Source organism: Saccopteryx bilineata, chromosome 2, assembly GCF_036850765.1.
Source record: "Saccopteryx bilineata isolate mSacBil1 chromosome 2, mSacBil1_pri_phased_curated, whole genome shotgun sequence".
NCBI lineage: Eukaryota > Metazoa > Chordata > Mammalia > Chiroptera > Emballonuridae > Saccopteryx > Saccopteryx bilineata.
Genome location: NC_089491.1, coordinates 324,332,235 through 324,404,323, shown reverse-complemented (window position 1 = coordinate 324,404,323; position 72,089 = coordinate 324,332,235). Strand labels below are relative to the sequence as shown.

General features: G+C 38.5%; 1 protein-coding gene across 1 annotated transcript; it reads right to left on the bottom strand.

The window, feature by feature from the left end:
* Positions 1 to 18,049: 18,049 nt before the first annotated feature.
* On the bottom strand, positions 18,050 to 27,281 carry LSM8 (LSM8 homolog, U6 small nuclear RNA associated). Its single transcript, XM_066255245.1, has 4 exons — positions 27,087 to 27,281; positions 25,918 to 25,958; positions 22,276 to 22,403; positions 18,050 to 18,321 (listed from the first exon to the last, which is right to left on the bottom strand). The coding sequence occupies exons 1-4, from the start codon at positions 27,115 to 27,117 to the stop codon at positions 18,231 to 18,233; spliced, it is 291 nt and encodes a 96-aa protein (XP_066111342.1). The 5' UTR covers positions 27,118 to 27,281; the 3' UTR covers positions 18,050 to 18,230.
* Between the last annotated feature and the right edge of the window lie 44,808 nt (positions 27,282 to 72,089).

The following is a 72,089-nucleotide window of genomic DNA, read 5'->3' as shown; positions in this document are numbered from 1 at the left end:
TATATAGTTTAAGAATTTATTTTTACAGACAGAAAATCTAATTTAAGTCATTATTTACTATCTGTTACATGATCAGATGATAAATTATAGTGCTGGTCACTCTAAGGAACATAGAAATATAAAGCACCACCACTCAAAAAAGCTGTCCTACAGAGATAGATATGTTCACAGAAATGATTGAATAGCGACATTATCTGACTATGACATGATAATATATTGCTGTGAGATCATGTCTTCGTTTAGGTCTGTAAGCTATGCGTTCACACCCTTAATTCGTATTGATAGCCCCTCTCCCCCAACACCTTCCCAGAGTGCCAAAGCCTATCCCGCACCCCTCATCTCTCCTGATGTCTGTCCCCACTTCTAAGTGAAAACATGCCGTCTTCACGACAGCTCCTCTTTTCCAAACTCCCGCTCAAAGATCTTAGAGCAATATTTTGATTAAGCTGGGTAAGAATTTGACAATACAGAACATTTAAACCCTGAGCACCAAAATGGAATGAAAAATGTTTAGTTTCACCTTTTTGTTCATTTTCATTTTTTCCTAATTTGCTATATAGCTGACAACTGCTAGATAGAGATTGTTAGAAATTTTTATTTAATACTCTCCTAACAAGAGCTTGAATTTAAAATATTAAATTTACTTTTATATTTTTATTTTATAATGAACATCAAAAAAAATTAAAATGAATAAGGCCCTGGATGGCTAGCTCAGTCAGTTAAAGCATTTTCTCCATACGCCAAGGTTGCAGGTTCGATCCCCGTCAGGGCACAGACAAGGATCAACCAATAATTAAGTGGAACAACAAATTGATCTCTCTCTCTCCCTTCTTCTGTTTCTAAAATCAATTTTTAAAAAATGAATAAATTTTCTATTGTAGGATAGTTTACACATATATTATTTACCTTCAATTAATTCTCACATCTCACACTATCAGGGGTCCCCAAACTTTTTACACAGGGGGCCAGTTCACTGTCCCTCAGACCGTTGGAGGGCCGGACTATAAAAAAAAAACTATGAACAAATCCCTATGCACACTGCACATATCTTATTTTAAAATAAAAAAACAAAATGGCAACAAATACAATATTTAAAATAAAGAACAAGTAAATTTAAATCTACAAACTGACCAGTATTTCAATGGGAACTATGCTCCTCTCACTGACCACCAATGAAAGAGGTGCCCCTTCCAGAAGTGCGGCGGGGCCGGATAAATGGCTTCAGGGGGCCGCATGCGGCCCGCGGGCCGTAGTTTGGGGACCCCTGCCTAGATCATGTTATAGTTAGTTGGTTTGGAATTTTAATCATGATTTCAAAGCTCAAAAATGGCAGAGCATGAATTCAGTCCAGTCTCTCTGTGGAAAACCTGGAATTGTTTCTATGACTCACAGAGCGGGGCTGAGGTATTGAATCCTATAGGCTGGGAGATAGAGAGTGAAGGCGGGCTCCAGACAGCATGGCAAAGCTGGAAAGTGGCTTTCCTCTGGACCTTCCCCGCAGGACCATGTGCTGACAGGCACCATGAAAGAATGACAACATAAAATATAAGTAAATTCAGAACAATATAGCCTGTGGTTTTCAGGGGGAAAAATGAACAACTCTGAATATACATGTAAGTTTACAACTAGAGAAATAATTCAGAGGCTCTCGGCATTTTTTTAAAAAAAAAAACTAGAATAGAAGTAGCCAACAAATGCTAAATACCTGAAAGAGATAGGAAGTGGTTAGTCTCACCTAGGGTGGTCCTCAGGCTTAAAACAACCCAGAATAAGTTTCAAATCCGAAAGGGGGATGAGAAGAAAACATTTGTTGCCTAAGATCAGATTGGAAAGAATGGTCAAAGTTCACAGACTTGGAAGGCTAGTTTTTCCAAATAATATAAATTTTATTAGAAAATTAAAATTATTATTAGTCATATATTGAATATTTACATTAGATTTTTCTACATTTCTAAATAATATTAACTAACATAAGAAAAGTTAACATTTGATATGCATTAGAATTTGCTAGAGTTTAGGTAAAAGTTCCAGTATGATTTGGGAGAAAAGTATCCTCATACAATTATAAATTATAATGTATTCAAAGGGACATACAATTGCATTATGAAATCTACAGGTTATTTTGATATTTTTCATAAAAAGTAGCAAAATTCCCAATGTTTATTTTGAACAAAAATTATTTTGAAAAAAAAATGTGTACTCTTTTAGTCAGTTAATCAATTCTTAGAAACATAAACTATGAAAGTACTATGTATATAAATTGATTTAAACTTTTTTATTTATTCAATCTTTTTTTCAGTGAGAAGAGAGAGATAGGAAAAGAGGGAAAGAGAGAGAAGGGGGAGGAGCAGGAAGCATCAACTCCCATATGTGCCTTGACCAGGCAAGCCCAGGGTTTCAAACTGGCAACCTCAGAGTTTCAGGTCAACACTTTATCCCACTGTGCCACCACAGGTCAGGCTTTAAACTAATTTTTAAAATACAGTATTATTTCCTGATACAAGAGCAAGAATCATCAATTTTATTTGTGAAACTCAGATGCCATCTATTGTTTAGAAGAATATGTCAAAAAATCTATTTTTACTATCAATTTGCATGTCTCTGGAGAACTATGAATATTGGACATATAGAACAGAGCCTGGCTCTGCAACTGTGTATAGTAATAGGATGTTTAAAGGGTGTAAATCATTTGATGAAGCTCTCTAAAATTTATCTTAAATGGGAAAAGTAAACTATCTTTAAGTACCCAGACCTTCAGAAGACTGCATTTTGATCTAATAATTATTTTTATATGTTTATAATTTTAACTGAACTTTTTATTTTTAGATTATTGTCATTTTGCATATTATTGTAAGAAGTAAAAGAAATATTATTTAACCCTTGGTTTCATCTATGTAAAACTATATTCAATAACCAAGATATTGACATTGGTAAGGTTAAACTATAGAACATTTTCACCATCACAAAGATATTTTGTGTGGCCTTTTTATAACCACACTCACTTCCTTCCCACCTCCCACCACCTCCTTAAGTCCTTGCAACCATTAATCTGTCAATTGATTCTGTGGTTTTGCATCTAAAGAATATGATTTAAATGGAATCATGTTTTAGGTAAAATTGGGGGACTGGTTTTTTCCCATAGCATAATTCTCTGGAAATTCACCTAGATTGTGGTGTATCAACAGTTTATTCCCTTTTACTCTTGAGCAGTATTTCATAGCATGGACATAAAACAATTGGTTTAGCCATTCACTCTTTGTAGAACATCTAGGTTGTTTCCATTTGGGGGCTATTACAAATAAAGCTGCAATGTACATGAATGTACAGAATTTTGTGTGACCATAAGTTTTTTTGTTTGTTTTGTTTTTGGTTGTTTTTTTTTTTTTTTTTTAATAAATTTTTATTAATGGTAATGGGATGACATTAATAAATCAGGGTACATATATTCAAAGAAAACATGTCTAGGTTATTTTGTCATCAAATTATGTTGCAAACCCCTCGCCCGAAGTCAGATTGTCCTCCGTCACCCTCTATCTAGTTCTCTGTGCCCCTCCCCCTCCCCCTAACTCTCTCCCTCCCTCCCTCCCATGTCCTCCCTCCCCCCCCACCCTTGGTAACCACCACACTCTTGTCCATGTCTCTTAGTCTCATTTTTATGTTCCACCAATGTATGGAATCATGTAGTTCTTGTTTTTTTCTGATTTACTTATTTCACTCCTTATAATGTTATCAAGATCCCACCATTTTGCTGTAAATGATCTGATGTCATCATTTCTTATGGCTGAGTAGTATTCCATAGTGTATATGTGCCACATCTTCTTTATCCAGTCTTCTATTGAAGGGCTTTTTGGTTGTTTCCATGTCTTGGCCACTGTGAACAGTGCTGCAATGAACATGGGGCTACATGTGTGACCATAAGTTTTAATTTCTCTGGAATAAATGCCCAAGAGTGCAATTTCTGATTTGTGTAGTAGTTACATGTTTAGTATTTAAAGAAACTGCCAAATCATTTTCTGAGTGACTGTACCATTTTGTATTCCCATCAGCAATGTGTGAATGATCTGGTTTCTCTGAGTTCTCATCAACATTTGATATTAACTCATTTAATTGTACCATTTTGACAGATATACAGTGGTATTGCATTGTAGTTTTAATTTCCATTTACTTAATGATGTTGAAACTCTTTTCATGTGCTATTGCCATCTGTATACACTCTTTAGCATCCAAATTGGAACTGTCCTTATTTGCAGATGATGTGATACTGAACCCTAAATATTGACCAAAACAATTCTAGAACTGATAAATGAATTTATTAATGTAGCAGGATACAAAGAAATATCCAGAAATCAGTTGTGTTTCTATATTCCAATAATGATCTATCAGAAAGGGAAATCAAAAAAGCAATACCACTCAAAATTGCTTAAAAAAAATAAAATGCCTAGGCCCTGGCCGGTTGGCTCAGTGGTAGAGCGTCGGCCTGGTATGCAGGAGTCCCGGGTTCGATTCCCAGCCAGAGCACACAGGAGAAGCACCCATCTGCTTCTCCACCCCTCCCCCTCTCCTTCTTCTCTGTCTCTCTCTTCCCCTCCTGTAGCCAAGGCTCCATTGGAGCAAAGGTGTCCCGGGCGCTGGGAATGGCTCCATGGCCTCTGCCTCAGGCGCTAGAGTGGCTCTGGTCACAGCAGAGCGACACCCTGGATGGGCAGAGCATCGCCCCCTGGTGGGCGTGCCGGGTGGATCCCGGTCGGGCACATGCGGGAGTCTGACTGTCTCCCCATTTCCAGCTTCAGAAAAATACAAAAAAAAATAATAATAAAATAAAATAAAATGCCTAAAAATAAATTTAACCAAGAATGTGAAAGACCTATACTCATAAAATCATAAGACACTTAAGAAAGAAATTAAAGAAGATACAAACAAGTGGAAGCATATACCGTGTTCATGGATAGAAAACATTAAATCATTAAAATGTCCGTATTATTCAAAGCAATCTACAGATTCAATGTAATTCTTATCAAGATATCAAATAATGTATATATTTTAGAGAACTAGAACAGCGATTTCAAAATTTTATATTGATCCACAAAAGAACCAAATAGCAATCTTGAGAAAGGAGAACAAAGATGAAAGAATCATGCTACCTGATTTCAAGCTATACTACAAGGTCATAGTATCCAAAACAGCATGGTACTGGTATGAAAAACAGACATGTAGCTCAATGGAACAGAATAAAGAACCCAGAAATCAACCCAGGTCTTTATGGTCAATTAATATTTGACAAAGGAAGGAAGAAAACACAATGAGGTAAAAACAATCTATTAATAAATGGTATTGGGGAAATTGACAAGTATTTGCAAAAAAAAAGAACAACTAAATCATCTTCTTACATCATACACAAGAATAAACTCAAAATAGACTAGACTTAAATATTAGCCATGAAATTATAAAAATCCTAGAAGAAAACATAGGCAGTAAAATCTCAGACATTTCTCACAGCAATAATTTTTCTTATCTATCTCCTCTGGCAAGGGAAAGAAAAGAAAAAATAAACAAATGGGACTACATCAAAATAAAACGATTTTTCACAGCAAAAGAAGCCATCAATAAAATGAAAAGACAACCCAGTGATTGGGAAAACTTATTAGCCAATAATACATCTGATAAGGGATTAATATCCAAAATTTACAAAGAACATAAAAAACTCAACACCAAAAGAACAAACAATCCAATTAAAAGATGGGCAAAGGACCGAATAGATATTTCTCCAAAGAGGACAACACAGATGGGCAGTAGACATACGAAGAGGTGCTCAGCATCATTAATCATCACAGAAATGCAAATCAAACCACAATAAGATATCACCTCACACCTGTCACAATGGCTATCATCAATAAGTCAACAAACAAGTGTCGGTGAGGCTATTGGAAAAGGGAACCATTGTGCACAGTAGTGGGAATGCAGATTGGTGCAGCCACTATGGAAAGCAGTGTGGAGTTATCTCAAAAAATTAAAAATAAAACTTCTTTTGATCCAGAAATCCCACTTCTGGGAATTTATCCAAAGAATTCCAAGATACTAATTCAAAAGAATATACGTACCCTTATGTTTATTGCAGCATTATATACAATAAATAGCTAAGATCTGGAAGCAGCCCAAGTGCCCATCAGTGATTGAGTGAATAAAAAATTTGTAGTACATTTATACAACGGAATACTACACAGATATAAAAGAAGGAAATTTTACTTATTGTGGCAGCATAAATGGAATTGGAAGCCATTACTCTAAGTGAAATAAGCCAGTCAGAAAAAGACAAGTTCATATTATTTCACTTGAATGTAGACTCTAATGAAGAAAATGAGCACAGGCAAAATAGAGACGCTCATATAGAGTGCAAGCGACAGCTGTCAGGGATGGGGGGAAGGTCGGGTGGCTGGGTGAGGGAGGTGGAGGAATAGATCAAATAGGACCCCCCAAAAAGAAAAAACTCATGGACAGGGACAACAGTGTGGTGATAAGAAAGGGGGGCGGCAGGAGAAGGAGGATATAGGGGGAATAAATGGGAATGGATGAAGACTTGACTTGGGTTGGGTAAACATACAATAAGGTATAAAAAGGTGTGTTGTAGAATTGTACATCTGAGACTTGTATTATTTTGTTAACCAGTGCCATCCCAGTAAATCAAAATTTTAAAATAATAATTAAAATCAATCAACCATTCAATAGTTTCACTGATTTTTTATGTTATTTTATTGATTTCTGCTCTTCATTTCTTTCTTTGGGATTTCTTGGCACTTTTTCCCTTTAATTTTTAAGGTGGAACCTTATATTATTCATTTGAAATAATTATTTTAATATTAACAAGAATAATGTAACTTTCACTCTAAGTACTTTTCCAGCTGTCCTGCTAAAGCTGCTTTAGAAGAAGGATCTCAAAATTTTTATAAATTCTCCTTTTATTTTCTTTTAGTTCAATATATTTTCTAATTTACCTTGTAATTTTTTGACATACAGGTTAATTAGAAGTATGTTGTTTAATTTCCATGTATTGAGGGATTTTTAGACATATTATTATTGATTTCAAGTTTTATTATCAAAGAATATACTTTCAATATTTTAATCTTTGTAAATATGTTGAGATTTGCATTATGGCCCAGAACATGGTTGATACAGATGAAGGTTCTCAATGCACTTGGGGAGAAAAAAAGAAAAAGACTTTTGCTGCTGCAGGTGGAGTGTTCTATAAATGTCAATTATGTCAAAGTGGGTGATAGTGTTTCTATATCCTTACTAATGTTTTTGTCTAATTGTTTTATAATTTATTGAGTGAAGTGTTGAAGTTTGTTTGTTTGTTTGTTTGTTTTTATAATTTTATTTTTTTAATGAGGTGACATCAATAAATCAGGGTACATATATTCAAAGATAACAAGTCCAGGTTATCTTGTCGTTCAATTATGTTGCATACCCACCACCCAAAGTCAGATTGTCCTCTGTCACCTTCTGTCTTGTTTTCTTTGTGCCCCTCCCCACCCCCTTTCCCTCTCCCATTCTTCCCTCCCCCCCATAACCACCACACTCTTATCAATGTCTCTTAGTTTCACTATTACGTCCCACCTACGTATGGAATAATACAGTTCCTGTTTTTTTCTGATTTACTTATTTCACTTCGTATCATGTTATCAAGATCCCACCATTTTGCTGTAAATGTTCCAATGTCATCATTTCTTATGGCTGAGTAGTATTCCATAGTGTATATGTGCCACATTTTCTTTATCCAGTCATCTATTGATGTTGAAGTTTGAAACTGTAATTGTAGATTTGCCTCTCCTTTTAATAGTATCAGTTTCACAGTAAGCTGTTACTATAAATATATTCATTTAGGGTTGGATGTCTTCTACATTAAATGAACCCTATATTATTGTGCAATGTTCTTCTTTTCCTTGGTAATATTTAGTGTTCTGAATCTGCCTTATCTAATATTAATATAACTAATCCATTTTATTAGTGTTTATATGGCATAACAGTTCTTGTTTCATTTTATTTTATTTTTTATGACAGAGACAGAGAGATATAAAGAGAGGGACAGACAGGGAGGGGCAGATCGGAAGGGAAAGAGATGAGAAGCATCATTAAGTCTTCATTGCAGCACTTGAGTTGTTCATTGACGACTTTCTGATATATGCCTTGACCAGGGAGCTACAGCAGACTTCGTGACCCCTTGCTCAGGCCAGCAACCTTGAGTTCAAGCTGTTGAGCTCTGCTCAATCCAGATGAGCCCAGGCTCAAGCCAGCAACCTTGGGGTTTCAAACCTGGGTCCTCTGCATCGCATTCCGACGCTCTATCCACTGTGCCACCACCTGATCAAACTCTTGTTTTATTTTTAATAATCTTTTGTTCTTGTTTCAAAGTGGTTGTCTCATAGACAGTATAGATTTGAATCTTGCTTTTTCAAAATCTGCTATTTATATTTTCTATATTTTAATAGGAGTATTTAGATAATTTACATTCAATGAATTACTGATATGTTTGAATTTTAATCTACCTTGTGTTACTTGTTTTCTATTTATTTCCACATTTTTGGATTTTTTTTCTTACCCTTTTTTGGAACAATTGCATATATTTTTTCACTAGTTAAGTTCCACTTCATCTCTATTGTTGACTATTGGTTATATCTATTTTATTTTTTTAATTTTGTGGCTGCTCTTGGATTTAATCCACACACATATACACATACCTTATCATAGTATATCTTCCAATAATATATAATTTCACATGTAGTATAAAAACCTTATAATAATATAGCTCTATACACTTTCTACTCTAGGTCTCAAACCAAGATATTCACAGCTGCATTCTCATCTGGTCCTCAGGGTTGTCTTACAAACTCACATAAGAGTGGGAAGAATCCAGTGCTTTGTGTCTACAAGACTAAGGTCACATTTTTCTTGCTGGTTCTTGGTTAGGGGCTGACCTCAGCTCCTAGAGCCCACGTGCAAGCTCTTGCCACATGGTCTCCTTCATCTTCAAAGTTAGCAGGAGGATTCTCCTCTCTTCAGATGTCTCTCATACTTACATCTCTGACTTACTCTGTCTGACTTTCTATATACATATATTTAAAGACTCATATGATCAGATAAGGCCTAAACAGATAATCTCCTTTTTGTCATCTAAGATAACATAATCACGAGAATGGTATCTCATAAATTCCCAGGTTCCATCCACACTCAAGGCATGGGTCATTGGGGTTCCTTTTATAATTCTGCCTATCACGCAGGCACGGAGATGCATATGAGCTAAAACATAATTTCTTAAAGAAGAAGAAGAAGAGATGTTTAATCTGTAGCTTCCCTAATTAACTAAAGAAAAAACTTTATTGGACATATAATGGGAATTCAGTATTTGTTGACTGCAACGTCCAACTTCTCTCTGTGAATAGCAGACATCTAAAGTGTACATTGATTAACGTTATTCTCCAGCACTCTCAATTACCTTAATTGCTCAAGGCAATCAGGTGTCCTAGATTGCACTTGTACTCCTGCTGGTTGAATACTCCAACAAAATCCCAAGAGGCTAATAGTTCCTAGTGAAAAAATCTCTGCTCCACTCACTGTTTCCTGCACTATGAGAACTTTAAATATGAAAAATATAAAATAGAATTAAAAATGTTAACACACATACATGTATAATAAGCTCTACATATTGATCATAGTAATCAGGAAGTATGATCTATGGGGCACTTTGCTGGAATATTCCAGACAAAACCAGAGAGGTGGTGCTTAAAGAGCTGACACAGACTACAAAATAAAGCCCAATTCTGTTCTCTCTCCACTTATTTTTAACTCCACCTTTCTTTTTTCCTGGATGTATTTTTAATTCCCATTTCTTCTTTGTCTGGTTGCCTCTTCACATATATACTCCCATTTTTTACTTGCCACTTCTTTTTTCTGCCTACTCAGGTACCCCCATCTCTGGGTTGGTCCTCATCCCCCCTGCTGTCCATGCCTCTGTTCCCCTCTCTCCTTTTCTCTGTCAGTCATTACACCCCTGCTTTTCTCATTACTATTCTATCCACTGCTCCCCCCCTCTACCTAACTAGTTCAGACTCCTTTAAACAATTGTTGCTTACTTCTATATAAATTTTATTTTAATCCTCAGGTCCTAAACAATAATGTCTGTGATAAGGACAATATGGTTTAGCTATGATAAATGTGAATATCTATAATATCAGTAACAAGACAAAAGAAAGATTAAAAATTTTTGTCCTATATAATCTGAACCAGTATTTATTAATGTAAAACACACATTGCCCCCAAATATCTCAGATTAGTTTCCATCTCTAGGTATCCTACATAGAACCCAATTTTACAAAGCAGAGCAGTACTTATATTGTCCACTAGATGGCAAACAATTACACAAGGAGAATGATCAAAAAATAATAATCATAGAACTATAAATTTTGTTATAAAGAAAAGGCAGTTTGTGTGTGTGTGTGTTCTGCTTTTTTAAAAAACAAATGAAGCATTTACAAAATAAAATATCCTAAAATGACCTTAAATTCTTATCCAAATTCCTATTACCATATAATTATTTATGAATCAGATGCAAAGCAAAAATAAATAAATAAATAGAGAAAAATTATGTACAGAAAATGTCCCTTAGTTGTAAGAACTAAACAAAAAATTCACAACTATTCACCATTGAAATAGGATTCAAACAAAAATGTACCAAAAGTAACTCTGTGAGTAAAATGCTCTAGGTTTAAAAACAGTGTAATCACTTATAAATGATAACTATGTCTAAAGAAGAAATATTAATGACCATATGAAGAAAACATATTCAAATTACATGATAGCTCAAGGAAGAATAAATTTATTATTAGGAGTAGAGTTGATTGCTATAAGAAATCACAGAATTCAAATATGTTAAACCAAATTAAAATCATCTCTCTTATAAGAAAGAAAAAGGACATATTCAATAAAATGACAATAGGTCAGAAACTTTGATTTTTCAAGTATTCAGACAAATCAATAAGCAAGTGGGACTACAGCAAACTAAAAAGCTTCTGCGTAGTAAATTTAAAAAATCAACAAAATACAAAGAAAACCTATAAAATGGGACAACATATTTGTAAATCATATATCTAGAAAGGGATTAATATCCCATATAAATAACTTATACAACTCAAGAGCAAAAAAAGATAATACTCCAATTAAAAAAATGGGCAGAAGAACTGAATAGACAGTTTTAAGAAGACGTACAAATGGCCAAGAAGTACATAAAAATGTGCTCAACATCACAAAGCATCAGGGAAACACAATTAAAACTGATGAGATATTACTTCACACCTGTTAGTATGGCTGTCATCAAAAAGTACCTATTTACAAGATATATATTAGTACAAAGGGGAAAGTGATGATTGGTCTTGCTCTGGGAGATTATTTTAGATTTTCTAGGTGGACCCAGTATATGTACAAGGGCCCTTATGTGTGCAAAGGGGAGGATAGAAACAGAGGTCAGAGTAACTCACTTTCTGGGAGTGAGGAGCCAAGAAGTGTGGGTAGTGTCCAGAAGCTAGAAAAGGCAAAGAAACAGAACCTCCCCAGGCACCTCCAGAGAGAAATGCAGTCCGCTGACACCTTGACTTTAGCCCTTTGAGACCCATCTTGGACTTCTGACTTTCAGAACTCTAAAATAAAAAATCTGTGTTGTTTTAAGCCACTGTGTTTGTGGCCATTTGTTATAGCAACAATAAGAAACTGATACAACTCTTTAGGAAGAAATATCAGGTATTTCTTTGAAAGCAAGAAAATGATTACCTAAACAATAAGATTCACTTATATGTCAGAAAAGATTATAGGATGAAAGAATCCATCTAATGTAACACATAATGAAAACTTTTTTCCTGGCATCTGGTAGAATTATTGTGGAGAAACGCCTGATTTCTTGACAGTAATGTACTTGTGTAAATATATAGCACATAAGATACACACTCTGAGGCTGACAAATCTCTTGCAAGTTTCACTGACAAAAGAAAAACAATTCTTCACAAAAGAGACCAATGACAGGGTACCAATGAGCTGCTATGGGACAGCTAGAAGAGGGGAGGATTGTAGAATCCAAGAAGACACAGAAGAGTTGTCCTGGGAACTGTATAAATAAAATGGCCAGGAGTTACATGCTGGGACCCTCTCTTCATGATTTATGTGTTAGTCAGCTTTTTGCTGGGACAGTAAACAATTCCAAAGTCTCAGTGGTTTAAACAATAAACAATTATTTCTTATTCATGAGCGCTGACTATGACTCTGCTCAGGCCTCACTTGGTTCCTGGTATCAGCTGGGCATGAGTTCAGATTTGCACTAAGTCAGACTGGGACTCCTGAAGTCACATGGGCATGCCAAGTCAGCAGGATAGGGAAGAGGGTGAGGAAGAGGTGAGTGAATATTTGCTGAACAGTATTCCAATTTACTATAATATGATAACACTTCTGTAAAGGCTTGGAATATTATAATATACCCAGTGTCATGTGAAATTTGGTGATAGGCAAGTTTATGGTGAGCTTTACAATTAAGGTCAGTACCTAACTGAAATAGTAAGAAAATTGACAAAAGAAAAGAAGTGGGTTACAGTTTTATTTTTTCAATACAAAGTAAAAGGAAGGTAAACTAATACCTATATAGGCAACACCTCCTTATTAGGTACTGTGGTGAATAGTTTCATTCTCATTTACTTTCACAAGTTCTTTAGATGAGGAAACAAGTGCAAAAAGTTTAAGATTCTTGCCCAAGTTCTTATAGTTTGTGTTCCATGATGGTAATCCAGGAACGTATCATTAAGGAAAGTTGAAGAAATCTTCCTCTGGCACAGACCTGTGTCAGGGCACATGGTTTGCTCAACCCCACTTGCTCCAAGCACACTTAAAAAACAACTCACAATTTGATAGTATTCTAGGATTTTTAAATATTGGGGAGAATTCACAACAATGAGCAGACATTTAAACTCATCAAATATTTCTGCACTTTACCTGCACTATACAATGTCCTGTGTTTGAATATGCATGTTCCCCAAATGGGTAGTCAGCACAAATCCAATGATAAACTATATAAAGTTCTTCCTCTATCCCACCTAGGTTTTTATTAGATGTCCCATGTCAAAATCTCATCCAACCTTTGGGACCTAATTCCAGTCCCTTCTTCCCCACCAGGGTTAATCTTGGTAAAGCTTCCACAAATGATCCTTCCCTTCAATTCTTGTATGTCTCGCTTGTGCCTCTCTTATGAATTAGCGTTCACTATGAGTAAGTTTTCATCGCAAGATCCAGTGAAATATTAATTGCCTTTCAAGTTCAGCCAAAAAGTAATTTTTCATTTGAAATGACCCCTGACCCTCCCTAACCTGCTCTAGGTAATTTATGACTCCCTTCCTCTATGCTAATAAGGGTAGAGAACGCATGGTCTGACCCTCATTAATTACGTAGTTGAGAAATACTAAATGTTTGTGTGCTCATTGAGGGCAGAAGACGTAAGACATTATTTTTCACCTTTGCTCCCCTATACATACTTATAGACTCTAGATCAGCATTTCTAAGCCTGGGCACTGTTGACATTTGGAGCCAGGTAAATTCTTGTTATGGGATTGTCCTGTGCATGTGGGCTTTTTACCACTTTTCCTCCTCAGTCTTGAGAGCCAAACTCTCTCCAGACATTGACAAATATTCCCTGGGGGACAAAATTGTCCCATTGAAAACCTCTGCTCTAAACCAAAGTGGGGATTAAATGTGTGTAGACTTGGTGTCAAGAATTGTCAGGTGTTTCTGATCCACTTCATCTCCTCCACACCACCCGGCACTAGCTGGGGGTTCAACAACCGTAGTTAAATGAGCGAATAGTTTAAATAAGTTGGAAATAATACCAAAATCTTTCCTCTAAACCATAAAACAGTTTACAAGGATGATATACATTCATCTTTTCATGAGGGAAACTGTGTGGTATATTGGTTAATGGGGCAAATCCTGGAGTCAGACAGAGTGGGTTCAAATCTATAATGCCTGGGCCTGCATCCCGGCTCTCAGCTTTCTATTGTAATCCAGTCACCTGGAACAAGTCATTACACTGTGCTGTACCTCATTTTATGACGAAGATATGAAAGTACTTACATCAGCAAGACTGGGTGAAGATGACATATGTCAAGTGCTTGGAGCAGTGCCTGACAAGCTATATTATGATGTATTTGACAAGTAGAATAACTACTATACACCAGGCATTTTACAATAGATAAGGATCTCACTATGAGCAAAAAATTCAAGCTCTCATGGAACTCGCAATCCAAAAGGTGAAGAGAGGAAGGAATTAAGAAATACTGCAAATGACAGAAGGGAGGGACAACCGGGAAGGGCTGCACTGAGTGAGGTCCCATATGGGTAAGGAAGCTGTCCAAGGAGACAGCGAAAGGCAGTCTGGGGGCAAGTCTGGAGCCAGACCACACTGAATGTGCTCAAGGTATGGCAAGGAGCACAATGAAGACTGCATTCTCTGTGCTGTGTTTTTCTTTAATGCAAAGTTGTAAATTCCCTTTGAGAAAAAAAAAAAAACTGTACAAAATTTTTAAAACTACAAAAACATGCCAAAAATTGAATGTTTTGTTTTGATGATGAGCCTATAGTAATGCATTTTTTTCCTATAAAACCCCAATTTTTTGAACGTGTATTAATGTAGTATTTTTAAAAACTAAGACTTATTGAAAGTGCTTATAAATAAGAGAATTTCCAATTGCACAGGTTTATAATTTCCCTTTATTTCGTAGCTGAAATGCTCAAAATTTTATTTAAACACTCCAATGCAACAATATGTTGCAAAGTTTACTCTTATCGATATTCCATTTAGTATTTTGGGAAAGTTTCTCACTGCCTATATGCCGAACACAACTGTATCTTTTCTATTGATCGTTCCTGAGACAGACATTTATATTTTGAAATTTCTTCACATCTTCTAAAGTGAAAATTGCTCTCAATTTAAAAAACTTTTCTTCAAACAAGTAGTCAGTGAAAATGCTGTGATAGGTCATTTCACTTCTCTTTCGAAATAGATTTTTCTAATTTAAGGCAGCAGCAAAGAAGTTGCCACTTCTGGCAAGACGTACATCTATAAAATAAAAGTGCTTTAAAGAGAAACATGTACAGAAATATGGAAGGAAAGGTATAACAAAAACAATATAAAAATTGACTGTTTAAAATTTTTTTAATGCTAAACCTAAGAAATGATCTCTTGGAGAGTTATTTTCTTCTTCATTCTCCACATGGTGCCAGGTGGCACGAATGGTGTGCTGTTGGTTAACAATGAACTGCTGGGGAAGTCCAGTTTGAACTTAACCCTTTGCCTAGTGCAACCTAGACTCTGCAGTCTCAGAACAGAAAAAAGGCTGGCAAAATTCAATACCAGTACAAATTCAATACCAGATCCAACTTAAAAAGACAGTTTTTAGTTGCTGTAAATGAATTCAAGCTCAAGTTATATCCTAGAGTACTAACAAATTTCATAAAATAACTCATGACCTCTTACAGTAAATCTTTGAGTCAAGATGATTTAGTACTAAAGACAGATATAAGTTTCACAAGAACAAGAGCTTGTTAATATTATTCCCTGACATATCCATAGCTTCGAGCAAGTCCGTAATATGCACTAATAGTTTGACAAATTTCCTAAAATCCATTTGTTTGTTTGCTTTTTTAGTTTGTGGACATATAGAAAAGCAGTGATTACTAGGAGGGAAAATCGACTCACAAAAACCAACACCCATGGCACATAGGTACCCACTATATAAAGAAATGAAGATCACATCAAAGCATGTGGCTCAATTTCACACGAATAATCCCTATAAGCAAGATGGAGAATAAGAATGAAGTACTTTGCAATTAACTTATTTGCAACTGGTGGAATGAGAACACTGTTGCCAAATGGACCAGGATCAACCTGGATGGAGATACCTCTGACATGGCAACATCCTTTTTCTTAAATGTAAACAGAAATGAATTTTTACCAAATCTTCCCATAATTTCAAACTGAGAATTACAGCCCAATTTTTTTTGTGTATTTTTCTGAAGTTAGAAACAGGCAGACAGGCTGACTCCTGCATGTGCTCAACCAGGATCCACCCAGCATGCCCACCAGGGGCATTGCTCCATTGCAACTGGAGCCATTCTAGCACCTGAGGCAGAGGCCATGGAGCCATACTCAGCACCCGGGCCAACTTTGCTCCAATGGAGCCATGGCTGCTGGAGAGTACGAAAGAGAGGGAGAGAAAGGAGAGGCGTAAGGGTGGAGAAGCAGATAGGTGCTTCTTCTGTGTGTCCTTATCCCTGACTGGGATTGAAGCCAGGACATCCATTCACATGTCAGGCTGATGCTCTACCGCTGAGCCAACAGGCCAGTGCCCAATACCTCAATTTTTTTTTTTAAAAAAGAGCCTAAAATTAGTAAGATAAAGTTTAAAATTAGTAAAAGTAAATTTATAAGACAAGGTATTAATATATAGCTATGCAAGCTTGGAATGGAGAGGTCCGTTTCAATGTGACTCCTGAGTTTTCTTTTTCCAACTCCATAAATTAAAAGTATATAAAAGGATTAAACAAAGGAAAAAAAAACACAGATACAGACAACACTGTGGGGATTACAGGAGGGAAGAAGTGGGTGGGAAAAGGTGGAGAAGGGTAGGAGGGGAAAAGATGGTGATGGAGGGAGACATGACTTGGGGTGGTGAACACACAATGCAATATACAGATGATACATTATAGAATTGTACACCTAAAACTTGTATAATTTCATTAACCAATGTAACCCTAATAAATCCAATAAAATATTTAGATTATATGTTGTTATAAAACTATAATCTTATTATATATTTGTTACTATATAATACATTATGATAGAGGCTTGAAATCCTCCTAATTTATAGACTCCACTCTTACAGAGATATGACAGCCAGTGGGACTCTGATAAACTAAGGTGCCAAGACCCACATTTGTTCACTTTTTCACATTGGCTTTTACATACCTAGAATAATAAATGTTATTATTCTAAGTACTATACTTATATCCCCAAATCAAATCATAGCAAGTTTTTTTTGTTGTTTTATTTTTGTATTTTCTGAAGCTGGAAACGGGGAGGCAGTCAGACAGACTCCCGCATGCGCCCGACTGGGATCCACCTGGCACGCCCACCAGGGGGCGATTCTCTGCCCATCTGGGGCATCGCTCTGTTGCGATCAGAGCCACTCTAGCTCTAGCGCCTGAGGCAGAGGCCATAAAGCCATCCCCAGTGCCCGGGCCATCTTTGCTCCAATGGAGTCTTGGCTGTGGGAGGGAAAGAGAGAGACAGAGAAGGAGAGGGGAAGGGGTGGAGAAGCAGATGGGTGCCTCTCCTGTGTGCCCTGGCCAGGAATCAAACCCAGGACTTCCACACGCCAGGCCAACGCTCCATCACTGAGACAACCGGCCAGGGCCAAATCATAGCAAGTTTTAAATGCAGCCTAATTCTATTTTTCACAACTCCATAAGACAGGTATTATCCCTGTCTCAAAAAGGTAAGGACTCTGAGGCACAATTAGGGACTCATCAGACATGACAAATGCTCTTTCAGTAATTCCACACTTCCCTTACTTGCTCTTTAGCAAGAAGATGCCATTTCGTAGCATCCCAGAGCTACTGAACCTCAACAGTAAGAGGGAGGCCCAAGAATAGTGAAAGTATCTCAGGTAACTACAGAAGTGGTCCACAATGAAGCTTTGGGATCAGCCTTAGATCATCTAAGTATTTCTTTCGATCAGGCTTCTGACAGGTACTTGAGAGCAGAGATTTTGAGAATGCACTTTCTGCTGGAAGCAGTATTATACAAGGAACACAAAGCCTGGGTAAATTAGATCCGTTATTCACATATGTGACCTTTTATAAGACATGCAACCCTGTTAACCTTCAATTTTTGAATCTTCTAAAAGTTCTCAAAATAATCATTAGATTTTTACACTATTAGAAAAATAAAATCAAGCTACCAAACCTATGATTCAGGCAAAAAAATGTTTATTCAGGAAAATGTAAAAATATTTTAATTTACATATCATATTACAATCAATCAATACAGAGTCAAAATTGTACAATTACACACCCATAAAATTCCATGTCACGTCAGAATAATCAGTTTCTGTACAAAGATTTACAGATGTCCAATGTATATGTAATTCTCTTCAGTGTGCTACTGAGTTCAGAGGCTCTGCCCGAATATTCCCCAAATCAAGCGCAGAATCTGTTTCTTCATCAATTTCTCCAATGACTGCACTGCAATTTGTAGAGAAGAAAAAAATGAGTTAAGACAATCTTCATTTCTGAATAAACCTGAGAAGACAAAGTAAAAAGGACTTCTTATGGTGAAAACAAAACTTTTCATGAGGTCAAGTGGCAAAACTCAAGAAGGAATCATTTGAAGGCAACGTTATTACAGAAACCAATATTAAAGGACATATTTCATATAGTGATTGGATCATAAGTCTTTAAAGGGAAAAGATACACAAATGGGATAGATGAGATCCAGTGTGTCCGTAAAGTCATGGTGCACTTTTGACCGGTCACAGGAAAACAACAAAAGATAATAGAAATGTTAAATCTGCACCAAATAAAAGGAACACTCTCCCAGTTTCATACCTATTCAGTGCAGTTCGATGTGGGCTCACGCACAGATTTTTTAGGGCTCCTTAGGTAGCTATCCCGTATAGCCTCTACAGACTCGTCACTGATTGATGGCCTACCAAAACGGGTTTCTCCACCAAACTGCCGGTTTCCTTCAATTGCTTATCCCACTGAGTAATGTTATTCCTATGTGGTGGCGCTTCATTATAAACATGCCGATATTCATGTTGCACTCTGGTCACAGATTTGAATTTAGCGAGCCACAGAACACACTGAACTTTCCTCTGTACTGTCCACATCTCGACTGGCATGGCCATGGGCTGCTCCGCTGTATACACTGTGTTACCTCATTATCATCTACGTATGCACACATGCTGCCACATCATCCTACAGCAACTGGGAGGGTTTTCCTTTTATTTGGTGCAGATTTCCCATTTCTATAATCTTTTATTGCTTTCCTTATTGCTTTCCATTTCTATAATCTTTTATTGTGACCGGTCAAAAGTGTACCATGACTTTATGGATACACTATATAACAACCTAAAATTTCCAATTCTATGATTTCAATTCCAGGAACTATTTTGGGGCAGTCTGGGGAGAGGGGAGTAAATCACAAAATCACTACTAAAGAAAGAAATAAAAACATCTATTATTTAAGTAACTTCAATGAACTAAATCCATCAATGGCATATAGCAGTGGTTTTCAAACTTATTGAAGTCAGGGCACATTTAAAATCCTACCAATAATTTACATATCATATTACAATGAATCAATATGGAGTCAAAATTGTACAAGTACACACCCATAAAAATTCCATATGTCACCTCAAAACAATCAGTTTCTGTACAAAACTTTCTATCAATATATAGGCGCACTATATACAAATTTCTAAGAAATATGTTATAATAATTAAGTCAAAAATTAAAGAAAAAATATAAAGTCCAAGCATGCTTTTATGGTAATTAATTGAAATAAATACGACAAAATTAAATTTATTCTGACATTAAAAAACATTTTTATGTTATATTTTTTGAGTTACGCTTTTTAGAATTCGTAAAAAAAAGGGGTTAAAAAATAAAAAAATGACAAAAGTTATCTTTTTATATATATATAGATACATTCTTAGTAAGATTTAGTAAATTTGGCAGGTCCCAGCACGAATGTGTTAAATTTTTTCATTCTTGTGTTTATGAGAAACATGAGCCTAATGTGTCCCAGCTATTACTTCAATGTTTGGACATATATTTGAAAGGCAAACTCTCATTTCCTCATCAATACATTAAAGAATTCCTCTTTTTACTCTTAATTGTGTTGAGTGCAGAAAACCCCCATCATACATAGCATCTTAACTTTACACCAAACAAAGGATAGAAGAAACTTGCCTCCAGTCTTTCCAGGGAACATGGGGGGTAGTGTAAACAATACAGCACCACAGCTTAACAGCCTTTAGCAACCTAGTCAGGCAAGTGAGGTGGGGGAGTTGGGCAGACTGTCAGCTTACAGCCAATTCCCCACACCTCTATCCCCCAAAAAATCTAAACTCCAAAAACCCTGTTGGTTTTTTGGTCCCCAACAGGCACATATTTCTCTGGAATAGGGCACACCTGGAAGTCTTCTAGGACACACACTTTGAGAACCACTGGTATATAGTATCTGTTAATGATTCTCCTGATTTCTCAGTTTACTCAATTTAAGTTCAAGATCAAAAAGTAGTTTTTTTTTTAAACAGTAATTTATTTATTTATTTATTTATTTTAGAGAGGGGGGGGGAGAGAGAGAAGGGGGAGGAGCAGGAAGCATCAACTCCCATATGTGCCTTGACCAGGCAAGCCAGAGTTTTGAACCGGCAACCTCAGTGTTTCCAGGTTGACGCTTTATCCACTGCGCCACCACAGGTCAGGCCAAAAAGTAGTTTTTTATATACAAAATTAATAGTAGTAACAACTACTTAAGTAACAAATGATTTTTTGATATTATTGGTTAGAGTTAAAGCCAGTAATTTTTTCCTTAATTCAACACAAACATAACATCTATAACATTAATAAACATGTCATGAGTCTCTAGCTGGATATAGTCATTGTTACACATTCAGACCACAAAACATGTATGGAATGTTATTTCACTAAAAATTGGTTGTTTAAATTTGGTTTTAATGAGAGTAAATTCTATAAATAAATAACTCTTAATACAGAATTTACCCAATTACACTTTAAACTCTATAAAGCCTTCAGTTCTCTAATAATATAAAGTACCAACCTGGGAAAATACAATTTTCTCAATATAAAAAAAAAGGATCTCAACTGCACCCTTAAAAATTTAGTACCACTTGAAATCCTTATGGAAGGAAGTGGAGTGCTGGTAAATGTTTTAAAACCAGCCATCTAAAGAAAAAAATGGGGAGGCTAGTTCACAGCACTTACTGACATCCATAGTACAAATACTCCCACAATGGCCAATTTCAAGCTACCAAGAAAACATCAATCAACCAGCCTGCAAAACTGATAGCATCAATTTGCTTTTGTGAGCCAGCGGAAGCTGGCTTCAGCATACTACTGGGTCTACAGCAAAGTTTTTAAAATTGCAGTCCAAAAATAGTTTTCTTTTGATTTTTTAATGCAGGAGAGAAAGCTTCTTAGAATCAATTATTATATAGAACCCCCATTAAAGAATCAGTGTTCTGGTCAGGGGACTGGGCCCACCTGTACAGCCTTCCTCTTCTTTGCAGCTCACTTTATAACTCTGCACCTCAATGTCATTTCTTCAGAATACTTTATAAACCCCTAATATTTTTACTAAAGATCAAATAATTTAAAGATGATTTTCGTAAGATAAACAATTCAAATGAACAGTATCCCTTCATTGTCTATCTCTTGCCTGTCCCTGCAAATAATCAGAGATCTTTTGTCACGCTTCAGCCATGCTTTAATTCTGTACGATACTCACTAGAAAATGTGATTCAACAACTTCCTAATTGCTATAACTGCACTAATACAGTAGTAACTGGCTACAAGTGACTATTAATTATAATTAAAATTTTTTAATTCAGTTCTTCAGTCACTCCAGCCGCTGTCCAAGTCCTCAGTAGCCACACATGGCCAGTAGGGTAATGCAGAGAAACAACATCCCCACCACCTCCAAACGCTCTACCGAACAGTTTGCTCTACACTGCTACTGACGTTTCCTAAATAGCCACCACCAAAATATCTTCTCAAACTGTCCTATTAGTGTGGACAAATTAACTGAGGCCACAGCATAAACAAAGAACAGATTAAGTATGCCGATTATGCTAAGTGCTTGTTTGTAAATTCAGCTATATTATAGAGCATGAATCATTTAAAATTGTTCATGCAGACATTTCAAATCCTATCTCTGGTACCAGAGAAGTATGTTTATACTTCTCTGAAATAAGGGGTATTTTAGGAAAACATTCTAAGAAGCCTCTGTAAGTGGTCGGTGTATGACAGGACCCTTTCGGGATCCTCTCCAGGCCATTTACCCACTAAAAATATGGCAACTCTCAGCGGATAAAAACCTCTTCTGCATATAGCAGAGCAGTACACCTAAAGTACATTTAATGTGTCTTTAAAAAGACATATTTGACTTACACATTGTCACCTCTTACGATGTATAACCCTAGGACCACTTGTTCTACTCCTTGTGAAGAGCTGAACACTCGTTCATGGCTTTCATCCAAAATCAAATTAATGGTCTGGTCAAAACCTTTCAGTGTTCCCTGTAAAAAAAAAAAAAAAAGTTCAAGAATAAAAGATATATATTCTGGTTTACTTGAATGTATAAATTTAACCACAGAACAATTTTACTTGCTGGGTCTTCTAAGAGAAGTAGCTGATTTAAATATAAGTCCACTGTAAAATAGAATTTCTTTTTATAATTAACAATTTTCTGGCACAAAACATCTCTTATTTTAAGACATAAAAAATATGCCATACATCTGACTAGTGTGCCATGTTGTTGAGAGTTACAGAGGACATCTATGTACCAGTGTATTTCCAAGAATGTCGCATAAAAGCCCAGGTAGTCCTGTCCAGGAGCTAACTTTCTAAAGACACAAACTAAAACAACTAAAATTTAAGGGAAAAGTATATAGGGCTCAGCAAAAGTAGGTTTACAGTCGTTCGTAGGGAAAAACATATAATACAAAAATAAATTGTTTCACATACAACTGTAAACCTACTTTTGCCCTCCCATGTGTGTGCGTGTTTATGTGTGTAAGCATACCTACCAGCTTATAGCAATGTGGCACTATTTATTACTCATGCTCCATACTAGTACTAGGCCCTGTGCTAAACACCCTGCACAGATTATCTCAACTATTTTTTTATTTACTCTTTGAAGTAGATATGAAAATTAAGGCATAGGGAGGAGGTTAAGTACTCTCTCACGGTTTCATAGGTAGCAAGTAGTGGAGCTAGGACAGCTTGTAAGCCAGATAACTGAACTACTACTATGAAAAAGCTAATTTAATTTACCGTTGACAGAGATTCAAGTAAGTCCCATAAATAAGTACAAACTTCAACTGTTGTTAACAGCTAACACTTAATGAGTACATAATATTTGCCAGAACTGTTTTAATGGCCTCACATCTATTTACTTTTTGGATCCTCCTAATCACTCCCTAAGGTGGATATGAACATGACTGCAAAAATTAGAACCAAACCTTGAAGAAATGCTCAGATAAAGTTCTATGGAAGAATCCTATGCCCTGACCGATTGGCTCAGTGGTGGAGCATCAGCCCAGCATGTGGAAGTCTTGGATCTTGGATTTGATTCCCAGTCAGGGCACACAGAAGTGACCACCCCACCCCTGCAGTCATGGTTCGACTGGTCCCAGCGCATCAGCCCTGGACGATGAGGATGGCTCCATGGAGCCTCCATCTCAGGCACTAAAATTAGTTCATTGAGAGCATGGCCCCAGACAGGCAGAGTATCAGTCCCAGATGGGCAGTGCATCAGCCCCAGAAGGGAGTTGCCGGGTGGATCCCAGTCAGGGGCGAATGTGGGAGTCTGTCTCTCTATCTCTCCTCCTCTCACTTGGAAAAGAAGAAAGAAAAAATAAGAATCCTGATTTTGAATAAAGGAAGACGTGGTACTAGCAGAATACATTAACTCAGACTACTCAAGTTTTTGAAGAAACATCAACTTATATTGGTTTTGATTGTGTAAATCTCTCAAGCTCACTATTAAACTGTCTCATGTTTTGAAAATAAAGATATATAAAATTGGATTGAAATTAAGAGAAAATGATGACCTAGAACTTGGAAAAGAAACTAAATACAGAGTACTTACTATATTACTTAGTAAACAGCAATCACACCCGTACAGAGCCTCTTGGCTTTATTTTAAACATAACTGTTCTCTCAAATGAATCATGTGCCAAAGAAATCCATAACTACCAAACTTTGTACTCAAAATGCTTTTTAAATAATTTTCCTTCTTCTATAAAATTAAAATAATTTTCCAATTCATTATCTATCCTGTTAACAAAAATGGAAAATTTAAACTTGCTTTTGCAAAATAAAAACCTATTTGCAAATATTTGTTAATAGCGTTAGGATTCTCAAAGTGTTAAGATTAAAATATTTCAAACTGTCCTTGACAAAATATAAAGTGAGGTACCTAAAAGAAAACATAATTGTTCACATAATTAAGAATGAAGGAAGGCAACTGGACTTTACTTTGGAGTCAAATTCAATTTAAATCTCAACTTGGGTCCTGCCACTTATTACCCGTTGCTATGGGAAAGTGGCTCGCTTTCTCTGAGCTTGGTGCCTAACCTAGAATACAGGGATAATTCTTCTTCACAGAATCATACTGAAGGTTAAATGATAGATATAATGCATGTAAAATGCCTGGCACATAATCTAATTTAAGAAATGGCAAAGTCTAACACTTTGTAACAGTCATTTAAGGACACACTGAGAAAAATGACAAGGATTAAATAGAAAACAAGAAACAAAATATTAAATGATATGAATTAGATACAGTTAAAAAAAAATAGAGGAAGTTTAGTAGTCTTAAAGCTTTTTTGAAAGCAAACAGCTGTATCAATTATAAGTGAAGAAGGGATTAAGTGGCCAAAAATTCTGGGATAAATTCCTCAAATCAAGGTACAGGTCAAGAAGAGAATCCAAGACTTTTCTGGAATTAAAGGGATACTGCAACAAACAGACAAATGAGATGGAATAAATGTAGGGTCATCATTATAATTTGTCCTTACAGAAGACAAGTCATACAACCTAAGAATAGTCAAAGAATATTAACACCACACAAGCCTTAAATGTTCATCATTCTATATAGGTAGTACCTAAAATCATTTAAAAAGTTTCTAAGATGCATATACAAAATCTCAAAAAAATTCTATGATTCATGTAGTGAATATCAAAGAGTGGAAACAGAAAACATGGACGAGGAAGATAAATATGACATACAGGCAGCCCTGGTCGGTTGGCTCAGTGGTAGACCGTGGGCCTGGCGTGCAGAACTGGGTTCGATTCCTGGCCAGGGCACACAGGAGAAGCGCCCATCTGCTTCTCCACCCCTCCCCCTCTCCTTCCTCTCTGTCTCTCTCTTCCCCTCCCACAGCCAAGGCTCCATTGGAGCAAAGATGGCCCCGGCGATGGGGATGGCTCCTTGGCCTCTGCCCCAGGCGCTGGAGTGGCTCTGGTTGCAACAGAGCTATGCCCCTGGAGGGGCAGAGCATCGCCCCCTGGTGGGCAGAGCGTGGCCCCCTGGTGGGTGTGCCGGGTGGATCCCGGTAGGGCGCATGCGGGATTCTGTCTGACTGTCTCTCCCCGTTTCCAGCTTCGGAAAAATACAAAAAAAAAAAAAAAATGACATACAGGCAGATAGATATCTGCAGACTCGACTGAACCCTGTCTGAGGGCACAATCTATTTTGCATCCTAGCTCCTAGATGCTTTGTAACTTATACTCAACATTTCATAATAAAGGAATATTAATAAAGAAAAATTACATTTACAACAAAAAAATTAAAGTTTCTAATTTCTTCAATTCCTTGTGACAATTACACAACTAGGAAAGGAAAAAATGGAAAAAGAACATCCTTTTCTGTATGTGATCTTTCAGGTTAAAAGCTGACTCACGAGGAATCTACCATACAGGTATACGATATTATAGTGCACAGGCATTAGAGATCAGAACTTCTACAGAGGAATACACAACCAATAAACCCCGAGAAAGCAGAGAATGAATATGCCAAATACTTACCACTATCATTCTCCCGTCAGAGGTAATAACAGCAACAGTTCCTGATTAACTGAATCAAGGAAAGGACTGCTTAGGGAATGCAAACTGAAAACTTAGAATCTGGTAAGAAAGTGGCTTAATTACTAGGGAAAAAAATGACAGAATTAAGAGACAACTATGCAACACAAACACTACATTCGCATCAAAACTTAAAGTTTCTAACTTCCTTAATTCCTCTGGCAATTATGCAATTAGAAAAGGTAAAAATAGCAAAAGCCTTTTCTGTATGCGATCAGGTGGAACCTGTCTCAAAACAGCTGGGATGTCTGGTACTCTCTCACTTGGAGCAAGTCATCTCCCGCTTTTCTATACTTGTTCCTTCATCTCTAAAATGGTTCAGAGCTCAATTTACGTTGAAATGATTAAAAGCGTCATAAGACAACGTCTTCCAAGACTTGGCTTCTGAAATTCAATAGAAAAGCTATAATCAAGTGTCACAAGGTAGAAATCTCCTTTGCATCATTAAAAGTCTTTAGTATTAAACTTGTGTCCCACACTTGATGTGAAAACAATGAAGCGTTTCTGGCCTGACTTTAAATGGAAACAAACAAACCAAAAAAAATGCAAATAGTACCTGAAGACTTCACAGAGCCTTTTTCAGTCACTGCCCCGTGTGACGATCCATTAAGCAGCACTATTTCCATTCTATCAACAAAGAAGCTGAGGCTCCAAGGGGCAAAGGGGCAGAAATTCAGTTTGTGCACCACCCGTCCGATGCTTGCTGCCCTCGATCACGAGCCAAGCCCAGAACAGACCGAGTACGGGGACCTACCGGCTCCCGTCGCCACTGGGGCTGCCCCCTCGCCCCAAACTTGACCGCACAGGCCCCCAGGGAAGAAGTAAAGGATCCATCAACAGTTGACTCCTACACACAGGGACAAGTTCAGAAGAACCACATTTTGAAAGGTAAAAATTAAAAGGCGCCTTGGGCCCACCGGCGCCGCGGCGCGCTCCAGCCCCGGGCGGGACAGGTGGGAGCTGGCTCTTTAGCCCCGAACCGGGCCGCTCAGCGGCCGCCAGTCCCAACCGCCCGCCGGTCCAGCCCCGGCCCCCGCAGCACCGGCCCTCTCCAATGAAACGTGGGCCTTGCCCCACTCCGGCCCGCGCCGGCGGCTGCCGCCAGAGGATACGGTTGATGTAGTTCTCCAGAGCGGAGGTCATGGCGCTGGTCCCAACTCTCCGGGACCCTCAGCAGCGCGGGCGGAAAAAAGACCAGATTCAGAATCAGTCGCCCGCAACCGACTGGCTGAGGCAAGTATCGCGGGATTTCTCACAACGCGGCTTCAGCAAGGCGTGAGAGTGTCAAACCAGCCCATTGTACCCATGGGTCCGGTGGGACACTGTTAATGCGCGTGCGCAGCACCTTTCCCCCTTTTCCGGGCGGTGATCCCGGAAGTGGAGAGAGTCAAAGGCGAGCGGGAGGTCCGCTGAGACGGAGAACTTCCTTAGAGGTGCGCTAGGAAGGGAACAATGGGAGAGCGAATTCTGGCAGAGGGAAGGGCAGTGCGTGGAAGTTAAGAGGGGAAAGGGTTGAGAAAAGCCTGGAGAAACAGAATAAGGGGTTTTCGTCACAAGTGAGGTAGAAACAGGTGCTGGTCCGTGGACGGGTGCTGAGGGGAAGTGGGAGTCCCCAGTTGTCCACGCACGGGCTGAGGGTTAACCCTATGGCTCACAAGCCGGCTGTGGCTCTTTCGTTGGCTGCATCTCGCTCGCAGACAAATCTTTAATAAAAAAGTAATAACGTTAAAAATATAAAACATTCTCATGTATTACAATCTATTCATTTCCTACCACTCATGTTCATGGTTGCGGATGGCGGGAGCCAATCACATCTGTCCTCCGGGACAACACCAAATTTTTATTGGATAATGTGTAACGTACACGGTCATTGTATGGCTCTCACGAAATTACATTTTAAAATATGTGGCGTTCATGGCTCTTAAACAAAAAGGTTCTCGACCCCTGCTTTAGAAGCTGAGTGGCCTGGGAAAGCTGCGTGCCTTGCGAGCCTGTGGTGTAAGCCCCCGGAGGACATGGTGATAAAAAGTATGTGCACAGAGTCTGCCTCTTCCAATGATCCACCCTGGAGGTGTATTTTGTCACCTATTTAAGAAATTGAATCCAAACTGGAAACAGTGCATGAGCCTCCCTTAAAATAACAGCCTTCCTTTTACCATGCCACAGGCCTCCCTGACCTGGTGGTTAAGTGACTAAAGACAAGGTCAGCTGCTCCGCCTGAGGAAGGCCTGATTAAAGGCAGGGCTGAGCACCAGACCGGGTACTAATCCCAGCTCTGCTTAGAATTGGGTGTGTCCATCAGCAAGTAACCAGCTCGGCTTCTGTTTATTTAGGTGTCATTTTGAGGATTTCCAAATGTTACTAGAAAACATGACTTCTCTTATCTTACTGTGGTGCCTTAACTTCTTAAGTTAGAAAAAGACCTAAACACAAAATACAGGAAGGATCTGTTTTCCTCTTTTTACAGCATCCCTGTGATTTGAGATAGGCTTGAGATTTCTTCACGGAGGAATTGCGGGTGTGAAATAACTGGCAGTGTCAGCGGGTTTCTTCTGAAAAGTGAAGCATCTGTTTTCATTACAGCGGTCCCACAAAATTCTTGAGCGATCACTCCCCATTTGGGATACTTTTTTATACTGAAACTTAGTATGACTTATTTGAAACCACATATAATCAGGAATACATATAGTACATGTCATATGTCATGCAGAGAACGCACTGTTATAAAAGTTGCAGCAAGAGCAAGGTCACAAAGGAGCCATGCCTTTGACATTGCTGGTGGCATCCAGGACGCGCACCTGCCAGCAGTTGGGGACTGAAAGCTTCAGTCTGTTGTTCGGCAGTGGTGTCCACTACGATTCCGCTTTGCCATGTTTCTGGACAGGCTACCTGGCCATTCAACTTCTGAATCTTGTTCCATGGGCCTGACCTGTGGTGGCACAGTGGATAAAGCGTCGACCTGGAAATGCTGAGGTCGCTGGTTTGAAACCCTGGGCTTGCCTGGTCAAGGCACATATGGGAGTTGATGCTTCCTGCTCCCCCCCCCTTCTCTCTCTATCTCTCTCCTCTCTCCATCTCTCTTTCCTCTCTAAAATGAATAAATAAAATAAAAATAATTTTTTTTAAAAAAAAAAAGGTGAATCTTGTTCCATGGCCTGTCTCAATAATGAGAATGGGTCTGTATTCTTGAAAAAATTCCTTTCCTCCTTAAATCAGCTCAAGTTAGTTTCAGGCTTCAAGCTGGCAGCCAAGAATTTTGCTTTAGAAATGTTCTGGAAGTATAGTATTAGTCGTGAGCTACAGTGATATTAAAGCTTTTTTTTTTTTTTTTTTTTGCTTATTTAGCTTCTAATTTTTTCCCCCCCATCAAATGAGAGGTGAGGAGGCAGACAGGCTTTCACATGCACCCAGACCTGGATCCACCCAGCAAGCCCCCTACTGGCTGGGGGACACTCTGCCCATCTGGAGCTTCCCCTTTGCTGCTTCTTGACAGAGTCACTTTAGTGCCCCAGGCAAGGCCATGGAGCCATCCTCAGCGCCCTAGGCCAACTGGCTCTAACCATTTAAGTCATGGCTGCAGGAGGGGAACAGAGACAGGGAGAGAAGAGGGGGAGCTGGAGAAGCAGATGGTCACTTCTCCTGTGTGCCCTGACCGGGAATCAAACTGGAACTTGCATAATTTATTAATTATAATCAATGTAATTTCTGTCACATAGTATTTATGTGCTTTAAATATATATTTCATTAAACTCTTGGAGCTACAGATTTAACACAAAGTTTATAGCAAAACCCACATCTGTTATCAAACCCATCAGCTGACTTCACTTTTCAATTTAAATATATATGTTACATGCATTCTGTGAGAACTGTTGGCAAGTCAATCTACCATGAACCTTGAAGTTCCCCCTGCATCCTGGGTATGCTTCAAATGCAAATTCCTGATTGCTCTTTCCTGGGCCAATTGGTTGTCCCTTGAAGCTCAATTTCTAGGTAAACAGTTGTATAGTAATACAAATTTTGCCGTTCTCTTAAAACTATTTCAGTGTGTTTCAGTGATTTTCTGTTGTTGATTTGCTCATCTGTGTTTAAGGGCTTTTTTTTTTTTTGAACCCCTATCTATGTGTGGCAGGCCTGAAATGCTGGGGAATTAGCACTCTTAGGACGCAGTCTCAGCCCTCTTCAGCCAGATAGGGTAATTCAGGTGAGATATCTCCAGGTGTTGAACATTGTAGCTGGCTTAATAGTGCACCTGTCATTGGTTGCCTTCCTTTCCTTGTAACACTTCTTTTCTCCTTTACTATTTTTCCCTAAATAAACCTAATGCACTTTCCCTTAATGCACTTGAATTCTTGCCTCAGGGACTGTTTCTAGAGGTGACCCAAACTAAGGTAGAGATCTTGAATACTTCTTCCTTTCAAAGGTATCCTGTCTTGAGTTTGAGGGTATCCGTAGCCTAACCCCAATTCTTGTCATCATGTGATGTCACCAGATCATCCTTTACATGAGGCAGAGGAGGTTATGGGGCTTCTGCCCCTCCACAGACCTACGCAGGCCTCTTCAAATATCCCTAGCTAAGTCATTGCTGCTGCTACCAAAGTTGGTTTAAAATGTGTTGTTTACTCAAAAACAAATACCTGTCTCTGGTGGAACATAACCAGGTTGCTGCACCGAAACTTCAGTTTGGCTCAACGATGTAGCAAGAAATGAAGCACAGAAGTGACTCAGTTATCAGCCGATAGCACAACAAGGATTTATTCAGTGATGTTAGGGTGAACTGTGGGGTGTCCCTCATTGCCTAGAATGCTATAAATGTACAGAGTAAGCCCACAGTGCAGACCTGTTCTGACCTGCTGATTCCTCCCTTTGGGAGGATGAGATCCCCAACTCTGGGTAAGCCTAGTTATTGGAACCACTAGTTTATATCCTAATCTCATGTCTATCTTTTGCCCTGCTTGCTTAGTTTCAAATGCAAGCCAAAGTGAAGCGCCATTGGGTAAGTCTGAATTGCATTCTGACCCCAAGCTGTCCAGCCTATGGTCTGGGATAATGAGGTGCCACCAATAAACCTATGAATCCCCTAAACATTGGGCTCTTCAGGTAAACATTTGACAAATCTGAGTTCTCCTTCCTGCCAACACTGCAATAATCTAGTTGTGGCATTCAGGGTCCGTGGTGATTTTGGTGTAAATGAAGGTTTCAGCTACACATGCCCCTTTCCTGGAGTAACTGGATATGGGATGATGAACCTGCGTGGGCCTGGAACTTGCAGAATAAGTCACTCATGTTGGCATTTCCAGTAGTAGTGAAATATCCAAGCAAACTCCTTCTCCATTCTTCCTTAAGTCATGTTGGGGCTCTGGCCAGTTGTCTCAGTGGTAAAGCATCTGCCTGGTGTGTGGATGTCCTGGGTTCAATTCCTGGTCAGAGCACACAGAAGAAGAGACCATCCCTCCACTCCTCCCCATTCCCCTTCTCTCTCTCTTTTTCTTTCTCTCTCTCTCTCTCTCTCTTCCACTCCAGTATTCAATTGGTTCAAGCACATTGGCCCCAGGCGCTGAGGATGGCTCTGTGGAGTCTCCACCTCAGGTGCTAAAAATAGCTCAGTTGTGAACATGGTCCCAGATGAGCAGAGCATTGGCCCCAAACAGGGTGGCTGAGTGGATCCCAGTCAGGGTACATGTGGGAGTCTGTCTCTCTATCTCCCTTCCTCTCACTTGGAGAAGGGGGGAAAATGAAGTTTACCACTCTAATGAAGAACATGTATATTTATATCTATATATAGCTAGCCGCCATAGGATAGCAGGAGGACAAGAATGCAGTGGTGTTTGTTAACAAATATAATAGTTAACTGCTGCGAACACGATCTCTCTTTATATATAGCTAAGCTTTTTAGTCCCATTGTGGTTAGAACTTCTTGCTGCTTTAGGTTGCCAGGGTAACTGGGTATCAGGAAAACACTACTAGATAGAGAACCATATTTCCTGGCCATTATCAGTTCTACAGATGTTTGTTGATGGAGCAGAGGGCCAGACACTGTGATGATCATTGGTTATCCAAAGCTGCTCTTGAGTTTACACTATAATGGCATCGCTTCAAAAGTAAATAGAAGTAGGGAGGAAACCTATTCTCCCTGTAGGTTTGCGTTGGCAGATACAAGAATGGAAATATGCACAATTAGCTCAAGTTTTAATGGCAAGATCTGGATGGAAACAAGGAAATTGGGAGGATCCAGTTTTAGCACTTAGTAGATTATTCTGTGTCCAAGAGGTGGAGGGAGAGGCAGACATCTGGGGCCGGTTAGGAGGGGGAATGAATCCAGTTTAGAAGATTGATCTAAAATTTCCAGGTTGGTTTAATAATCAGTTATGAATTTAATGCTGTCTCTTGCCTGAGTCAGTGGTATGGGTTGCCCAACTTTGACCTAGAAAAGTTTCATGGTATCTCTCAGTCATTTCATTTTTTTGGCCAGTTCTCTTAATTATGCCACTGTCTTCCCAAGGCTCTGCTGTGGCTTCTTACCTGCTGAGGGGTAGGTTTAAGTCCACCCCAGGATGCCTGTACTACTTTATCCTGAATCGTCACACTCCAGTCTAGCTAGTTTATTCAAATCCAGTTTTTCTAGTTTTCAACCTAATTTGCACAAACTGTTTATAAAATCTGAAAACTTCTAACATGTTTCCCATCATCACAGTGTCTGGCCCTCTGCTCCAACAGTGAACATCTGTAGAACTGATAATGGTCAAGAAATATGGTTCTCCGTGTAGTATTTTTCTGATACTCGGTTACCTTGGCAATCATTAAGTTATCCTGAGAAAAGACAAACATTAAAAGAAATGTCTGTAAATTGCACTGATAAAATGGCCTTGATTCTGCCTAACCAGTGGTGTCACAGTGGATAGAGCATTGACCTGGCACACTGAGGTTCCAGGTTCAAAACCCAAGGTAGCTGTCTTAATCATCAATTTGAGTACAGAGTTGCTGGCTTGAACACAAGATCATTGTCATGATCCCATGGTCACTGGCTTGAAGCCCAAGGTTACTGGCTTGAGCAAGGGATCACTGGCTTGGTTGAGGTCCCCTGGTCAAGGCACGTATGAGAAGCAATCAATGAGCAAATAAAGTGCTTCAACCATGAGTTGATGTTTCTCATCTCTCTCTCTCTTGCTCTCTCTCTCTCTCTCTCTCTCTTTCTGTCAGATATACACAGAAATCTGGCCTTGATTCAGTATTACATGACTGATAAACTGAAATCATGCATGTGTTATTACCTCCATCCTAATTTATACTTAGTTTGTGAAAAGAAAGAAAAACTTAGTGGATAGCTAAGAGCTATAAAAAACTCCCAAATCTCTGTCATTAAACAAAGTTTATTTCTTATTCACCTAGAGTCTGATGTGGTTTGAGCAGCTCCTCTGGATAGGCAACTCCTAATAAAGGCTCAGGGATCTAGGATTCTGACATCCTTAACATTTACCATCATAGGTAAGATATTTTAAAAGGCTGTACCTTGATGTGGTCTTTATCACTATGCTCAATATCCCATTGCCTAGAACTGAGTCACAATTCCCTAATCAAACTGCACTGGAGGCTAGGAAATGTAGTTAACCTGTGTTCCTGGGAACAGGAGAGGAACTGGTGGACATCTGCCCTGTCTGTGCTATGTTTCAGAAAGCCATTAAAAGATTTGGTTAGAGACCTTGCTTACAGTCACACACATACTCACTGGTAGAACCAGTCCAGAACTCAGGCCTCCTGCATTATCTCCCTTTATTGACTGGGAGGCTTTTGGTTGAAAATAATGGGAAACCTGAACCAAATTTGATTAAAAAGAAAATAATACGGAGGTATGTATAGATTTCATGTAACTGAATTGCCTACAGACTGTTCTGATTTTAGGCCATTGGGAAGTCTTGAGTTATAGGGTCATGGTGGCATAGGGACACCAACACCATGTTGATTCTTGCAGCTTGTCCCCCTCCTGGACTCATTTTCATGCTAGATCACCTCACGAGGGCCTTAATGGACCTCACATTCTTCTAACGTTGTAAGCTGAAGTTTCTAAAGCTCCCACAGAAGAAAATGGAAACTTTATTCATAGGAGTCCTTAGAAAATCTCTGGCATTTCATTAGTTAAAATGTGATACATGCCCATCCCTGAACCAGTCACTACAGTCAGGTGGAGATGCTCTGCTGAACTTAACCTGGGGGCGGGCCTATCCTTTCTGTACATGGCTGCTGGGTACTGGAAATAGGTGAGTTCTATTGGAAATGAGGTTCTTTAGGTTGGAAAGAGGAAATAGGTGCTAAGGAAGGAGTCTTCCTTAAACTGTCTTTAAAACAAATGCAACAAAGTTCCACTATTAAGGAACCTAAGTAGCTCATAGATCCAATTGTACTGAGTTGAATCATATTCTCTACATATACCTATAGTACCTAAAATTTTATTTTTTTCATTTTGAATTTGCTTGAGGTTTTTTTTGATTTTTGGGGGTTTTTTATGTAACCATGAACTTAAGTTTGGAAATAAAGATTTAAAGACATACAGTACTTACTATTGCTAGCTTTTAGTGAGATGTCCTAAAAGTACTATGGTTCAGAATGTAATATATATTATTTCTAGGGACTTGTGCTAACAGACTTCCTGGACAAAGAGCATTACCCAGGGCTACTGCTAACTCAGAGGTCAGAGAAGCTTTCCCAAGGCTTTTCTTACTGTATTGTCTGTCTCTGATCAGCTCCCTACATTTTCTTCCTTTTTTTTTTTTTTTTTTTTTTTAACGGAGACAGAGAGAGATGAGAAGTATCAATCATCAGTTTTTTGTTGTGGCATTTTAGTTGTTTATTGATTGCTTTCTCATATGTGCCATGACCAGGGGGCTACAGCAAACCGAATAACCCCTTGCTTGAGCCAGCAACTTTGGGCTCAAGCTGGTGAGCCATGCTCAAACCAGATAAGCTCGCATTCAAGCTGGCAACCTTGGGGTCTCGAACCTGGGTCCTCTGCATCCCAGTCCAACGCTCCATCCACTGCGCCACTGCCTGGTCAGGCACATTTTCAAATAACCTCTGAAAATACCCTTTTGTACCTTTGCCTACAAACCCCGAAATTCCCCACTCTTCTATTTTTTGTAATACTTTCAGACATTTTACTACATCTTAGGATACTTAGTGAATAGAATGAGCTGTACAAAATAAACATTTTGTTGTCATTCCAAAAGAGCTATATCATTTTATGTCTCAGAAAATGTTTTAAAACTCACCACCTACATAGTAATAAATGGAATAATGATAGCCATGTAAATACACCATCAGAATCTTACAGAATTTCATGAAAGACACACTAGATTATTTTGAAGAGAATTGGTCTCATTTTAAAGATATTATCATAAGGAACATTCCAGATAAACACCCCATATTTTCTATAGTCCTTTTTATTTCTTTTAGAGGTTGAACTAGCATTCACATCAGGGTTTGCTGAATCAGAACGGTGCTGATATTATAACATGATAATACCTTTGCAATCTTCAGTGACAGGCCAGGATTGCATGGGCTTACATGAGATAGAAAACAACATGAAATGTTTTAGCAGCTATAGTAGTAATAAATGGTGGTGTATGTATGTAGAGCTGTAATGAAACCAATGAATTATTAAATATTTTTATTCTTAATGGTTATTTTTACTTATGTCAAATAGGTATAGAGTGGGTTGCTAATTAATGGGAGTAAGATAAAAATAAAAATATCCTTTAAAATAAATTTCAGTAAAGAAGTGAGTTTATTTTGAAAAAATAAACAGTGACATTAGGTTTGTCCTCAGCTACAGTAAAAATCATGGAAGTGGTACAGGTATGACTGAGATTTGGGAATGCTGACTCTGCCCTTCAGCATGTGCTAATGGACTTGTAAATAGGAATGAAATGTTACCTTCTATATGGAGGTGGTCCTAGCTGTCCCCAAAGAGCTCCACAAGTTAAAGAATAACAAGTAGTTGTGCATTCAGTGCAGAGAAAAGCAGAACCGTCTTAAAGAGATGCTCCTGCTCCTAGGCAGAAAGGTGTTGACATTTGTGAGGAAAGGATTTGTGCTTTAGAAGAAGTATGATTAGAAATAAAGGTGTAGAAAAAGGAAATTTGTGAGAGCATCCCTTCACCTGAACACAGAATGTTCTGCCCAGCTGATTCAAGAAGCCACTTGACAAGGATATGGCATTGTCACATGGAAGCCATTGTCTTGACACATCCCCATATGGTAACTACTTGTTCCACTTCTTTGTTTCCCAAACACCCTTGTCGCAATTGGACTCCCTGGTCAGGCTGATATATCTGGACTCCTTGGCAATTCCACTCCTTACTGTAAGTAAGTAAAGCAGCCTCAAGTGCAGTCTGATGAGTTTGTTAGTGGGAGTCACATTAGTGAGATTAAGTCTCCATGTCTGAAAGGTTGAAGGACTGATCCTGGGCCAGGAGACTGTATCAGGCACATGCTCACTTTCGAGGATCTGTCTGGGTAAACAGCATACCCTGCAAATCCCTAGGTCTCATGGCTCACCTTTTCTCAACTTCTTCAACTCCACTTTTCATGTTAGCTGTGATTTAAAGCAAGCTCTTCATGTTATTATTATGCGTATTAACATATGAAATACTTTGAAAAGGTTCCCATATGGAAAAAAAGATTTTATTTCTGATATTTACTTTTGACAATATAAGAACTCACTGGTTTGCAAAAAAAAAAAGAGGGGGGGGGGCTTATTTGAATACCCACCTGGCCTGAAATTGAAGAATCAGGCAAATTAAATATTTCTCATTCAGATGACTGTGTGTTTTTTTCTTCTTCGTTGCCAACTTTTTTGAATGAGCCATTTGCTCTCACTGCCTCCACTCCTTCAGTGCTAAGTCTTTTCTCTCCACCCCCCACCATCTGGCTCCCAATCCCATTGTTCTGGTGAAACTTTCTCTGAAGTTTTCTGACTGATAATAGACAGGGCTATTAATCCTCATTCTACTTCACTTGTCTACAAAGTTAGAAGGTATTTTTTATGCCCTTCTTTGGAAAACATACCTTTTTTTTTTCTTGATGTCGGGGACCTGTGTCACCTTTTAATTTCCTCCTGACAGCTAATACCCTACCCTTCCCTCTCTTCTGGTATCTTTAAATGGAGGCTCCTTTTTTTTTTTTTTTTTGGTAAAAGAAATACAACATGGCAGGTAAAGCTTCTTAATCATTCCCTCTACTTTCTATTCTTTTATTCTAAAGTTGTATATTATTAGTATACTTATTTGTATCTGCTTGCAATGTACATACATTATTTTATGTTTTAAAATTACACATATATGCTGTATTATTATAGCATCCTTTGTAGCTTTCTTTTACTGAACATTATGTATTGAGATTTATCTATGGTGATGTTTCTAGATTTGGTTCATTTATTTTAATGTTTCTATAACCTTTTGTTTATGAATTAATGAGAGTTTCAAGCACCCTTTAAATACAGACTTTTTAAACTCAGACTATTCTTAGGGCAGTTTTGGGTTCACAGCTAATTCGAGGGAGTGGTACAGAGATTTCTCATATACATTGCACCCACACATACATAACCTCCCTCTTTGTCAACATTTTCTACCAGAGTGGGGCATTTGTTACAACCAATGCATCATAGTCACCCAAAGTCCACAATTTACATTACTGTTCACTTTTGGAAAATATATAATGATATACCCACCATTACAATATCAGATAGAGTAGTTTCACTGTCCTAAAAATCCTCCGTGCCCCACCTGTTCATCCCTGTCTACCCAACCCTCAACGCCGCTGATCTTCTTATTGTTTCCATGATTTTGTCTTTCCCAGAAAGTCATATAGTATGTAATATTTTCAGGTTGGCTTCCTTTACTTAGTAATATGTATTTAAGGTTCTTCCACATCTTTTCATGGTTTGATAGCTCGTTCTGTCTTAGTGCTGAATAATATTCCATTTGCTGGGTATACCACAATTTGTTGTTTGCTTTTATCCATTTGCCTACGGAAGGACATCTTGGTTGCTTTTAAATTTTGACAGTTATGGATAAAGCTGTTGTAAGCATCTATGCAAATTTTTGTGTTCACACACATTTTCTACTCCTAAATACAGGCTTTTAAGAGATAGTTTTGTTTTCTTTACATTTCCTTAAGTGATTTCATCTATTATCATAGCACCAGCTGTCAATTATAGGCCAATGAACTCCATAACTTCATTAGCCTTCGAAATCAATTTGAGGACAATTTGAACACACTCCATGCATATTTCTTGTAGGAATTGAATTTGTTCAAAATGGAAATCATTATTATTCCTGGAAACTTTCACTTCTACTGCTACCACTCTCCCAGCCAGCAAAAATAGACAACTTGCAATAATTTTTTTTAACTATATCTAATTTTTCTCATTATCTAATTTGTTATTGAGTCCTTCTGATTCTGTACGTAGAACACCTCTCAATTTTTCTCTTTCCACATTCACTACCATTGGCTTAGACTAGGCCTTTATCATTTTTCTCTTAACTAACAGGATTACCTTCCAATATTTTTCATGCATCTAGTTTGATTTGTTCCCACTATTAGTTATTCTTCATCATGCTGCCAAAGTTATCTTTCTAAAATAGGGGCTGGTAAATTTCTCTGTAGGCTTTGAGGGTCATAGGGTCTCTGTGGAATCCCTTCAGCCCTACCATTGTAGCATGCTGGTGTCCATAGACAGTATGTCAATGAACATATGTGGCTGTGTTTCAATGAAATTTTGTATATGAAACCAGTCAACAGACCCAGGGGCTATAGTTTGCTGATCCTTGTCCTATAACAGAACTTGGATCATGTGTTTCCCCACCAATGCCTTTCCATTGTCTCTAGAACATAATGTTCACCATTCTTCTAAATCTGGCATCATCCCTAATTTAACTCCTATTAAATTGCCTCAATCTCTGGAGTTCTCATCTGTATTCTGAAGTGTTCCTGGTATCTCTTCATTTGGTGAAAATGAGAAGATGGTCAATTGGTAAGTAGACTTGGGGATTTGGTCATGGGAGGATGAGAACACTTCTGATAGGCCAATGTTCTCAATAAACTATGGCCAAGAATACCTGCTAAGAGATTAGGTGGGAGAAATTGGGTAGGAGATGAGGAGAGAGGAACCAAATCAATATGTCATCCTGGGGAGCAGAAAAGTAAACTTACTAGAGAAATGTAACAAGATTTCTGGGCCATAACAATGTTCAAGCTGTTGGAGGAAAGCCAAAGCACCGAGTAACTTACTGTTCCCATACTGAGGAAGTGAAGGTCAAGGCTAAGCACTTGTGACTGAAAGCAGTCACGTCCAGGGAAGGCCCAAGGACATGGGTGTTTAGCTCAACCAGAGCTTTGTGCAGGTCAGGAATCAGACAGCAGATGGTGCTATGTCTCAGAAAGGATAAGAGAAATCTAGTCAGTTTTGTAAAACTAAATAATAAAATTGTACACTGTATTCTGCTTGTTAGTTTCTTATTCAAGAAGACATATTTCTGCTTAATAAATTGGATAGCTGATCTAAGTCACCTCAATCCTGGAGAGATTGGGGTCTTCCACTTGCAGTATTGTTGCTGCCTCATTCCATTGCAGCTCCTCTTCATGAAACCCTAAACACTAACAACACAAATGGTAGCCTAAAATTATGAATTAAAAGTGAAAGTAGTGTTCTGGCTGGATAGCTCAGTTGGTTAAAGCATCATTCCAAAGCACAGAGGTTACTGGTTTGATCCCTGGTCAGGGCACATACAGGAACAGATTGATGTTCCTGTCTCTCTCTCTAAATCAATAAAATAAACATTTTATATAAAAAAACTGAAAGTAGTGACCTGATTGTATGATTTCTGTGGTTACTAATACTTTCCTGTCTAGGTGCAAACAAGGGAAAAGTCTGTAGCTGAGGTTATACATGGATTGGTATTTTGTACAGTGAGCTCAATTGAGGGAAAAGAGGAATTGGGAGTTGAAAGTATTTGCAAAAGGCACTATGTTGGTGATCATGGACTCTGTGCTGAACAAGATGGGGATGATGAGAGGAGGGACTGCTGGATAAAAGTGGATGGAAGGATCAGATGCCCACATCATTGAAGGACTGTATGTTTGTATGGATTGCTTGTATCAGTGAACTGAATGCGTAGGATGCTGTAATAGGTAACAAAGATTTTTCTACCTGGAATTTCTGAAAAGGTTTGTATTTTTTTTAACAGATGTAAAGGTTCAGGCTATGCCCATAAAATGTTTGGGCAATTGAAATGGAAAAGGGAAATGCCAATGGAATATGGAAGTCAGAAATGAGAAGCTAGGGCTTTTTAATGGTCATCCACTTATGTGTTGAAATTTCTGAGGACAAAAGAAGGGAACCTGGTGGAATGGGAAACTGCCAGCAACAGACTAGTGAGTGAGGAGGTGTGACTGGAAGAGTGTAAGAAGGTGTAAGGAACTGGTATATCCAGATGACATTAAAAAAACAGATTTTTTGCTGGAGGGAAGGGGTGAGATAATTTGGAAGTAGCAATGGGGAGAAAGAAGTGCACCTATCTCACCTGGCCCTGATGGTCAATGCTCACTCTGGGCCTAGGTAGGTTCCCACTGCTGACCGCAGATTGTGTTCACAGGAGACACTGAAAGGGTTTGTTTCAGAAGTGAAAGAAGTAGAATAAACACAACTTGTGGGTTAAGGGTTTGTGAGGAAATGGCTTAAGCTGACACTGCAGATCAGTTAGGGGCACAGGGAGGTAAAGCGTGATGGAGTGGTACTGTAAGTCTCACCTTGTCATGTTCTTGATGTGTTCGTCTCAGACGTGAAGTTACGATGTGGCATCAGGACTAATAGTTTTTGTTTTGTTTGTTTTTCTCAGCAGCTGAGTGTTCTAGAACTGTCTTCCACAATTAGCTCCATTACTTTGGACAAAGTACTAAATCTATGAAAATTTTAATTCTTCTATATAGCGAGGAATTGGTTTAAATCATTTATTGAATTTCTTCAGGCATTTTAAGTATCTGGTATAAAGAAATGAGGTCCTGCCACTGGTAAGTTTGTTATTAGAAATTCATCTTGCAAATCAGTAATGCATCAGAAGCTAATAGGAAGAATGAGAAATATCTGCAAGTTTATACATCTGCTACATTTCGCTTCAAAGGATATTAATGATCTCAACAAAACAGAGATAAAGGACAGAACAATTAAGCATATTTTATAGATATTTGGTTATCATTTCCTCATGAAGTAAATACACTTTGTAATTCCTAAATATGAATTAGTAATAGATTTGTGATATCTCAGATGTTAATTAGTAAAGTTAAAACTGAATTGCCAACTCATATCTCTCACCTTCCTTCCAGTTTTTTGTTTCTCTCATTCAAAACATATTATTAGTTAACTATATTGTTATTATAAAAGTGGGACAATGCATGACTGAGGAACTTTAAAGTATACAATCATAATTGATGACGGCAATGAATTAGTGAGGATGTTAATTTAATCAGTAATGAAAATGCTTTCTCACAATTTTTTTAATATTTAGACTAATTTTTTATTAGTTCCAGAATGTGCCACCTGGCATGCAGATTTTGAACTGAAATTAACTAAAGCCCAGGAAACTCAGGAAGAATTTTTTACTTCCCCTTTCTCTTAAAGAGATTCAGATCAAGAATGAGCTGCTTCAGGAGAAGGAGAACCTTGGCATAATTACCTTAAGCACTTCCACCCCAGCATGAGTCAGGAAGACTCCAAGCGCATTTACTAGATTAACCCATGTCCCATGGCCTCTGAGTTGCCTAGCAGGAACTAGTCTGTCATGTGTTTCCTTCTTCCTTAACTACCTGTAAGTCACCCAGTCTCAAATCTGAAATCTAATACCTTGTCCCCCCTTTTGTCCTTTATTCAAAATGTCATATATGCTCCATGTCCTTGCTGTCTTTGGAATTTTCATGTTTATGTGAGTTCCCCTTGTGCACAAATTTACATTTCTGCTTTCCCCTGTTAATCTGCTATGTGTTGTTTGAATTATTTGACCAGCCAGAACTAAGGAAGATGTTTTCCCAGCCCCAACTAATACTAACCTGCTTGGCTGATTTGATTAGTCAATTCAGTCAACTCTGTAACCACACTAATAACTAACTGGTTAAAAACAGCTTATTTCAGTCCAAATTGTGGGACAACTTTGGGTCCAATCAGAGGATGAATCCTCCTATATGAGGAGCTAGTCTCCAGGTCTTCCTATTCAGCTGGATTATGCATCCTGGGAGGTGTTTTGTTGAATGTCTTTTTTTTTTGGGGAGGGGGTAAGGCAGGGACAGACAGACAGGAAGGGAGAGAGATGAGAAGCATCAACTCAGTTGTGGCACCTTAGTTCATTGATTGCTTCTCATATGTGCTTTGACCAGGGGGCTCCAGCTGAGCCAGTGACCCCTTGCCCAAGCCAGCAATCTTGGGCTTCAAGCCAGCAACCTTTGCACCCAAGCCAACAACCATGGGGTCATGTCTGTGATCCAATGCTCAAGCCAATGACCTCAAGGTTTTGTACCTGGGTCCTCAGTGTCCCAGGCTGAAACTCTATCTACTGCGCCACCACCTGGTATAACTTAGAGAGCAATTTTTTAACCAGTGTGCCACAAAAAATTTTAAAATATGCAATACCTGTCAATTTAGTCAGAGGGACTGACCTGTTTCCCCTTAGATTGTCAAATTAAAAGTTAACACCAGCCAACATAACAAAAGCTGTCCAGAGTTAATGAATCAAAATTATACCTATTTTTTTTGTCAAATCGGCAAAAATCTATATTTTTGGTGTGCTGCAGAATTTCAGTAATTAGTTTATGTGTGCCATGAGATGAAAAAGGTTGAAAATCACTGGCTTAAGACTTTTTAAGGAGAGAGGTCTCTAAAGGAAAAAGCAAAATATCTTGAGTTTGATGGGAAAAGACATTGTGTAAAATCAAAGGGGTTAATGTGGACATTTTATATTCATTAGATATTCCTTATTTACAAATAAAAACACTGTCTATTGGAACTGAAAACATTATACATGTGAATTAATTTCACTGATTTAGGAAAAAAATTAAAAATTGAAGTATTTTATTAGTTGGAAACATTTGCTTATGTATGAAAGTGTTTCAGAAGTTTCTTTATCTTGTGATATTGAATGTAATTTTAAGTTGTTGTATTTGAGAAACATGGCATATACCATATTTTCCCATGTATAAGGTGCACCCTTTCGAAAAATTTGGGGTCTATAAACTAGGTGCATCTTATACAGTGATTATGACATTTCAAATGCCATAGATGGAGCTGAGGAAGAAGCAGTATATGAAGACAGTGATTTGTCATCAGACGCAGATGAGGACAAGCTAATGGATGGGAGTTTTGACAGTGATGAGAAGTTGTATGAATTTTATGATGCATAAAACTTGAGTTCAATAACTTTTATGTAATACATTTCTTTTTCAAACTTCGGGCTCAGAAATTAAGGTAAATCTTATACATGGGAGTGTCTTATACATGGGGGAAATATGGCAAGTTCATCATAGGTTTTGTACCTATAGTTTGGGTAATTGGCCACTAGATGGCAGGGCTGGATTTGAGTAAAGGTCACAAGGCTAATAAACAAGCATTCCATAAGTACAGAAAATTGAAAGAGCCAACACATGGAATTCATTACAGTACAGTTTAAAAGTACAAGGGAAGCACATACTTATGTATTAGGATTTTTTATACTTAATTACATAAAAGTATAAAATTTTGTATACTTAATTACATTTATACTTAAAAAGTATATAATTATAATTTATACTTAAATTATATAATTTATACTTAAAAGTATATAATTTATACTTAAAAATTATATACTTAAAAAGTATATAATTTTGTATACTTAATTACATTTTTTATACTATATTACATAATCTTCATCACCAAAGAGATGATAGTTTTGTAGCCAGAAATACGTACAGGGTCTTTTTGTGGGTTATTTTTAAGCACTGTAATAAAATGTAAAATCCTATACAAATATTTTATTTCAAAGTGTAATGGGAATGTAGGACCTATCACAATTAATTTAGCCTGTAATAATGACATTGAGGCAAGGAGTTTTTAAAAAGTTATAGATAAAGTAAGAGTCTGAGAACTCATCCATAAAACAAAACAAAGAGATAACTTTCTTATACACTGGCAATATATATATATTTTTTTTAAAAAAAGGCTCATTCCTGTCTAATCCTTACTTCTAATCCAGTGGTTCTCCACCAGGGACAATGTTGCCTTCTATAACATAGTTGGCAATATCTGGAGACATTTTTGGTTGTCACAATTGGGGAGAAGGTGCTAAGTGCTAATGGCATCTAGAGGGTAGAGGTCATGGATGCTGTTAAACAGCCTACTACTCACAGGACAGGCTTCCACAATAAAAAAAATGTAACTGGCCCAAAACATCAACACTAGCAAAGCATTGTAAATGTAGACAGATGCTCCAGAGGTTTAAAGATGGACTGGAGAGCACCAGTAAAAGTTTAGCAATGACTTCAGTTTGGAACGTGAATTTTTGTTTTTAAATCAGGAGCAGATGAAGTCTGGTATTTGGAAAGAAAGAGTAGAAACAATACCTTGGAGTAAAGGTTTTTAGGTGAGCCTATTCCACAGCATTTGTATACATACTGCTGGAGCTGGGACAACACAAGCTTGGTTTTGCCTTGGCAAATAAGGGTGAGAGGACATGGCAGAGTGGCCAGAGCAGGCACTGTGGGACGTTTGTTACCAGGACCCCATTGTTGGAGTCTGTTTGTTTGTGTACACTGGCCAGAAAGAAATACGTGAGCAGGAGTTTGTAGTATAGAAAGAAAAATAGTCTAATATTGAATTGGCCAATCCAGAGCATAGGGTGCTAATTCTCTGGAAGACCCTACACTCCAGTGCCATGTAGATTACAGAATATATAGGGAAAATCAAAGCCACTGTGGATCGGGTTCAGGGTCATGCTGGCCTTGATTGGTCAGAGATGAGGTAAAGGTAATAAATCATTTCTTCCAAGCTTTGAGGCTCTGCCCTGGTATTTCTTCATGTTCTGAGCTCTGTTTGGCATCTCTGTCTGATTTCATTGTAAAGTAACCAGGGAATTGTTGCCAGTATTGAGATTCATATGATTTGCACTGGTTCATCAGAACTGATACCTCATTTTTTGTTGAGTTTGGCAAACTGGTTGTTAAAATGGCACTTATAATTAGGGTTCACATTAAGGTGGGCACCTGGGCAGCCACTCAATGTGGAACTCACAAATTGACATTTCTTACTCTTTTTTAATGTTCATTTGCACAACAGCATATTGTAAGCACCCATAGTAATGTTCATTCTATCCATATGTGAAAAAAATTGCAAGTGAGGATGCCAATCAAAAAGGAATATGAAAATATTTTAAATAACAGTTTTGTTTTTTGTCCAGTGTTATTTAATATTTTTATTAATATTTTAAAACTTTCTTATAACAATCTAGTTTTGTGTACCTATTTTATTGTTCTTATTTAAGTATTAAATGCATGAAATAATAAACTGTCTTTTGCAATATTGCTTTTTATACTTAAAATAGTAATTATGGCAGAGAAACAGTTGTTAAATTATTTGATTCCCTCCACTGGTTCCACATTAGGGCTCAGGAGCTGAAACATAACTTAGGTCAAGATGTTATCTTTAGCCTTCCAGAGGTCAGATCATGTGACCATTAATCACCTCCAGCCTATTGTCTAATGTTGGTAGGGAGTTGCTGATTATGGCTTTGGGAGTGGGGTGAAAGCTAGATCTATGAGGGGTTAAGAGAGAGAGAGAGACTGAAAATGATTCTAGAGCCAGGATTCAAAGCTAAATTTAATTAAAGTCACAAGAACCCTTAATTTACATGCACACCAAGGTTTAGATCTCAGCTTTGGCATTTACGAGCTGGGTGGCTTGTTTTATTTTCTAAGTTTTTATTCCTTTAAAATAGGGAAACTTGTTAAAAGGATTAGAAATGTATGTTAAATGCCTAGGACATAAAAGGTGCTTCACAAATGGTATTTAAAGTTATATAGAGAGATGACGTCAGAGTAATGGTGCGGTAGGAAGCAATACCGATAAATCTCCCCCAAAACTCAACAAGATCTTCTACCAGAAACAGAAAAACCTATCTTTGGAGCCTCCAGATGTTTCTCAGTACACCTGAAGGTATGGTCGAGCGAAAAATTGGCTAAATATATAATCAAACCCCAAAGGAAATAGGGAGTAAGAAATGCTCCGCTTTCCTCACTAACCTAAATAGGGCTGCTTTCACTGGGAACTGAGAGTATAGAAACTAAGGTGGGCAAAGGGGGTGAATAGATCCAGGCTGCAGCACAAATGGCCAAACCAGGCTGTGGCATGGAGATCCAAGCCAAGGAAAAACTGTGCCTGTGGCAACCCAGTTAATACAAGCTAACACTCGCGCCAAACACACACAAAGAGAGACAAGTGGGGCAGCCATTTTCCCCAATCTCCTGGTCAGCACACGCAGATACTGGGCGAGAGATTCCTTCGAAAGCCCCAGGAGTGGGCGCCCATGTTATCCCACAGAGAGGCAGAGTCAGAGGCCTTTTCATGGGCTGAAAGCAGAATCTCCGGGCCACCACAGCACCCTGAAAAAGCCGCGCATGGGGAGGGAGCGAAAGCCAATTCCAACACTGGAACTTTTCCGTGCGGGCGGGGGTTTCACTCAAAGTGTGAGGCGGCCGGCCTGATATCCTGGTCTGTGCGTGAAGATAGAAAGCAAGAGATTCCTCCGAGCACCTCAGGAGTGGGCGCCCGTGTTATCCCACAGAGGGGCAGAGTCAGGGGCCTTTGTGTGGGCCAAAAGCGGAATCTCAAGGCCGCCCCAGCGCCCTGAAAAAGCCGCGCACGGGGAGGGAGCGAGAGCCAATTCCATATTCACAGTTACCAGAGAAAGCCGCCCTGTTTAGGTTAGTGAGGAAGGCGGAGCATTTCTTACTCCCTAATTCCTTCGGGGTTTGGTTATATATTTAGCCAATTTTTCACTTGACCATACCTTCAGGTTTATTTCAAAGCATCTGGAGGCTCCAAGTATAGGTTTTTCTGTTTCTGGTTGAAGATCTTGTTGAGTTTTGGGGGAGATTTATCGGTATCGCTTCTTACCCCGCCATTACTCTGACGTCATCCCGAGAGCCAATTCCAACGCTGGAACTTTTCCGTGTGGGCGGGGGTTTCACTCGGAGTGTGAGACTGCCAGCCTGACATCCTGGTCTGTGCACAGATAGTGAGGGAGAGTTTCCTCCAAGCGCCCTGGGAGTGGGCGCCCGCCCGTGTTACCGGACAGAGTGGCAGAACCAAAGGTCTTTGAGTGGGCGGAAGCCCCACCTGATTATGCTAGCAGCTCTGACTGACTGAGCCTTTCCCAGAGCCCTGTGCTGAGTGGGAATAGAGTGGGGAGTTGCCAGCTCTTTGAGCCTCTTACTATCCAGGCAGAGGCAGCAGCAACCCCATAGCTAGATTATCAGGCTACTAATTGAGGAAGGAGAGACTAGGAGAGAGGCTCCAGGAACATGGACTCTCTCACAGTCAGAGCCTATAAATGCTAATGAGGCTCAACTGCCAACGAGACTGAAGCATAATACATGACATCGCCATAGAGACTTATCAACTGCAAACCTCTACCTGAGCATGCCAAAGGTGCAGAACCTGGGGTACAGAATCACTGACCAGGAACAGGGAGAGAAAAGAAAAAGCAAAAAGATAACCTCTCAAAATCAAGAATAATCCGCAGACTTTATAACCTATCCCATTTTATTATATTTGTTCATTTGTTTCTCTTATTTTCATTCTTGATTTTTTTTTCCGCTCCAATTTGGTCGTTTAACTCTCTGCCAGTCTTAATCTCTCCTCTCCTTGAACTACACTATCCATAAGTGTTACATCTCCCATTATCTTTTCTTCCCTCTTCCTTTCTCTCTATGAGGGTTGCACTCCAAAACACTTAACTCTCTCTCTCTCTTCTTTTTTTCTTTTTTCTTCTTTTAGTGATATTCTCTTTTTTTTTCTCTCTCTCTCTTTCTTTTCTCCCTCTATATTAGTTTCTTCCTTTCTCCTTTATATCTCCTCTCATTCAAACCTCAATAACGAACAAATTATCTTATCTGGGACTCAAACTTATGTTTGTGGCATTTTGGGGGGTTTTTACTTTACCTTTTTAACTCACTAGCAGTGCTCCCATCCCTGGCTCTCCATTTTATCTAGTTCTTGTTCCACTAAATACAATAGTAATTTTTTAATTTGTCCCCCCATTTTCCTGTTTCCCCCTTATTCCTCTCATCATAACTCTTAGTCAACCAACACCTAAAAGCAAATCATTTTATTCTTGACCCAAATTTTTTTCTTATTTGCTTTTTTTGGGTCCATACCCCCTTCTTTTTTCTTTCTTTTTTTTTTTTTTTTTTGCCCCTTTATTACTTCTCCCCAATTCAGGCCCTCCATTACAGGCATTGATTGTTCTATTTACTAAAATATAATTCACAGTTCACCACAAGATTTTCTCAAGAAAGAGGGGAGAGGAGAGGAAAAAAAAAAGGAGGGAATAATTTTCTTTCTTTTAATTTTTATTTTATTTTATTTTTCTTTAATTATTAATTTTTTTAAAAAAAATGACTTTTTGATTTTTTATTTTTTTAACTTTTTATTTATTAAATCTCATTAATACTATCAACAAAACCACCCTCAGATGCCATTAAGGAAGAGAAAATAGAATATCATGGATACAAAAGAAAGAGAGGTAACACAGATAGATGAGGAAAAATCTGTGGAGAAAAAATTTAATATATTGGAAACCTTGGAGTTAAACGACAGAGAATTTAAAATAGAAATCCTAAAAATACTCAGAGATATACAAGAAAACACAGAAAGGCAATTTAGGGAGCTCAGAAAACAACTCAATGAACACAAAGAATATATTTCCAAGGAAATTGAAACTATAAAAACAAATCAAACAGAGATGAAAAACTCAATTCACGAGCTGAAAAACGAGGTAACAAGCTTAGTTAATAGAACAGGCCAGATAGAAGAGAGGATTAGTGAAATAGAAGACAAGCAGTGAGGCACAACAGAGAGAAGAAGAAAGACTCAAAAATTTAAAAAAAAAATGAAATAGCCCTACAGCAATTATCTGACTTCATCAAGAAGAATAATATAAGAATACTAGGTATATCAGAGGGAGAAGAGAGAGAAAATGGAATGGAGAACATACTCAAACAAATAATAGATGAGAACTTCCCAAGCCTGTGGAAAGAACTAAAGCCTCAAATTCAAGAAGCAAACAGAACTCCGAGTTTTCTTAACCCCAACAAACCTACTCCAAGCCATATCATAATGAAATTGGCACAAACCAACGGCAAAGAAAAAATTCTCAAGGTTTTCAGAGAAAAGAAGAATACAACATATAAAGGAAGGCTTATTAGATTATCATCCAATTTCTCAACAGAAACTCTACAAGCTAGAAGAGAGTGGACCCCAATATTTAAAGTCCTGAAAGAGAGAAACTTTCAGCCACAAATACTATAACCATCAAAGCTATCCTTCAAATATGAAGGAGAAATAAAAACATTCACAGATACAGAAAAGATGAGGGAATTTATCATCAGAAAACCCCCATTCCACGAATTACTAAAGGGGATTCTCAAATCAGATACAAAGAACAAACAAACAAACAAACAAAAAAACAAAGCCACAAGTAAAACCTCCAAGAAGAACACAATAAAACCAAATTTAAACTGTGACAACAACAAAAAGAAAGGAGGGGAGAGGATGGAGATTAACAGTAGCAAAGGACGATGGAGTGCAAAAGTACTCACAAAATAGTGCACTACAATGAACAGGGTAGGAATCCTTTTCATTACTTAAAGGTAACCACCATTGAAAAAACCACCACAGAAGCACATGATTTAAAAAAGATAGCAACAGAGGAAAGATGTATGGAATACAACCAAATAAAAACAAAAGGTAGAAAAACAAAAGAGAAGGATCAAACAAGACACAAATCTAACAGAAAGCAATCTATAAAATGACAATAGGGAACTCACAAGTGTCAATAATTACACTAAATGTAAACGGATTAAACTCACCAATAAAAAGGCACAGAGTAGCAGAATGGATTAAAAAAGAAAATCCAACTGTATGCTGCCTACAAGAAACTCATCTAAGTAACAAGGATAAAAACAAATTCAAAGTGAAAGGCTGGAAAACAATACTCCAAGCAAATAACATCCAAAAAAAAAGCAGGCGTAGCAATACTCATATCTGATAATGCTGACTACAAGACAGCAAAAGTACTCAGAGACAAAAATGGCCATTTCATAATGGCTAAGGGGACATTGAATCAAGAAGACATAACAATTCTTAATATATATGCATCAAATGAAGGAGCGCCAAAATATATAGGACAGCTACTTATTGATCTTAAAACAAAAACTGACAAAAATACAATCATACCTGGAGACCTCAAAACACTGCTGATGGCTCTAGATCATTCATCCAAACAGACAATCAATAAAAATATAGTGGCCTTAAACAAAACACTAGAGCACCTGGATATGATAGACATCTACAGGACATTTCATCCCAAAGTGACTGAGTATACATTTTTCTCCAGTGTACATGGATCATTCTCAAGAATTGACCATATGTTGGGCCACAAAAACAACATCAGCAAATTCAGAAAAATCGATGTTGTACCAAGCATATTTTCTGATCATAAAGCCTTGAAACTAGAATTCAACTGCAAAAAAGAGGAAAAAAATCCCACAAAAATGTGGAAACTAAACAACATACTTTTAAAAAATGAATGGGTCAAAGAAGAAATAAGTGCAGAGATCAAAAGATATATACAGACAAATGAAAATGACAGCACAACATATCAGAATCTATGGGGTGCAGCAAAAGCAGTGATAAGAGGGAAGTTCATATCACTTCAGGCATATATGAACAAACAAGAGAGAGCCCAAGTGAACCACTTAACTTCACACCTTAAGGAACTGGAAAAAGAACAAAGACATCCCAAAACCAGCCGAAGAAAGGAGATAATAAAAATCAGAGCAGAAATAAATGAAATAGAGAAGAGAAAAAATTAATAGAACAAGGAGCTGGTTCTTTGAAAAGATCAACAAAATTGACAAACCCTTGGCAAGACTTACCAAGGGAAAAAGAGAAAGAACTCATATAAACAAAATCCAAAATGAAAGAGGAGAAATCACCACGGACACCGTAGATATACAAAGAATTATTGTAGAATACTATGAAAAACTTTACACCACTAAATTGAACAACCTAGAAGAAATGAATAAATTCCTAGAACAATACAACCTTCCTAGACTGAGACAAGAAGAAGCAGAAAGCCTAAACAGACCTATTAGTAGAGAAGAAATAGAAAAAACCATTAAAGACCTCCCCAAAAACAAAAGTCCAGGCCCAAAAGGCTATACCAGCGAATTTTATCAAACATTCAAAGAAGACTTGGTTCCTATTCTACTCAAAGTCTTCCAAAAAATTGAAGAAGAAGCAATACTTCCAAGCACATTTTATGAGGCCAACATAACCCTCATACTGAAACCAGGCAAGGATGGCACAAAAAGAAAACTACAGACCAATATCTCTAATGAATACAGATGCTAAAATACTAAACAAAATACTAGCAAATCGAATACAACAACATATTAAAAAAATAATACGTCATGATCAAGTGGGATTCATCCCAGAATCTCAAGGATGGTTCAACATATGTAAAACGGTTAACGTAATACACCATATCAACAAAACAAAGAACAAAAACCACATGATCTTATCAATAGACGCAGAAAAGGCTTTTGATAAAATACAACACAATTTTATGTTTAAGACTCTCAACAAAATGGGTATAGAAGGAAAATATCTCAACATGGTAAAGGCCATGTATGATAAACCATCAGCTAACATCATATTAAATGGCACAAAACTGAAGGCTTTCCCCCTTAAATCAGGAACAAATAGGATTGTCCACTCTCTCCACCCTTATTTAATGTGGTACTAGAGGTTCTAGCCAGAACAATCAGACAAGACAAAGAAATAAAAGGCATCCATATCAGAAAAGAAGTAAAGGTATCACTTTTTGCAGACGATATGATCCTATACATTGAAAACCCCAAAGAATCCACAAAAAGACCACTAGAAACAATAAGCCAATACAGTAAGGTCGCAGGATACAAAATTAGCATACAGAAGTCAATAGCCTTTCTATATGCCAACAATGAAACATTTGAGAACAAACTCAAAAGACTAATCCCCTTCATGATTGCAACAACAACAACAAAAAATATTTCGGAATAAACATAACAAAGAATGTAAAGTGCTTATATAATGAAAACTATAAACCATTGTTAAGGGAAATCGAAAAAGATATAATGAGATGGAAGAATATTCCTTGTTCTTGGTTAGGAAGAATAAATATAATCAAGATGGCCATATTACCCAAAGCAATATACAAATTTAATGCAATTCCCATCAAAATTCCAATGACATTTTTTAAAGAAATGGAGCAAAAAAATCATCAGATTTATATGGAACTATAAAAAACCCCAAATAGCCAAAGCAATCCTAAAGAAAAAGAATGAAGCTGGAGGCATTACAATACCTGACTTCAAACTATATTATAGGGCCACGACAATCAAAACAAGATGGTATTAGCAGAAAAATAGACACTCAAACCAATGGAACAGAATAGAAAACCCAGAGATAAACCACATGTATATAGTCAAATAATTTTTGATAAAGGGGCCAACAACACACAATGAAGAAAAGAAAGCCTCTTCAATAAATGGTGCTGGGAAAACTGGAAAGCCACGTGCAAAAGAATGAAACTCGACTACATTTTGTACCCTTGTACTAAAATTAACTCAAAATGGATCAAAGATCTAAACATAAGACCTGAAACAATAAAGTACATAGAAGAAGACATAGGTACTAAACTCATGGACCTGGGTTTTAAAGAGCATTTTATGAATTTGACTCCAAAGGCAAGAGAAGTGAAGGCAAAAATTAATGAATGAGACTACATCAGACTAAGAAGTTTTTGCTCAGCAAGAGAAACTGATAACAAAATAAACAGACAGCCAACTAAATGGGAAAAGATATTTTCAAACAACAGCTCAGATAAGGGCCTAATATCCAAAATATACAAAGAACTCATAAAACTCAACAACAAACAAACAAACAATCCAATAAAAAAATGGGAAGAGGACATGAACAGACACTTCTCCCAGGAAGAAATACAAATGGCCAACAGATATATGAAAAGATGCTCATCTTCTTTAGTTATTAGAGAAGTGCAAATCAAAACTGCATTGAGATACCACCTCACACCTGTTAGATTAGCTATTATTAACAAAACAGGTAATAGCAAATGTTGGAGAGGCTGTGGAGAAAAAGGAACCCTCATACACTGTTGGTGGGAATGTGAAGTTGTACAACCATTATGGAAGAAAGTATGGTGGTTCCTCAAAAAACTGAAACTAGAACTACCTTATGACCCAGCAATCCCTCTACTGGGTATATACCCCAGAAACTCAGAAACATTGATACGTAAAGACACATGCAGCCCCATGTTCATTGCAACATTGTTCACAGTGGCCAAGACATGGAAACAACCAAAAAGCCCATCAATAGATGACTGGATAAAGAAGATGTGGCATATATACACTATGGAATACTACTCAGCCATAAGAAATGATAACATCAGATCATTTATAGGAAAATGGTGGGATCTTGATAACATTATACGAAGTGAAATAAGTAAATCAGAAAAAAACAGGAACTGCATTATTCCATATGTTGGTGGGACATAAAAGTGAGACTAAGAGACATTGATAAGAGTGTGGTGGTTACGGGGGGAGGGGGGAAAGGGAGAGGGAAAGGGGGAGGGGGGAATGGGAGAGGGAAAGGGGGAGGGGGAGGGGCACAAAGAAAACTAGATAGAAGGTGACAGAGGACAATCTGACTTTGGGTGATGGGTATGCAACAAAATTGAATGACAAGATAACCTGGACATGTTATCTTTAAATATATGTATCCTGATTTATTGATGTTGCCCCATTAAAAAAATAAAATTATTAAAAAATAAATAAAGTTATAGAGATATTGTTAAAAGTTCTAATTGTACCTCTTCTTTCACAGTTGTCTTCATCCTTTTTGGAAAATTGGTTAGGATACCTGCATAATATTAAAAATAGAAACACACAGATTTTGTGGGGTGATAAAAGGGAAAAGTGAGTGATGAAACACAAAACTTTTGTTAACACATCGTTGGGAGAAGCAATGAAAGCTGAGTCAGAATCAGCGGCTCTCTGAACAGAATTCCTGTCTGTTTAGGAAAGAGCGTGTTCTAGAGGAGGACCAGGCATAGTACGGGGGGTGGGGATGCTGTCGTGATTAGCCAAACACCGTCTGGTTAAATCCAACTCCTTGCTGCTCCTGCACCCACACGGCTGAACAGAATGCAGCACACAGTGATGCTGACTGCTTTCACTGGCACTCACGACACTGTCCCTGAGTAGGTGGCATTGCCCTCTAATGATATTGTGTATCCCTAATCCATACTTTCCGTGTTGGTGAGTTCATACTTTCTGAACCTCTCTCTTCAAACCTCCTGTACCTCCTCCATCATAATCACTCTTGGCTCTCATTTCATTGGCAAAATAGAAGCCTTCTGAGAACTTCCATAAACTCTCCCACCTATCTACTCACCTCCTGCAGCCTTGTCTATTCATGCTACCTTCTCTCCTGCTACTAACAATGAACTTGTACCATCTCTACTCTTAGCTAAGACCAACCCTGCACTGACGCACTGTCATTCCTTTTCCCCTACAAAGACGTGACTAGTGATTCTCACCCATTCTTATAATTATTCGCTCTTTTGGTTCATTCTCATCAGCATTATTTCTCTCATTAAAAACAAGAAAGTGGTTTACTGCACCAGCTTCATTTTGCTTTTTATTTTTAAAACAAAACTTCTTAAAGATATCTCTGTATTGACTGGTTCACTTTCTCTTTTATTCTCTGTTGAACTCAATCTGTTAGATTTTTACCAGCACCAATCCACAAAAACTGTTCTTAAGTTTACCAATGCAATTAATATTATTAAATCTAATAGCCAGCTCTCAAACCTCACCTTCCTTGAACTAGCAACAGCGTGTTCTAGCTGCATCCTCCTCCTTATAACATGTTCTTTACCTGGCTTCCTAGATTCCACTCTCTGCTGGTTTTCTTTCTCCTTTGCTCTCTCCTCTCTCTTTTGCTCTCCTTTTCCCAACTTCTACACTTCAGAATGCCTGGTCCTTTTGTCTTCTCTTTTCTAGCTATATTTAGTCAGTTAATGATTTTATCTAATCCTGTGGCTTTAAGTACCATGTGCTGATGACTTCGTAGTTATACCTCTGGCTGGAATCTATATCCTGAATTCTAGACTTGTTGCTAAAACTTCCTCCTTAATATCTTCAGTTGGAGGCTTAATAGCAATCCAAAAATTAATGATGTCTAACACTAACCCCCAAACTTTCTCATCTCAGTTAATGGAAACTTCTTATTTTTCTGGTTGCTCAGACTAAAACTTTGGAGTAATGCTAAACACCTCTCTCTTTTGTTAAGCATATCGCACATCTAAAGTGTCAGCAAATTCTATTGTCTGTCTCTGTTTTCAATTATATTCCAAATCTCATCACCTGTGCAGTTACCCATCTGGTATAAGTCATTCTTCTCTCACCTGGCATTCCAGTAATGTAATGTTTGGTTTTCCTGGGTCTTTTTTGTCCTCCTCCCTAGTCTTTTTTTCCCCCTAGATTTGACATGTTGACTCAGATTTATTGATTTAAAAAATAATAATAATACTTTGCCTGACCAGGTGGTAGCACAGTGATAGAGCATTGGCCTGGGATGCTGAGGACCCATGTTTGAAGCCCCGAGGTCTCCAGTTTAAGCACGGGTTTATTTGGCTTGAGCACAGAGTCACTGTCTTGAGCATGGGATCATAGACATGACCCTATGGTTGCTGGCTTTAGCCCAAAAGTTGCTGCCTTGAGCAAGGGGTCACTGGTTCAGCTGGAGCCCCCCACACCCCTGTCAAGGCACATATGAGAAAACAATAGATGAACAACTAAAGTGCCACAACAAAGAATTGATAGTTGTTCTCTCTCTCCCTTCCTGTCTGTCGATCCTTCCCTTGAAAAAAAAGAAAAAAAGAAAAAACCACTTTCATTAATATTTCTATTAAACACATTTAGGTAAAATAGCTTGTTGAGTTTATAAACCCTAATATCAGTTACCTAATGTAAAGCCAGTAGGCACGGCCACTATCACAGCCACCTGGCCCATGCAGGTTCGCATTTGATTTGGATAGTTGGTAATGAAACAATGGAGCCAAGAACTGGTGAGCCATTAGCTTTAATCCTAGCTTGCATCTGGCCGGCAAGTAAAAACACACACTGGGCTCCAAAACCCACTCATTCAGTGCTCACAAAGCTACTGACTTATCAGAGTTTCCTAGAATCAAAGGTTTCTAGCTCACCAGATTTATTCACCTCTGTTCCCCATCTCCTTCTCTCTGCACAAACTCTGCACAAACTAGCTTCTCCCTCAGCACTCCACCATCTTGGCTGCTTCTCCTGACCTCCTCCACGTGGCCTCTCTCTGCTCTCTCCTCTAATGCTAATCTCAGGAACCGAGAGAGAGCAAGATCCTGGTCTGCCCCACTTTATAGTGTAGAAACCAAAACCTTTAATCCAATATACAAACAAGGAAGTCTCTGATACAAAATCACTTATCTGAGGCATAATGGGATTCCTCATGAGAGTGCACCACCCCACATCAAAAAGGATGAGAAAGGCTTATTTCTAAAACCAAGCCCCAGGCTACAAAGATCCTGCCTGCCCACAACCCACCCCCAACAACGTGTATGATTATATTAATATTATCACGCCCATCCCAAGCAAGAAGGGCAACCAATACCATCACCCGGGTGATGGGCTTCCACGTGGGCAGCGTCATCTTTAACCAAGTGAGCATATTATATTTTATCTGCCCAACAGTAAGCAAACATATATATCATATTTATGTCTAGTGATGTACCCAGATGTGGCAACTTATTTGACCAACACCTAGTAATAAAAACAGAAAAATAATTTTAATATTCATGGTCCACATATACTGAAATGCAAAACAAACACATTTTGTAAGATTATTTGGGATTCACAGAAAATATTAAGAATTTTTTTGTTTGTAGTTTTCCAAAGTGAGAAGCAGGAGGTGGCAGACAAACTCCCACATGTGCTCTACCGAAATCCACCCAGCATACCTGTCAGAGGGCGATGCTCTGCCCATCTGGGGTGTTGCTGCGCTGCAACCAGAGCCATTTTAGCACCTGAGGCGGATGCCATGGAGCCATCCTCAGCTCCCGGGACAACTTTGCTTCCATGGAGCCTTGGCTGCAGGAGGGGAAGAGAGAGATAGAGAGAAAGGAGAGGGGGAGGGGTGGAGAAGAAGATGGGCGCTTCTCCTGTGTGCCCTGGCTGAGAATCGAACCTGGGACTTCCACACGCCGGGCCAACGCTCTACCGCTGAGCCAACCAGCCAGGGCCGAAAATATTAGAAAGTTAACACATAAACAATCTTAAAGATGTCACCTTTATGATTATAAACAAGCAGAATGTTTATAATCTAGACTCAATGTTTGTCTTACTAGATTGTATTTCCGTATTTTTCCAAGCTCAAGTAAGATAAAATTACTGAATGTATATTTAGAATAAGGTTTCCTAGTCTGTTTTTAACACAGAAGCTATAATACTTCTGTTAAACAGTCAGTTTATATTGTCCTGCTGCTCAAACTCACCACTGACTTCCAGTGTCAATTGTAGTAAGTCCCAGCTGTGACTAGAGATCCTGTGTGCTCCGTCCCCCATTGCCCCTCAGACCTTATCCTTCACTGTGGTACCCCGCTCGTGCAGCTGCAGCCGTGGCAATGTGTTGAGTACTTCCCAGGCTCTCTGTGCTGGCTGCTCTCTCTGCTGCTGCCTGAGATGCCCTCTTTTCCTAAGGCCTTTACTCAAATGCCCTCTTTTGTTACTCAATCTAAGATTTTCATTGCCATCTTTTAAATTTTTCTCTATTCCCTTTCCCTACTTTAGTTCTTCTCCTTAACCTTTACCATCTCTAGATGCTATCTTTTTTATGTATTTATTGTGCTTATTATCAATTCTCCTCTCCAAAGTGACAGGAATTTTTATCTGTTTTGTTCACTATGCTAGCGGTGCCTAGAACAGGGCTTGCCATATAGTAGGTACTCAATAAATAGTTGGTCAATGAATTTCAAGTATTTGTTGAATAAATATTGAATTATCCTGGTAACCCTATAACCATCTACACTGAAAGAAGAAAGTTAGACTAAATTTATAGGGGGTCCTTGGGTTACAACACAGTTCCATTTCTACAGCAGTGACATACCCCAGATTTTGGTGTAAGTCGAAACACACCCTAGCCTAAATCACTTACCTATCCTAACACAGTTTTAAAATCATAATATAGAACATAAAAACACAACTAAGCCACAGAACAAGGAAAAGGACATAATTGTAAGAGCCATGATAAGAGCCAAAAAGTCGCCAAACAAAGCAACTCAAACAAAACACTTGTGCTTTTTATAGTCCAAAATGGTGTGGGTAAGCATACCAGGGGACGCCAACTCCCTCACACATACACCGTGTTACTTTGTATTTTTCCACCATGCGCAAACTAGTTTGCTGACATAGTCTGTTAGTATGATGGTAATGGCATGAGCTGAAACACTCAAGTCTCAATTTTTTAAAATTTTTATGAGAGTGAGGGTCGTAAACTCAAAACATTGTATATCAAGACTGTCATAACCTGAATACCCCATTGTACATGAAAATATCTCACACAGTAATGCTCAGTAGTGTCATTTGGCAAAAAATATCAAAAGCATTTCTTTCAGAATTATTCAAATTCCTCTAAATCCTCCAGAGCCATAACTGATGAACACAGATATGACAAAGGTTGCCATGTGGCTTAATGAGGAATAAGAAAATGAGAAAATTCAGTTCTCCTATGGACATGTCATGGAGGTCAAGGTGCTCCCGGGCACTTAGACAACCCTACTTGTTTCAAAATGTCTTGACTGATATTTAATTACTGACTGCTAAATAAATACCGCAACACTTCATGGCATAAAATAATATTTTCTGTGGCTCATAATTCCATGGCTTGACTGAGTGGCTCTCCATTCCACACAGTGTTGCCCAGGGTCAGCAGGACAGCATCAGGAGGTCCAAGCAGGAGCTCCCCAGACCTCTCAGCCAGGGAGCACAGTCCTCCTCCACGTGGGCTTCTCTGCACTGAACTTCAAGTCACGGTGACTAGGTTCCAGGAGGAATGTCCCAAGGGTAAGCATTCTAAGAAGGTGGAAGCAAAAGCTGCCAGGTCCAAGACAGGCACAGCCTCAGTTCTACTTTATTCTGTTAGTCAGGGCTGTCACAGCCCAGCCCAGAGATGGTGGAAGGGGCTCTGCCCAAGTGGTGGGCTTCACTGGCAGTTGCCATATCTGGGTACTTCATCTCTAGAACACTGAACCCCATTCCTGGGGGCTACCTCTGACTATAACTGAAACCATGGTGCTGACTTCTGTGCAGGCTCAGGTGAGTTTGCGTGTCTCACTTCAGGTAAGAGCCAGCTGCTTTAGCTTTCTGCCCCCTGTCCTCTGATATCAGGGAATCTGAAAATATAAGTGAATTAACTTCCAGGACAAACTTATACCCGTAGGTGATAGAAGCTGATATCCACCAGCTTCAGCAGCCTGTCCTTCAGGGAGATGATTCTGGGCACATGATGATGTATACTTTGCAGTATGTCCCAAAGAATTGACCTTTTTTGCACAGTGAAAACTTTGGTAATGAATGAACTCTTACACTGGCTTTTCCTACTTTCTGAACTCACTTTCCTTAATCCCTCATTCCAAGGATCATCTCTCTGAGCCAATCAAACTTAGAAACAAGCTAAGAGATGTATTTTATGTAATAATGAGAAAAATCCTTCATGTTCCAATTAAAGAACAAAGTCCTAAGTTAGGACTTGTAGAAATGGTTGAACTTGTCACTATAAGCTCCAGTCTTTCTTCTTCATGAAACTGTGCTTAGTCTGAGGGATGGACATGTGCTTCAGAGTAACGAGGTGGAAGATTTGTCAGTTGGTAGATCAACTGGAAATGATGACTCATTCAGCTTCTGCCATTCCTACAGAGAAGGTTGATGTCTTCACATTTACAAATAATACATTTAAATGCAGCTTTCTTTTTTTTTTTCAAGATGGATAAATTAAGCCTTATTGGAAAGACAACATTATCTCCTTTGGAAAGGTGACTATTATAAAATTTTACTATTTAGGAAAACAAAATATTTGGTACTCAAAAACATTAACTGTGTTTTTTAAGCTGAGTTATCTTTATTCAATAAATAATTCAACTCAACTAGGAAGTGTTTCAATGTGTATTATTAACAGATAAACTGAGATATATTAACGTTTTTAAGGGTTTTTTTTGTGTTTTTTTTTAAAGCTGGGGTTTATTTATTTATTTATTTATTTTTTACAGAGACAGAGAGTCAGAGAGAGGGATAGACAGGGACACACAGACAGGAACGGAGAGAAGAGAAGCATCAATCATTAGTTTTTCGTTGCGCATTACAACACCTTAATTGTTCATTGGTTGCTTTCTCATATGTGCCTTGACTGCGGGCCTTCAGCAGACTGAGTAACCCCTTGCTGGAGCCAGCGACCTTGGGCTCAAGCTGGTGAGCTTTTTGCTCAAATCAGATGAGCCCGTGCTCAAGCTGGTGACCTCAGGGTCTTGAACCTGGGTCTTCTGCATCCCAGTCCGATGCTCTATCCACTGCGCCACCACCCAGTCAGGCCATTTTTTAAGTTTTTATTTGAGCAAAATGTATTTGTATCAGTCAACATCCAATCTAACATAAAAAGGAGCTACAAGGAGCTGTACAAAAGGAATGACTTTTATAGGCAAAAGAGAGTGGAAACTAGGAAGTCATTCTAGAAAACAAGTCATTGCAATGTCTCTCTTCTTTCAGGGGATAGCAGGGAGCTGTCAGACAGATTGGTGCTGATTAGGCAGTTCCTGGCTGACCAGTTTAAGACTCCATTTCTGAGAGAGTTGAAACTGTAAATTGAGTTTCAGTCTGGTGACATAAGGCTTAGCATAAACAACTCCATTTTGTTGTCTTGTTTTCTTTAACAGTATGTGTGTGTATTTACAGTAATAGTTGAATTTATATTTCAAGAAATGTAAATATATTTGAAGTAATGTATTTAAAATATATTTAATCTTTCACAATTTATACCTTCTTAAAAAGTGATTTATAGCTACTTATAATGAATGATTCATAAAATGTGACCAGGTAGGATATTCTAGAACCGAGGTAAAAGAAGAGAGACTAACAAGGGCGAGGCTAAAAGCAGGTACATATTCAAATATAAGTGCTTCAGAGCTGGCCTTTGTCATATCTTCTCCATTTAAAATGAACTAGAAAAATACATGCAGAGGGCTAAAATTCTCCCCCAAATATATTTTTGTGTTTATTCTAGCACACAGATGAACATAAAAAAGAATCCAGAAGTTCTACTTTGTGTAGTATATCACAATTGATTGAGCTTGAAAGCAATTTAAAGCAGTTCCAACCAGATGGTTGCTTCAGATAAACAACCACAGAACAAAAAAATAATTTTTTTTAAATAACAAAATCTTTTAGTTACCATAAAACACCTGACTTTGAGAAGAGCTGCTTCCTCACACATCCTCTAAGATGCTCTGTTTGTTCAATGTTCACCAAGATAACTGACTGAGACAACTTGTATTGACTTGTTTATAAACTAGTTAAAAGTGCTGGGATGTCCTTTAAGGTAACTTTTCACATGTAAAATGTTGTCCTGTGATTCTCCTTTCTGGTGATAATAAGTTTCCAGGGCCTCAGGTGACTCATGATGAGATAATAATATATCCATATCATTAGTCTATAAAACAATGCTCATCATTCTGTTCCCTGTGGGACTGTGTCCAACTTATCTGCAAGTGGCATCTGATCACTGCAAATCAAGTTCTAAGGGATGCTGGGAGTGACAATGTTGCTTTACCCTTGTGGAAAATTTTAGTTCTTTCAGAAGTTCAGTTTTGATCAACTTGAGGATTGTTCTAGCCTGTTGTTCTAATGGAAGAATAGTTTGAATTCATTTCGCTATATGATTTTAAGGAAAAACTGGTATGTTTAATCAGCTGTCAATCTGGCAGCCCATGTTAACATTCATAACCCACAGAACTTTTCAAAGTTCTATTTATCTAAGTTGATCGTAAAATTCTTGTTTTATACCAACTCAAGAAGCTTAGTATTAGCTCTTTCTTTACCCCTTTATCCACTCACCCCTAAACTCCTCAACTGTCACTCTAACTTTAGCACTTGACTTTTTCTGCAGGCTGTGCCACTATAATAACAACAGCTGAAGCTAAAAGACTTAGCCTTTCCCTGTCTCAGCTCAATTCCTTGGCCAATGCACCTCTCTCAAAGGGTTGTGGTGATGGGATGAGTAAACTTCATAAATATATATACTGTAGGGAAGCAAAAACTCCCTTTTTCTTCTACCTTGCTATGAAGGGTTTCCAGCTGGGGCTCAGACTGACAAAAGATAGAACAACCAGAGAAAGACAGATGTGCATTGGCATGCACATGGCACATATACATGGAGCACATGAGTGGGTAACTCAAAGGAATGGAGGCAATGGGTCTATATACCTCACTGAGTGGGGGAAAAGCAGGGGAAGAAAGGTCATTGCTTTGGAGAGAAAAATGGATCCATATGGGCGATATGATAGTTTGTGACTGCATGTGTCTGGGTGTGGTGCCATTATCTTGTCTCCTAGAAGCTTCTGAGAAGGAGCTTGTAACAGTTGTTCTTTTGAGGGCTCTGCTTTTAGGCAGATAAGGATTTCAGGAACTCAAACTCCTCGTGCTCAAAATAATCCTTATGTCAAAGTAGCATTTTGGGGGGTAGCATATCCTGAGCCCCTTTAATATATGAGACCATTTAATACCCGTAGAACATGCCTGACAAACAGCGAGTACTGTGAGAGCTTGTTGCTGTGATCCTGAGGATCACCCTGGTGCATTCCACGTGACCTTCCAGACCCGGCTTGCGTTGACCTTTGCCTTTGCCATGGCTGATGGCCAGACTTAACGGGGAGGGAGGTCCTCATCCCTCACTCTCCTTCCTGCAGGATTCTGAACCAATGGGGAGCAGACCTAAGAAGGCAGTAGAACTGGAGGGCACAGGGACAGTGCGGGTAACAGCAGACCTGAGCCCCTGCAGCTGCCTGTAAGGTGGGCACTTGAGACAGCACAACCCACAGGAGCCAAGAGTCACACCAGGTACGGATGCCTCACTGAGAGAGCAGATGTTTGCTTCGTATCTTAAAAATTAATGCTGAAGTACTCCTGCAGCCACTGTAGAAGCTGGCTTTTCTCTTTCCTGCAGAAGATTGTCATCCTTCTACTCCTTTGTCTAGGGACCATCAAGTATGAACCGATTTGACATCTTTGTTACCTGATATCACTGCTCTAACTACTGATTGTGTATGAGTTAATTCACATTATAGGAATATAGGTGGCAGAGCTGTCCTAGGAAGATGTGACTCATGCCTCCTCTTTCATTTAAGATTAAATGTGAATGCCAGTTGTTTACTTCTGCTGGTGCAGACAGTAGAAGCCGGCCTCGGAGCCAACAGCCATAGGGTGTGGGTGCACACAGCTGATCCAATCCCCCGTGGGTTCATGGAATTAGTTAAAATACACACACACACACACACACACACACACCATGTGTTCAGAATTTTCACTCTGCTGGGTTCTTTTGTCATGGTACTCAAACGTTTTTAATGTCCTCAGTGGCATCCTCCAGCCATGATGAGATGCCTGCCTGGCCATCCCCAGTGTTCTCTGAGATACTGATTATTGTTTTATCTTTGTTTATTTGTTTGCTTTTTATGTGCGTGCCATCAGGTCACAGAGATGTTGAGTGGTCTGCCCTACTTTTTCCCCCATAAGCTTAGATAACTTTACTGAGAACCTTTTTTCAAGCAACACAGATATTTCATTACATATACATAGCATATATACATACATAAATAAATACACACACACACATATATATATATATGTGGAACAAAATTGCAGCATACCAATAGAATGGGGCTCTTGTGATTGGTCTGATCTATTTGGCATGTAGGTAGGGTTGACCTATTCGGTCTGTTTATCTTACAGAAGTAACAAAGAACTCTGAATCTTTTTAATATATGAGGAAAGAAGTATAAGAGAGAGTGAAGGATCTAGAAGAAAGTCTGTGTCTGAACTCTGATCTATGACATGGTGAGGAATGTAAACCTATGGAGTCCAGTTCCCTGGGTTCACGTCCTGGCTTTTCTAATGTCTCGCAATATGAACTGGGAAAGTGAGTTCCATTTCGTCACCAGAAAAACAGAAATGGCTTTTACTAGTACTCATCTTCTAGAGTGATATGGTGAGAATTTGGGGGGATATTTCATAAAATAGTAGGTTGAAGTATAGGCCCCATAAATACATGTCCATGTTCTAATTCACAGAACGTAACCTTATTTGGAAAAAAAAATCTTTGTAGATATAATTAAGTTGAAGATATCCTCTTGGATTATCTGGGTAGGCCTTATATCCACTCTTATGCAAGTGAGGCAGAAGTTTAAACAGATAAACAAGAGGCGATGTGACCATGGAGGCAGATTGGAGTGATTGGGCCAGAAGTTGAGAGAGGCTGACCACTACCAGAAGCTGGAAGAGGCAAAGAACAGATTCTCCACTAGACCCTCTGGCAGTGCCGATACCTTGATTTCAAACTTCTGGCTTCCAAAACTGTGAGAGAATAAATTTCTGTTGTTTAAAGTTAATAGCAATTTGAACTAATACACCAGACAAGACCAGGTAAAGTTTCAGGCATATAGCCAACACTCAGATATCAGGTATTATTATTATTACCACTGACCAAAAGAAATTTTGGCTTAATGGATGCTGGTGTCTGTCTGGTCTACCCAATCAGTTAAGTCACTCCTTTTTGCATGAGCAGTTGTTAGTCATTTAGTTGCTGAGAATGGAAGATTTTTCTTTGGCACTTCTGAGAGGGCAGAAGTGTTTGGCAAATTCCCCGACATCTTTTTTAAAGAAAGAAAATGTTCATGAAAGTTCCTATATTCTGAGCCAAGGCAGAAGAAGCACACAGTGCACAGATAATGAAGTTTCTATTTAAAATGTGGACTTACACATATCTCTGCACCACAGGAATGCAGGCGGTTGGATTACATATCCCCCATGTATCCAAATATATTTTGTGTGACTTAGCCAGTCTCAAGGCTTCCTGGAGCTGCAAACATAAACAGACGGTCCCAGCAGGGGTGACACCACAGCCTATTCACTGGAAGCTTCCTCTTGGAAAGAGACTGTGCACATTAAATAGGGTGACCGTGACCATGCATCTGGTCTGCCTGGACTGTTCAGGGCTCTCCTGTTGTACTAGCACCCAGATGGTTTAGCATTTGTCACTCTCAAAAATGTCCCAGCCTAGATGATAAACCATATGCTTACTTTAATGTGGAGACATATCATATTCCACTTGCCAAGGAACAAGATCTGAACCCACAGAAAAAGATTTCTTTCTGAATGAGTTGCTCTTGCAATTTTGCAACAACAGCTCTCAAACTGACAGAGATAAAGATAGCGAACACGTCCATCTTTCTAAAAGTGAAATCACTAGGGAAGTAAAAGTCCCAAAAGACCAAATATAAAGAAAAGGATCATGAAAAATCCAGAATGCTAGCAGGCAACTGACAGGAAGAGTCCTCACTGTTTTGGAGATCTTACCGTCAGGGTCTCAATCAGCCGGAAGGCATGAGGGCCTTCTTGCAGAATGCCAAGCATGCTCCAATCTACCAGGCTTAAAAAGACACACTCGGACTCAGTGGTGCTGTGTGCACGTGGCCTGCCCACAAACCATCTCTTATAGAGCTGTGAACCCCACACCCAGCCAATGAGCCCACTGTTCCCCATAGAGTGCTTCCTTTATATCAGACACTGTTCTAAGAAAGGTGCCTCTTCTAACTATTTTAATTCTTTCAATAACCCCTTGAAGCAGGACCACATCCACCTCCATTTTCATCAAGGAGAGGAAGGGACAGAAAGAGTGGGTTCTTTGCCCAATGGTGTGCAGTTTGTCAGGTTAGTACAGAGCAGAAGTCCATCTAGGAAAACAATGAAAAACATACCTAGTAAGAGAGGCCTTGTCACAAAATAAAAATAAAACCCATGAGGTTAATCAGTTTAAAATGGCAGGTCAGGTATTAAGAGAGGAGAAATATGTGTGTGGGTGAGGAAAAGAGAAGCAATGACAAAGAACAAGTTGCCTAATGGAGTTTGGAGGTGGGTGTGGCTTGCAGGACGGAAGCAGAGGGCCTGCTGTTGCTGTGAGGCAGTGAGGGGTCGAGCCTGGCACACTGTCATGGCCCCTCTGGGCCTTTCAGCTCTCCACAGAACTAGAGCAGATCTCCTTAGACCAGTGGTTCTCAAACTTTTTGAATTTGAGGCACATTTAAAATCCTACAAATAATTGTAGGTGCACTATATACAAATTTCTGAGAAATATGTTGTAATAATTAAGTCAAATATTAAAGAAAAAAAATATAAAGTCCAAGTATGCTTTTATGGTAATTAAACAAAATAAATACATACAATAAAATTGAATTTATTCTGACATTAAAAAACATTTTTATGTTAAATTTTTTGAGTTATGCTTTTTAGAATTAGTAAAAATGTGTTAAAAAATAAAAAAAAGACAAGAAAGTTATCTTTTTATATATATAGATACATTCTTAGTAAGATTTAGTAAATTCAGTAGGTCCCTGCGCTAATGTGTTAAGTTTTTTCATTCTTGTGTTTATGAGATACATGAGCCTGATGTGTCCTAGCAATTTCTTCAATGTGTGGGCATATAGACAAATTCATTTCCTCATCAATACATTAAAGAATTCCTCTCTTTTTATTCTTAATTGTGTTAAGGGTAGAAAATCCTAATTTACATAAATAAGATGTTGAAAATTGTAATAAATTGTTCAAAGCTTTTTTAGATATTGCCACATAATCTTTTATAGAAATCCAAAAGGCTTCAAGAGACAATTCCTTATGTTTAATCATCAATCCATGATAAGTGGATATAGCTGCCAGTTCTTCTTCTTCTGTTAATGTTAAACCAAAATCACTTGAAGGTACCATGAGTGGGTTTCTAATCCAGTTGGATTGTTCAGTGTTAAGTGATGGAAAATGCTATATATTAAATTCTTCCCGTCAGCCTTCAATTACTATTTTATTTACACTTAACTTTTGCTCACTTCCAGAATCGGATTCTTCAATATCATGCTTCTTTTTGAAAAATCTATTTATTTTATTTGGGTGTATTTATCTAAACATAATATAATGATGTGTTAATAATAAATATAATAATGATGTGTTAACAAAAAAGAGTGGTATTTCATTTTGATATGGTATAAAAGAGTAAATATATTTATTTTTATATCTGGGCACATGCTGTGAACCAGCACAGCTAGTAATTCCAGGTCCTGAGTGGGAACAGTGTGAATTAAGAAAATACAGGGTCAGGAGTGCCCTGTAATTGCTGCTGGCAAGAACAAAGTGCGCCCAAAAACTGCATCTTGCTTTATTTATAGGGTAAAGTGAGGCCATTAGCAAATCTTAACTTTACACCAAACAGAGGATAGAAGAAACTTGCCTCTACTCTTTCTGGGGAACATGGAGGGTAGTGTATAATCCAGCACCACAATTTAACAGCCTTTTGCAACCTATTTTGCAACCTAATCAGGCTACTGAGGTGGGGGGTTGGGCAGACTGTCAGCTTACAGCCAATTCCCCACACCACTGTCCCCCAAAAATCTAAACTCCAAAAACCCTGTTGGTTTTTTGGTCCCAACAGGCACATATTTCTCTGGAATACCATAGGGCACACCTGGAAATCTTCTAGGGCACAACAGTGTGCCCTGGCACACACTTTGAGAACCACTGCCTTAGACCAACACATGTCCCTACAGTGCAAATACCATACCTATTACAGGGATAGGACTTTATTTCGTTGTTTTCTACAAAAGGTAAGAAAACTTTTGGTTGGTCCTGGATCATTAGGAGTTAATGTCCTTTGAATCAATTCAAGGTTTTGTTTTGTTTTCTCTGAACCTTGGACATGATCTCATCAAAGTTTTTGAAGACATCAATTTCCACTGACCATCTGACAGACGTAAGAACCCTAAGCCCATTAAAATAACTAATGGCATTAATTGGGTTTACTGACAGCTAAAATGGCTCTTCTATTTTAAGTTTTAAGTGTTTTTTCTCTTTCTCTTATTTTGACTCTTCAATGAAGAGGCCAGTTATGATATTCCAAGAGCAAGGACAGAATACCAGGACGACTCACACCCCAGCAATCCAGCAATCTCAAAGGAAGAGAGAGAAGAACTGGGCTGTAGCTTCATGCATCTGGATGTATCCTGGGTGCAGGCCAAGGATTACTGCCTAAAGCTGAGACTAATGAGAAGTAGTTGGCTTGAAATCTGATGGGAAGTTTCATTGTTTTCTCTTCTACAGGGGAGGCCCAGGAGAGAGGTGAATTCCTTCCTAGTCACCATGATCAAAGCTGGATGAAATGCTCAATCAAACCGGAGACTGCAATTGGAAGCAAACAGTATGGTGGTTACTAGAGGGCAGGAGGTTGGGGGTTGTTAAGGGATAAGGGGGCCAAATGTAAGTTGGCAGAAGGTGATTTGACTATGGTCAATCAACATACAGATCACGTGTCATGGAGAGTTACATTTGAAACTTATATGACCCTATTAACCAATGTCACCCTGATTAATTTAATTTAAGAAAATAGTAAATCTTAAAGTAAAAAAAAAAAGTATGACATATGGAAGTGCTCAGGTCAAAAGAGGAAAAGAAAAGGACCAATGTACAGAAACGTGAGAGGAAACCCTAGCGTTCAAAGAGAGGTTAGGCTCTTCACCCAGTCGTAGGCTTCGTTAAAAAGGCTGTTCTAGGATTTATACAGCACCACAAACTGATATTTCCCCTTTGCCACTGTCATTTTTGGTGGTACTTTTAAGAACTGTGTGGTCACACCCTCTGGGAGGATTGGTGTCTGCAGTTTCCAGTGTGATTCGCCTAGAACTGGATCCTCTGAAATGGACTCCTGGACAACCAAGCTGAAAGGTAACAATGTTAGATGCAAGATCCCCACACAGATGCTAACCTTTGTGGTGACCGGTGGGGCACCTGTGATAGACTTTTTAAAGTACAGTAGTTATCTATTGTCAGATGACTAGTTACCTTAAACTGTAATGGCATCAAACAACAACATTTATTATCTTACAGTCATTATGGGTAAGGAACCAGGTGCCTCTCTGGTTCAGGCTCTCACAATTTTGCAGCTAAGGGCATGGCTGGGGCTTCAGCCACCCCAAGGCCTGACTGAGAGAAGATCTATTTGAAAAATCGCTTGTGTGGCTATTGGATGGGGACATCAATTTCTTCCCACATGAGGCCCACCATAGGGCAGCTCACCTGCAGCTGGCTTCCCTCAGAGCCAGCAAAAGAACATGAAAAGGTACTCGAAACAGAATTTATAATTTTTACCACCTAATCTTGGAAGTGACAGTCTACCACTTCTATCCTGTTCTGTCCTATTATAAATATATTCTGTTTCTTACAGACCAGTCAATAAATCTAGCTCACACTCACGGAGATGGGAGGACATAGAGCATGAATACAGGGATCCTCAGGGCTGTGTTAGACGACGGCTACCACAAACACTGTTCTCTAAGCGCCTGCTTGATCACAGTCTGTTTACTTCCTTGTTTCTCCATTTCATCTATATTCTAGAAAAACAAGGCTTGAGTCTGTTTCACTTATTATTCTAACAAATGTAGAACCTAATGTAGTCAGTAAATGTCTAATGAACTGGTGAAAGACAAATTTTAATAGTGGTTGTGATCATGATTCTTACATAAGTGAACACCTGTCAATTCTTTTATTTAACTCAATATCTGAGAGAAAAATTAAAATATTATAAATCATTCAAACAAAAAATCAAATTACTAAATATTTTCAGATAAAGAATTCTGACCTGATTTTTACAAATGGGTGAAAAATGACAAAACTGCTCAATATTCACAGGGTGATATCAATCACATTTCACTGGACACAAGTTCCATTTCTATGGACAACAGTTATCGTCATTACTAACAGTTTTCTTCAGTTAACTTCTATCTCTACAGTATTGAAAATAATATAGGCAAAGACAAAGGCAGAGATAGCATGGATTCATGAACAAGGTAATATCCTAGTTCATGAATTCGAAGTCTTCCAAAACTTTTCTCACAAATGAATGGTACTGACTAGGAGAAAATGCCCCCAGGAAAAGGCCAACCAAGAAGATACCTTAGCTCTTTTCTTTTCAAATGTATATATGCAGTTAGAATACTTAATTTGGGACTTAATGGTTTTTGATTATTAGAGAACAGGACTTCCCAAATATTTTAGAGTATCTCAGGTAGATGTCTATCCCTTCACAATCTCCATATCTCCTATTCCCTTCCACATGATTCTTAACTTTGTAGGGTAACGACTATTTCTAAGAAAGGAAAATCAAATCATCCTGGAGCTTCAGGGAATGATGGAGCCTTGTAGATAGATACCAAGGTTCAAAAGCTTATGAAATCCAGGGTTTTGTTAAGAATTGCCAAACACACGTGGACCGACTACATTAAAATCTTCTTGGTGTGTGTGGGTGGAGGCAGGGAGACCTCCCTCTAATGCCTTGTCAAAAATTTTTACTTTTAGGCTCTATTCTAGACATAATAAAAATATGCTGAAGTAAGGCCCAGATAACCTTATTTTTAAGGTACTCCTTTTGATAATTTTATGTGGCTGGTTTAGATCATTTCTCATTGAAGGCATTCAAGGGGCTGTGGCTATGACCAAAATGCATCTGAAGAGTTCATGAAGGCCTCTGAATCTACCATGGGAATGTTATAGATGGCTTTCCCTCTGAGTTTCTCCAGGTAAATATAAAAATAGAGGCTTTCCCCAGCTGGGTTATTAATAAAGAAACAAACTTTGAGAAAATGCATTATGCTATAAATTTAGCTGTGAAATTGTTACAGAAGAAACAAAACAACAAGAGGTGCAAATACAAATCTCTTCCTGTATCCCCAGACCATAGATATACTGTTATAAAATGGTCTGATTTTCAGAGCCTCCATAAAAAGCCTTTTGTTTTTAGCATCGATCAGTGGAAGCCTCAACAGATATTTCCAGCGTGTCCTGTGGGGACCTACTGGAATATGAGAAACACAATTGTGTGCATTTTTCCTATCATGCAGATTTTGCTGAATCATTACACTTGAAAAGATGCAGCCATTTGAAATTCAAATGAACATTTACCATCTGTGGTTTCCATTAATATTATAATGCATCATTTTCAGACATTTCTGTTGATGAGTGTTAGTTTTAATGTTAGTTTTCTTGAGTCTTATACCTGCTAGTTTTAATTTTGTGGTGCATAGGTATAACAAGTAATGTCATCTATTATATATAAACCATGGAGTGAGAACAGAATTTGGAAATGATTAATTTTTTTTTATTTTATAAGGGAAGAAACCAAGGTGCAGAAAGGGGAATTGTTATGAGTTTGTGTCCCTCTCCCAAATTCATATGTTGAATTACTAACTCCTGATACCTCAGAATGTGACTAGTTTAGAAATAGTCTTTAAAGAGCTCATTAAATTAAAATGAGGTCATGAGGTTAATTCCATATGATTTGGTGTCCTGATAGGAGGAAATTTGGACAGAGGCATTCTTTT

Coding starts and splice junctions, on each gene's coding strand:
- LSM8 (XM_066255245.1), bottom strand. CDS start 27,117: ATGACCTCCGCTCTGGAGAACTACATCAACC. Junction 22,404..25,917: donor CTGACGGGAGAATGATAGTG/GTAAGTATTTGG, acceptor TTTTTTTTACAG/GGAACACTGAAAGGTTTTGA. Junction 18,322..22,275: donor ATCGTAAGAGGTGACAATGT/GTAAGTCAAATA, acceptor TACAAATTGCAG/TGCAGTCATTGGAGAAATTG.